The sequence below is a fragment of the Leishmania infantum genome, chromosome 23 (assembly GCF_000002875.2).
Source record: "Leishmania infantum JPCM5 genome chromosome 23".
Lineage (NCBI taxonomy): Eukaryota > Euglenozoa > Kinetoplastea > Trypanosomatida > Trypanosomatidae > Leishmania > Leishmania infantum.
The window spans coordinates 276,849-345,113 of record NC_009407.2 but is presented as its reverse complement, the minus strand read 5'-3'; the positions used below and the strand labels follow the sequence as shown (position 1 = coordinate 345,113).

General features: G+C 57.3%; 12 protein-coding genes across 12 annotated transcripts; all 12 read left to right on the top strand.

Annotated features, from left to right (window-relative positions):
- Window positions 1–6,423: 6,423 nt before the first annotated feature.
- On the top strand, window positions 6,424–8,511 carry LINJ_23_0880 (putative acetyl-CoA synthetase; the record flags this gene model as incomplete). The annotated part of the gene is made up of 1 exon (XM_001465726.1): window positions 6,424–8,511. The coding sequence occupies one exon, from the start codon at window positions 6,424–6,426 to the stop codon at window positions 8,509–8,511; it is 2,088 nt and encodes a 695-aa protein (XP_001465763.1).
- Window positions 8,512–12,393: 3,882 nt separating this feature from the next.
- On the top strand, window positions 12,394–12,735 carry LINJ_23_0870 (conserved hypothetical protein; the record flags this gene model as incomplete). The annotated part of the gene is made up of 1 exon (XM_001465725.1): window positions 12,394–12,735. The coding sequence occupies one exon, from the start codon at window positions 12,394–12,396 to the stop codon at window positions 12,733–12,735; it is 342 nt and encodes a 113-aa protein (XP_001465762.1).
- A 1,318-nt stretch (window positions 12,736–14,053) lies between these two features.
- Window positions 14,054–15,379, top strand: LINJ_23_0860 (ERG10; the record flags this gene model as incomplete). The annotated part of the gene is made up of 1 exon (XM_001465724.1): window positions 14,054–15,379. The coding sequence occupies one exon, from the start codon at window positions 14,054–14,056 to the stop codon at window positions 15,377–15,379; it is 1,326 nt and encodes a 441-aa protein (XP_001465761.1).
- Window positions 15,380–18,980: 3,601 nt separating this feature from the next.
- PRI1 (putative mitochondrial DNA primase) lies at window positions 18,981–21,035 on the top strand (the record flags this gene model as incomplete). Its single annotated transcript, XM_001465723.1, has 1 exon — window positions 18,981–21,035. One exon carries the CDS (start codon window positions 18,981–18,983, stop codon window positions 21,033–21,035), a length of 2,055 nt encoding a protein of 684 aa, XP_001465760.1.
- A 2,202-nt stretch (window positions 21,036–23,237) lies between these two features.
- Window positions 23,238–24,362, top strand: LINJ_23_0840 (oxidoreductase-like protein; the record flags this gene model as incomplete). Its single annotated transcript, XM_001465722.1, has 1 exon — window positions 23,238–24,362. The coding sequence occupies one exon, from the start codon at window positions 23,238–23,240 to the stop codon at window positions 24,360–24,362; it is 1,125 nt and encodes a 374-aa protein (XP_001465759.1).
- A 1,620-nt stretch (window positions 24,363–25,982) lies between these two features.
- On the top strand, window positions 25,983–28,640 carry LINJ_23_0830 (hypothetical protein, unknown function; the record flags this gene model as incomplete). Its single annotated transcript, XM_001465721.1, has 1 exon — window positions 25,983–28,640. The coding sequence occupies one exon, from the start codon at window positions 25,983–25,985 to the stop codon at window positions 28,638–28,640; it is 2,658 nt and encodes an 885-aa protein (XP_001465758.1).
- A 2,027-nt stretch (window positions 28,641–30,667) lies between these two features.
- On the top strand, window positions 30,668–31,321 carry LINJ_23_0820 (putative DIM-like protein; the record flags this gene model as incomplete). Its single annotated transcript, XM_001465720.1, has 1 exon — window positions 30,668–31,321. One exon carries the CDS (start codon window positions 30,668–30,670, stop codon window positions 31,319–31,321), a length of 654 nt encoding a protein of 217 aa, XP_001465757.1.
- Window positions 31,322–32,817: 1,496 nt separating this feature from the next.
- Window positions 32,818–34,488, top strand: LINJ_23_0810 (conserved hypothetical protein; the record flags this gene model as incomplete). Its single annotated transcript, XM_001465719.1, has 1 exon — window positions 32,818–34,488. One exon carries the CDS (start codon window positions 32,818–32,820, stop codon window positions 34,486–34,488), a length of 1,671 nt encoding a protein of 556 aa, XP_001465756.1.
- Window positions 34,489–37,528: 3,040 nt separating this feature from the next.
- On the top strand, window positions 37,529–41,593 carry LINJ_23_0800 (conserved hypothetical protein; the record flags this gene model as incomplete). Its single annotated transcript, XM_001465718.1, has 1 exon — window positions 37,529–41,593. One exon carries the CDS (start codon window positions 37,529–37,531, stop codon window positions 41,591–41,593), a length of 4,065 nt encoding a protein of 1,354 aa, XP_001465755.1.
- Window positions 41,594–54,936: 13,343 nt separating this feature from the next.
- Window positions 54,937–56,979, top strand: LINJ_23_0790 (conserved hypothetical protein; the record flags this gene model as incomplete). The annotated part of the gene is made up of 1 exon (XM_001465717.1): window positions 54,937–56,979. The coding sequence occupies one exon, from the start codon at window positions 54,937–54,939 to the stop codon at window positions 56,977–56,979; it is 2,043 nt and encodes a 680-aa protein (XP_001465754.1).
- A 2,831-nt stretch (window positions 56,980–59,810) lies between these two features.
- Window positions 59,811–60,653, top strand: LINJ_23_0780 (conserved hypothetical protein; the record flags this gene model as incomplete). The annotated part of the gene is made up of 1 exon (XM_001465716.1): window positions 59,811–60,653. One exon carries the CDS (start codon window positions 59,811–59,813, stop codon window positions 60,651–60,653), a length of 843 nt encoding a protein of 280 aa, XP_001465753.1.
- A 4,330-nt stretch (window positions 60,654–64,983) lies between these two features.
- Window positions 64,984–65,769, top strand: LINJ_23_0770 (conserved hypothetical protein; the record flags this gene model as incomplete). Its single annotated transcript, XM_001465715.1, has 1 exon — window positions 64,984–65,769. One exon carries the CDS (start codon window positions 64,984–64,986, stop codon window positions 65,767–65,769), a length of 786 nt encoding a protein of 261 aa, XP_001465752.1.
- Window positions 65,770–68,265: the final 2,496 nt, after the last annotated feature.

Sequence of the window (68,265 nt, the reverse complement as noted above, 5' to 3'; positions counted from 1 at the left end):
TGTGGTCTGCCTCCTTCTCGTTCCCCCCACGGCCATTGCGCGCAACACGAATCCGCGTTGCTGCTTCTCTCGTTTCGTATTTTCCTTTGGATTTTTTGCCTTTTTTTCGTCCCAGCTGGATACATGCAGGTGCACTTTTCTTTCAGTGTTCGCCTTTTCAGTGTTTCACCGCGTGCTGCACCCGCTCCTCCCGCTGTTTTTTTTTTCTGTTTTTGCCTTTCGTTGTTGATGTGCCCCTCTCTTTCTCCCTGTGTGTGTGTTTAAAATGTTTTGTGGCTTCTGTGTTTTGGCCGTGTGTGCCTTTATAGCCCTATCGTCGATTCACTGGTTTACTGATGTCGTTGTGGGCGACTTTACTCCACATTTTTTTTCTTCACGTTCTTGGCAGGCGTAGGTTTTATACGTTTGTATATGTATATCTGTTTGCGCGCACACCGTTACCCCCTCGGTTTCCGGCTCACTTATCGGAGTGTATCAATATCAAATCTATGTATATCTATCTATATACGTGTATGTGTATGTGTATGCGTATGTGCCTCTTGCTTCCTTCTTATTTGTGCCAGCCACGCACCGCATCTCTCTGCCCGCCCGCCTGCTTGTCGCCGTATCTCTCTTTTTTTATTATCTGCGTTTTTTGCTTTGCTTGTATTTCTTTTTCTTCATTTTTATGTTGTCTCCGTTAGCCGTAGTGCAACCAGAGTTTGGAGGGCTGTAGTTGTATGCGTATGTCTGCTGGTGTGTGCTTGTGTGTGTGTGTGTTTTATTATATTTTTTCCGTTTCCCCTGTGGGCGAATGAAACGCTATTAATAACAACAACACCCTTCCCCCTCCTCCTCCCCTCCCCCAACAACAAAAAAAAAACAGTGCACATGGCATTGCGTTCAACTCTCTATTTTGAATGTAAGTGTGTGGTGTGCTCTGTCTCTTCGCGGATCGTAGTTCTCTCTCCATGGCCAGGCGCCTGTGTGGAGTTTCGCGTTCCGTTCATGTCTTTCTTTTTTTCTTCGGGTTTCGGTCTGGATAAAAAAACCAAAGGCACTTAGCCGTGGAGGTGAATGAGTGCTCTGATGTGGCGTTGACAACCTCAACGCGCCGGACAGCAGACCCCCCCCCCCCCCCCACACACACACACCCAATCCCTTCCGGCTCTTTCAGGACAACAAGAACAGAAAAAACAAGAATCGCTCAATCATGCTAAAGATGGGCGTTCTCTCTCACTGTGGATGCGCGCACAGGCCCACTTTGTGTACGCCTTTTTGTGCATCCTCGTCCCTTTTTCTCTTGGTTCTTTAGCGACTAATCCTAAACCCATCATGGTGTGCGCGTGTGTGTGCTTGTCAGCGCATGTGTGCGCATCGTCGGGTGTGTGTGTGTGTGTACTGCCCGAGCAATACTAAAAGAACGCGCAGGTACAGTGCACCTTTACGACGTGGTGGCACTCCTCACTGGCCCTCCTCTCAGCTCTCCCCCCAACCCTGCGAGGTGGGGGATCCGGTCAGCGAGGCGACAGCAGCCGGTATGGCAAACACAAACGGCAGCAGCATAAAATGCACACACTCAGTATGTGTAGGCATTTTATTTTTGATTGTTCTTGAAAATTTAGCGGTGCAGCTGGTGTTCTTGACGCTGCTGCTTTTCGCATTTTTCTTTCTATTCGTTGGGATTCTCGTGTTGTAGGTCTGTCCTCTCTCTTTCCACTTACCATTTTTATTTTTACTCTCCTCCCCTTTTATGAAGGTCCTTCTCCGCAAACGAATACGTTACAAAACTCATCAAAAAAAATCGAACACACGGGATCGCGAGAGCGACAGATAGAGAACACACACACGCACACACGCACACACGCACACACGCACACACGCACACACGCACACACGTGCGTATGTGCGTGCGAAAAAAAAAGAAGGCCTTTGCAGAGTACAGGTGGTGGGGAGATGAAAGCGAAACCAAAACAAATAGCAAGAAGGAAGGAGAGGAAGGGAAGGAAAAACAAACAAGTGACACGATAAATCAGGTGGACAGAGGCCGCTTTTATGCTGTTGGGTTGGGTTGTGCGTTTGGTTGTTTTATGCTTTACCTTTGTTTTTTTTTTCCTTCGCTTGATTTGGCTGGTGTCTTTTTTTTTCCTCTTTCAAGGCGCGCCTCAATCCACATGGACGCTCAACACGCTCACGCACACCACACGAAAAAAAAAAGACAAAGAACATGCGAACAACGCGTCTACTTCCGTAATGTTCTGACGTGCAGACCAACATCAAACACGAATCCAAGGAAACGAAAAAGGAGAAGATCGTGGAAAGGAAGGCAATAATAATAATAAAGGAAAAAAGAACAAAACAACAAAACAAAGGAAACACATACGCACACGTACAGACGCACAGCAGTATCGGTACTTCTCTTATTCTTCCCCCCATCTATTAGCGTAATACGGACAACCATAACGAAGAAACAAAAAAGTCCTCAATCCGCTTCACGTAGAGCACTTTCCTCCTCTTCTCCGCTCACCACCCTCCCTACCCCCACACACATCCATACTAGAGCAAACGAAAGAGGAGAGATGGAAAGATGCGACAAGGACGGGCACATGTGTGCAACACCTTCTTCCCCTAGCCCTTACCCCTCCCGCCCGTTTCTATCACGTGTGTGTGTATCCCACCGTTATTCGTTTTTTTTTCTCGGTTTCTTTTTTAATTTGCCGTTGTTTGTTTGTCTCTATTCGTTGACTCGTCCCACCGCTTCATTCCTCAGCGCCTTGTCTCGAAACGGAACAACAACAGCAACAAACAAAGAATATTGCGCCTCAAGACACCTTCCCACTCTTTTCCTCTCGCTCTCTCCCTCCCTCCTTGTTCTCTCTTGGACTTACCCACGTATCCGCGAGGGCACCCACACGTGACGACACGCGCGAGTGTGTGCCGCTGTGCCCTTTGGCCCTCTTGTTTTCTCTCTCCTTTTATTGTCTTTTCACTTGAATGTTGGAGGTGAAGGCGGTCGCGGATGGGAAGGGGAGGAGGAGGAGGAGGGGCAGGGCGGCGCCCAGCACAGCGACACGTGCTCCGAGCTCCCACCCCCCCCTCCCGGACGTGGATCTCCCTCTTTAAGCTATCACTGTCTGCACACTTCCTTTCTTGCTGACATGCTCTATGGTTGTTGTGCTTCTTCTGTGTTACGTGTATGTGTTTCTCCGACGCTCCTGTTCTCATTTTTTTTTTTTACGCTGTTAGTCTACTTCGTTTTTTTTTTTGTCTTCGCCTTCTGTACGCTTAATTTCTCTTGTGCCTGCTCTCTTTGTATTGTTGTTCACCTCGACTCTCTCTTGTCTCCCCTCCTTCTGTTTTTTGTTTTCTGTCGTTTTTTTTTGTCGTTGTTGTGTACGTCTTCACGCCTTGTTGTCGTTTTGTTGTGCCTGTTCTCGTCCTGCTCATGTTCTCTCTTCCACATGTCGTTCTTTCTCTTTCCTTTTTGTTTCTGTCTCCGATTGCGTGTGTATGCGTGCGTGTCTCTCTTTTATCGCCATTTTTCCCCTTGTTGCTCTTTCTCCCCTCTCTTTTTTTTTTTACTGTTTCCTTTCATGTGTGCTCGTCTCTCCTGTTCGCTTTTTTTTTGTTTTGCCTCGGTCAGTTTTGGCGCTCACCTCTAGTATTCATTTCTTTACTGTTATTATTCTTTTTTTCTTTTTTTTTGTATTCTTGCTCGTGAATTTGCTCTCTTGCGCTGGTCTTTTGATTTTCTTTATTGTGTTGTTTCGCTTTTCAGTTTTCTTTTTCTTTCGTTGCTTTATCGATTTCGTCCCTCTTTTCTCTTGTCTTCTGGTGCTTATTTGTGATGTTGAAGCGCGTATCAAGTAACACGTAACATAGCCTCGGCTTTTCCCTTCTCTCTCTTCCCCCCTCTTATTTCATGTGTGTGTGTGTCTCGCCTTCTTGTTGTTCTTGCTGCTAAGGAAAAAGGAAAGAAACATAGAGTTTGTTTTTACCCTCTTTTTTTTTCTTTTGCGTGTTTACATCTTTTGGTTTCGTCTTCGCCCGCGCATGTGTGTGTGTGTGTGTGCGTGCGTGTGGAGGTCTTGACCCTTTCCCCCTCCTCCCCACTCCCACCCCCATCCTCTTCCTTTTTCACCTCCTTCTTTCCGCACCTCCCTCTCCCTCCTCCCCCGCTAACGACGAAGAAAACGCACAGCCACACACACACGCACACGTGAAGAAGTCCTACGTTCCTCCCTCTTTGTTCGTTGGTGTGTCTCCTCTCTCTCTCGTGTCTTCTGACTTGCCGCCTCTGCGACTACTTCTCCTTCCTCTTTCTTTCTTTCCCCTCAATTTTTCGTTTTTTTTTACGTTCTTGCTCCTTTGGGTTCAAGGCTTGCCTGTCTCGTGTGTGTGTGTGTGTGGCTGTGCGTCGGTGTCGGGCTGCGACCTATTTTTTTTTTCTGGTTCGTCTTGGTTCCGCAAAGACCAAAAACAAAAGAAAGAAACACACAAGAATGCTGCGCGTCCACTCGATGTGTGCATTCCTACCCCCTCCTCCCCCGTCGTTTCGCTAGTCCTTCGCAGTCTTGTCTCTGTCTGTCTCCTTTTTTTTCTTGTCTCGGCTTCTCCGCTCCTTTCCTTTTCCAGTCTTCGGCCCCTTTTCCTCTGCGAAACCGCACACCACCCCCTCACCAACACCCCAACACCCTCCGGCCCGCACCCTTCAACTCTCTTCTATCCTTTTACACTCCTCCACTGCGAGCATTATGGCAGCGCATCACACCATCGGTACACCGAACAGATCCACGAAGAGGCAAGCGCACGGACATGATCCGAAAGAGGCGTGCGACTGCGATGACGAAGGGTTATGACTCAGCCTTTCTCCCTTTTCCTTCCCCTAATTCCTTTTTCTTGTGCTTTCTTGTACGGCTGTGTGTTTGATCTACGCCTTCGTACGCTTCCTAGGGGCAAGTTGGGCCCTGTATCTTCCTCTTCATTTTTTCCCGTCGTCGCGTGCACTGCTGTCCACACCCTCATGACGGGGGACACCTCAGCGCGTGGTATGGCAGGCTCCAGTGGCCCCCGCTCCGTGTGTGCGTGTGTGTGTGGGGGAGGGGGAGCCATACAGGCCCCCCGCTATCCGCTGCCAATGCCGAGCCACCTTCTGGTGTTGGCAGGGTTGAGTACCCACGACGTAGGGAAGTCATAGCGATGTAGCGCTGATGATGTCGGCAGTTGTGTTCCGGGTGGCGCTGCGTCGGAGCGGCCTGCAACCGCGTACACGTCTGCGCCATCCATATGATGGACAGCGTGTCAGCGTGACTCGAGCGTATTCCACCCCCGGCCCTCTCGCTACCTACCAGTGTGTGGAGCATGCGTGGCCCTCCCGGGGGGGGCGCGCGCCAGGTCGGGACCGGCACAATGGGAGCGGCTGTGAGGCGACCTGCGGGGCGGCGGGTGGGTGGGGTGGCGTTCGGGGCAGAGACCGCGCTCAGATAGCTGAGGCGGAATACCTGTAGCGCGTGTGTCTAGGACTGCATTGCACGACGCGGATGGGGAGGGGTCTGTCACAGGCCGGGAGGGGGGCGCTCGAGCGTGGAGTTGGTCTGATGCTCTGTGGAAGGATGGACGCGTTGAAGAAAATTTTTTTCTCGCTTTCTCCGAGTGCTGCGCTGTCTTTCTATGCGTGCGTGTGAGCCTGCCTCGGCGCACTTTACTTCGCGCTCACCGCGACATCTCCTCTTCTTTCCTTGGTCAACCTCTCTCTTTGAAGTTACCATCCTTTTATGCGCGGAGTACATACCTTTCCAAACCCTCGTTGCCGTAGGAACTTCCACTCATTCACACCCACTCCTTCTTGCCTTCTCCTGCTTGCTGATGCGTTTTCCACACCAGTCGCACCCTCCCCCTCCCCCTACACGCTCGGACGGACGGACGCACACGCGCGCACCCTCTTTCTCCTTACACACAAGTACACAAAAAGCGAAGAAAAAGAGAGGCGCCTCCTCTCGTGGCTCTTCCCTGCCTTTACCCGTCCTTCTCTGTACTCCCTCTGTCCACATCCCGGTAGTGGCTGAAGCGATTCTCTTTTTCTTTTCTGTGTGTGTGTCTTATCCTTTTTTTTGGAGTTGTTCCTTCTCCGAGCTCTTGCCTAAGCCTACGAGTACAGATTTGCCGGCATCGTCCTCACCGTGTATACAGACGCAGTGACAGCTTGCTTTTTTCCCTTGTTCGCCTGTCTCGCTGTCTGTCCCGTCTTCCCTTCTTCTCTCGTCCGTGCTCCCCTTTCGCGCTCGCGCTCGCGTTCTCTCGCGCAGACACTCCCCTTGCGTCGGCGCTCTTCTGTGTTCTCGATACACCTTTATACCTGTAAATCTACATATACGCACACACACACACACACACACACACACGCACAGACAGACACATAAAGAAAAGAACGCGCTCTTCGACAAGATGAGCAGCAAAGTCGTCTCCAGTCCGGTGACTCCGAACAGCCCGCTGTCAGTCTCGCAGCATGTATGCGACTTCAAGAGGGTGTTGGACTCGAACGTTGTGGAGCCGACAGAGGCGAACGGGAAAAAGTCGCACGTCGGCCCCCACCTCGGCTCTCGCATGCGCATCTACGAGTACTCCATCGAGCACAATGACGCCTTCTGGGCCGAAATTGCACGGCGCGACTTCTACTGGAAGACGACCTGGCCGGATGACCAGCACGTCAAGTCGTACAACTTCGACAAATCCAAGGGCCCCATCTTTGTGAAGTGGTTCGAGGGCGCCGTGACGAACGTCTGCTACAACGCGTTGGACCGCCACCTGCCGGCGCACAAGGATCGCGTGTGCTTTTACTTTGAAGGCAACGACCCGAGTGTGACGGAAGCAGTCACGTACGGCAGCATGTACACGAGGGTGGTGGAGCTGGCGAACGTGCTGAAGTACCAGTACGGTATTGCAAAGGGCGACCGCGTTGGCCTGTATCTACCCATGATCCCGTTCGCTGCGGTGGCCATGCTCGCCTGCGCCCGCATCGGTGCGGTGGCCAGTGTCATCTTTGGCGGATTTTCGGCTCAGGCGATCGTGACTCGTGTCACGGACTGCAGCCCGAAGCTCATCATCACTGCTGACGCGTCCTCTCGCGGTGATAAGCCGATTCTGCTCAAGACAATCGCGGACCAGGCCCTGGACGACTGCAGCGTCCTTGGGTGCAACGTCCCGTGTCTCGTATTCGAAAACATGAACCGTCAATCCTGCAAGATGAAGGAAGGCCGAGATACCTGGTACGGCGATGCCTTAGCCCGACTGACGCCGGAGCAGCACGAGGAGTGCCCGGTGGAGTGGATGGACGCGGAGGATGTGCTGTTCCTGCTCTACACCTCCGGCAGCACAGGGAAACCCAAAGCCATCGTGCACACGACGGCGGGCTACATGGTGTACGCCTCCACCACCTTCATGTACAGCTTCGACTACCACATGGACGACGTGTACTTCTGCACGGCTGATATTGGCTGGATCACAGGCCACAGCTACGTCGTGTATGGTCCGATGATCCACTGCGCCACGTCGGTGCTGTTCGAGGGTGTGCCGAACTACCCCGACTACTCGCGCTGGTGGCAGCTCGTCGAGAAGTACAAGGTGTCCATCCTCTACACCGCGCCCACCGCGATCCGCTCCCTCATGCAGGCCGGCGACGACTACGTCAAGGTGGGCAACCGCAGCACCCTGCGTGTGCTGGGCTCTGTCGGCGAGCCGATCAACGTGGAGGCGTGGAAGTGGCTGCGCGATGTCGGCGGCGAGGGCCACTGCGATGTGTCGGACACGTGGTGGCAGACCGAGACGGGCGGCCACATGATTACACCGATGCCGGGCTGCACCCCCATGAAACCCGGTAGTGCAACGCTGCCGTTCTTCGGTGTCCAGCCGGTTATTCTCGACCCCATGAAGCTGCATGAGAAGCAGGGCCCCGCGGAGGGCCTGCTCGCCATTCGCGCGCCGTGGCCTGGTATGGCCCGCACCATCTACGGTGACCACGCACGCTTTGAGAAAACCTACTTTGGCGTGGACGGGTACTACATGACAGGCGACGGTGCTCGCCGCGACTCGGACGGCTATTACTGGATCACGGGCCGCGTCGATGACGTGCTGAACGTGAGCGGGCACCGCATCGGCACCAGCGAGATCGAAGACGCCGTCAACACCCACCCGGCCGTGGTGGAGAGCGCCGTCGTCGGCTTCCCTCACAACATCAAGGGTGAGGGCATCTACGTCTTCCTTACGTTCCGCCAGGGGACGGAGGTGACGCCCGAGCTGCTGGCGGCGGTGAAGGCGACTGTGCGCAAGGTGATTGGCCCGCTGGCCACGCCGGACGTGCTTCACCCCGCGCAGGAAGGACTGCCCAAAACGCGCTCCGGCAAGATTGTGCGCCGCATCCTGCGCAAGATCGCCACGCACAACGACGACGACCTGGGCGACACCTCGACCCTGGCAGACCCCACCGTCGTGGAGGCGCTGAAGCGCTCGCGTGCGAAGTGGGTGGATGAAAAGTAGACGCGAAGACAGCATTGATGATTTACATAAAGAAGCGATATGTAGAAGCAAACAGAAACGAAGGAGAAGTGTATGTATATGTATATATGCATATGTATATGCATATGTATATATATGTATATGTATGTATAGAGAGAGGAGAAAAGCGATCTTGCATGCGTGCTCTGGCACCCGCGTGCATGACGTCAAAAAAAAAGAAGCGACAAAGAGGGATGGGCTACCAAGAGGTGAGAGGTGAACCAGGGCCCCAAGCACGCAGAATAAACAAAAGACTTGTCCAGCTCACTTTAAGCCGTGACTTGGAGGCGAGGAGGAAAAGGAACGATGGGGCGAGGGAGGGGGGCTACTGGCCACGCGGCAGCATGGTAATCGCGGAAGCATGTCTGCACGTACACGTGTTGGTTTGTGCTTGTAGGTCTGCGCGTGTGTGTGCACATGCGCATCGCGGCTTTAGTACATCGGCTAGCTGTTTGTCGAGGAGGCCAAGGAATGTGAAAAAAGCAACAACAACTTAGGAGCAAAAACCTAACCGAAAGAGGACCGTTGGCTATGCAGCGTAATGTGCGGTGGAAGCGCTAAATAACGGTACGAGGGGTGCGACCAGTAGCGGCATCGTCAGTCTCGTTGTAAAAGTGAAGTGGATGGCAAGAGGCAGAGGGCGTACCACACTTCCATAGTACGGGCAGCGCCGCTGCTTTTTTTTTATTTCTTCTCTGGGCGTAACCTGATCACAGCGGCCACCTCTTTGTGCGCGATAGCAGGGTGTAGCATCAACTCTGTGGGAAAGCCAAAACCCTACAGCATGTCCTTGGGTACGGTTGCGGACTCGTGGTGTTGGCGGGCAGGCCTGGACTAGCGCAGTGCCGAAGAGGCCTGCGACCATCATGACGCTTTTGCCAGCTTACTACGGATCGCGTTGGCGATTCAACAAGTAGATACATCCACGTCGTATTCTTTTTTTTCTCTGCCTTTGCTGCATTGCAGTGATGACGAGCCTGACCGTGGACCTAGTCTGCGCTGCATGCAGTGGGCGGAGCGGCTTCCACCGGTGTTGGTCGGCCCGGCGCCCTTGACATAGCTGTCATGTAACAAAAGTAGGTGAGCTGAGGTTGTATGCATATACTTTGCTGAGTTGATCGTGGCAGAAGGGACACTTGGAGGCGAAAAGAAAAAAAACAAGGTAGACGCACATCACCTTGCTCAAACACGCCGACTTTTTTTTTTGGGAGCCGTGGCACGAGAAAGTGAAAGGAAGGTGAATTCCTTCACTGGAAAGGAGCGGCAGTGCAGCTACAGGCGTGACACAACGAGTAAAAAGGCAGAACATCGTCAAGAGCAGAAAGGCACACGCGGGAAACGTTGGCGCACGTGTCCGCAACATGCAGCGCTAACTTATCATACTGGGGCCGATGATGAAAGGGGGCAGCCGAAACAAACGAAGCGTAGGATTTAGAACGCAGAATCTCTGTTTTATCTGTTGCTCTCTCTCTTCTGATGGAATACTTCCCTGTCTCCCTTGCTCTCTCTTTTCTTTCCTTTTTTACCGATTTTCTTCTTTTTGTACGTATCGCTGTGCTGTGTGTCTCCATGTTTCTTTGCTTTTTTCTTTTCGTTTGGATACACCCTTGCATGTTGCTCGCTTCCCTGTCTACCTAGTGCTGCTTCTGCTTCCCTGTGCGCTTGTTTCTTTTCCCCACTCTCCCCTTCCCTCCCTCCCTCCCTACACACAAACACACACACACACACACACATACATACTCTCCTTTCGGTATTTGTTTTTCTTCGTCTTCTTTTTCTTTGATTGCCGGGTCTTGCTGAACTCTATGTGTGTCTATGGGTATGCATATATATATACACACATATATGTATGCGCATAGGTATAGGTACACATATATGCTCATATTTGTGTACTTCCCCAACCTCTTTCTTACTCTCTCTCGGTTCCTTCTCGATTGATGAGTACGTCTGTTTTCACTCTTTAAATGGACACTTCGACATACCTAAACACGCGCGCGTTCTCTCTTTTTTTTTTGGTTCTTCCTTACTTTCTCATTCATTGTCCCTTGCCCTCCTCCCTCTTCTCCAAACCCCTCACACTCTTCTTCCCTTTCCTCTTCGCCATGTATTATTTTTCCCTTTTTTTTGTGTGTACGTGTGTCTTTGAGGATATGCGCTGCAGGTGCGCTTATTCTTGCTGTGGCGGTGGCGGTGACTGATGTTGTTCGTCGACGCGTGTCGACGTGTCTCTCTTACAACCTCGCCGTTACGCGTATACGTTTGTGTAAGAGTCTTTCTTTTTCTTTTGACTCCTTTTCACTCTCTCTATATATTTCCCCTTTTATCTTGCTCGTGTTTCTTTTCTCCATTTGTTGTTTTCCATTTCTATCTCCATCTCTGCCCTGCCTTTCCCTCCCTTCCATTTCCTTCTCCCTCCATCGTTGTCCACCACCACCCCGTCAAGCACGCGGTCGCACACAGGCGTGTCGGCTACACCTTACGCCCAATCTGATGCCTTGCCATTCATGTCACGCGGATTCCCGTGCTCGTCCCCCATTTCCATCCCACGCTCCCTTGCCTAAGCAAGTCGCTCACAAGACACCAGCCTCGCTATATTTACCATCCTTGCATCCTTGCTCTTTGGACGCCGTGGCGGGCGAACAAGCCCGCAGCAACAACAACGAAAAAGTAGCGGGAAGACTTCTGCATTTTCATATGTATATATATATGTGTGTGTGTGTGTACGTGTGCATGTGTGCCATATTTTGTCGGTGCGTGCGATTTCTGTTCACGGAACGAATCCTGTGCACAAACACGGTGTATATATATATATATATGTGTGTGTGCGTGACGAGGTGGGCTTTGCACACAGGCCGATGGTGGGATTGCATTTTCGGCGGCATCCATCCCACGAGGACGGCATGCTCGTCTTTGTGCCTCTTTTGCGTTTCTGTGTGTTTTCATTCCCCCGTTTCGGTTCGCTCCTCTTTCCCTGTGCGTGAGCACGCGAGCTGAAGACGGACTGAAATCCATTTCTCTCTCCCTCATTCCCCAGCGCTGTAACTAACGAGAAGAAGCGTGGTGACAGCAGCAGCACGAAAAACAGAGAGAAAAAAACGAAGAATATAGGCATTTGTGCTGAGTACGAGCTCGCCAGTGAAGCGGTTTCGGTACAATGAGAAAGAAGTGTGGATAGTTCTGCCTCACTGAGTTCAAGCCTTGCTTAAGGGCCGTTCGACGTGCTAGAACTGCACCGTTGCGCAGCGGGTTTTATGCGGTCTTGCATTCACCGTCTCACTCACCTCCAGCTCACCTGTAGCGGCATCACTGCATACACGGTGCAGGCTCGCTGATGGCCACCAAGCGATGGCGGGGAAAGAAGTGCTCGAGTCTCTCAGCATCTTCACCGTGGCCCGCGTACGTGTGCGCCTGCGTGTTTGCTGGCGGTGTCCCTCGCCCTGTTTTACCAGCCACCCATTTCTTCTTGCCGTTTACGTGCACTTCACTTCCTCTCCGGCGTTGCTCTCGCGAAGGGGGAACATCCACCGCCCTTCATCACAGCGCACCAGCTCACTCGAAAGCTGACACGCACTCCTTTCTATAGGATAACGGCTTACCAAAACACCTCGGGCAGTGGCCAATAATCTGCTGTTGTACAAGTAGCTCCGTAGGAATAGCGTTAGCGAAAAAGAAGACGGGGAAAGGTGGCTAAGGCACACCAGCCGTCACCTGTTTTTCTTTTTAGATTGTATTCCCGTCAGCGCCGTCCTCGATCGCCGCCAGAGGACACCAGAGACGCCACTCGCACGTAGCGGAATCCCGTTGTATCGTCGTAGCCCCTTTCCAAAGAGCGGCTTGCATCTCCCCTAGAAACCAATAGCAACCATGGGCCTCGATACGTGGAAGACATTTCCGAAGATCCTGTCGGAGTACCCCAAGCACGGGGTGCCGCTGCCGTGCTCTGATCAGCATCCGCGGCTGCCGTGCCCCGAGACGCGCTGGGCCCGCGATTTCTGCCTTGCACAGGGCGGCAACTGCGAGTATAAGATCGAGGCCCACTTCGACTGCCTTGAGCAGCACTACCCGAAGGAGAAGGTCGATGAGCTGCGCAAGATCTTCAAGCCCAGCACCCTAGACTACCCCACCTCCGACACCTACATCCGCTACCGCCACTACTACATTGGCGCGCCGTGGATGTCCAAGAACAACTGGGAGGGAACGCGCTAGACGGAAGCCTCGCATACACACTCACACGCATGCGAGAGGGACCGACCGCACAGCACTGAGGTCAACATCCGGCAACGTCTCCTTCCCCCATCCTCTCTGGCCGTCTTCTCCGCTCTCTTTCTCTTTCTACGGAGGATATTGCCCCCCCCCCCCTCCCCCTTCCTCTCCTCCTCCGGTCTCCCTGCTCACCTCTCACACGCCATCGAGAGTCAGGGAGGGTGATGGCTGAGGCGAACGAGTACGGGTGACTTTACTGGTGCCCCCTCCCCCCGCTTCGTGCGGCTCTCTCTGTGTGTAGTGGTCCGTTGGGGAACGTGCAAGAGTGCCGCTGTTCCTGGGTGTTTCTCTTGCTTTGCCTTTGCCTCGGACTCGTATGACCGAATGCGCTCCCTCGCAGGCGCCAACCGCCGATGCGTCAAACCAACGCGGAATTCGATAGACTGCTTTCGCGACCTTTCCAGACCGCCCCGTCGGCTGGTCTGCACCCTCCCTCTCCTCCACACGGTCAGATTGGGAGCACGCTTCGAGGCTGCCCTGCCCCTCTCGTCTGTTGTCGCGCTTCGTCGCGGCAGCCTGTGGGCCTCTCTTTCTCCAGCCCGCGGTACAGGCGCGACCGTAGGAAGGGGCGCTAGAGGCAAAAGATGGGATCGTTGGCCCGTAGCTTTTAGCGGACTGCTGTGAAGAGCGGCATGCCGAGGACATGCCGCTTTTGATAATTCTTCTTTGGTATTCTGAGTGTGGTCGTGATGATGGGACCGGTGCTGCCTTATCGTGCGCTGAACGCGGCGTCGCTGAATGCTCTAGCAGACTCTGTCGCATGATGCGAGTGCGTACTCGCATGCAGATGCGCATACGCTCGCACTGCCCTCCCTTTGACATAAATCCTCCTCTCCCTTCTCTCGAATCTCCCCGTTCTCTCCACAATATCGTGCGCGTGTGGCTCATCGATTCGCGCGTGGGCATGACGATCGAACACCCACACATATATCGCATTTCCCTGACAACCCGTCTTCGAATCCTGCGCACCGGTTCTTTTTCTTCCCCTGTGTGGCTGGAAGTTGTCGCCTATCCGTACGATCATTTAGCTCTCCCTCTTTGCCCAGCGTTTTCTTTTTCTTTTATGTGCTACAGTCCACCATTTTTTTTGGGTTCGCCTCTCTACTCGACCTTTTCAGTGGCCACTCCGCGGCTTCACGCTTGACAACTGTCCATCGCCCCGCCCTCCTCCCCTCTTCCCCATCTTTCCTAAAAACGTTTTTTTTCCACACGCAAGAACAGCGAAGCCTTCACACAACCACACATAAAAGGGAGAAACAATATGTTCCGCTCTAGCTTGACGCACCGGCAGGCGGCGCCCCGCGTGTTCATCGTGGGAGGCCACATCACCCCGTTCGTGGGCAAGGGCAGCAAGCTCTTCATTGACAAGAAGCATCCAGACTTTGGCAAGAAGCAAAACATGACGCTCGAGGAGATCCTCGCCACGACAGTGCAGCACACGATAGGGAACACCGGCCTCAACGGCAAGGAGGACATTGTAGACCAAGTGGTTGTCGGCAACTTCCTCGGCGAGCTCTTCTCGAGCCAGGGTCACCTCGGCCCGGCGGCGATCGGTAGCCTCACTTACGGTCAAGCCGGTGCGAAAAACCCGCTAATGTACAAGCCCGCCATGCGTGTCGAGGGCGCGTGCGCGTCTGGCGGTCTCGCCGTCATATCGGCGACGAACGCCCTCAAAGCCGGCTCGGCCGACATCGCCCTCGCCGTTGGTGTCGAGGTGCAAACGACGGCGACCGCGCGCGTTGGTGGCGACTACCTCGCCCGTGCCGCGGACTACCAGCGCCAGCGCAAGCTGGACGACTTCACATTCCCGTGCTTGTTTGCCAAGCGCATGAAGTACATTGCCGAACACAACCATTTCACAATGGAGGACACGGCGCGCGTGGCGGCCAAGGCGTACGCCAACGGCAACAGGAACCCTCTCGCCCACATGCACACCCGCAAGCTATCGTTTGAGCAGTGCAACGGCGAGGACCCGAGTAACGTGAAGTTTCTCGGCAACGAGACTTACAAAGAGTACCTGCGCATGACGGACTGCTCGCAGGTGAGCGACGGCGGTGCCGGCGTCGTTCTGGCCAACGAGGAGGGCCTCAAGAAGATGGGCCTTAGCCCGAACGACAGTCGCCTCGTCGAGATCAAGTCGATCGCTTGCGCCGTGAGCAACCTTTACGAGGACCCCGATGATGCATGCTGCATGTTCACCTCCCGCCAGGCAGCGCAGAAGGCGCTGTCGATGGCAAACGTAAAGCCGTCGGACCTCAACGTCGCAGAGGTGCACGACTGCTTCACGATTGCCGAGATGCTCATGTACGAGGCGCTCGGGATCGCCGAGTACGGTCACGCGAAGGACCTCATCCGCAACGGTGAAACGACGCTCGAGGGCCGCATCCCTGTTAACACCGGTGGCGGCCTCCTCTCCTTTGGCCACCCGGTCGGCGCCACCGGCATCAAGCAAGTCATGGAGGTCTACCGGCAGATGAAGGGGCAGTGTGGGGCTTACCAGATGAAGAAGATTCCGGCCCTCGGCGCGACGCTGAACATGGGTGGTGATGACAAGACGGCTGTGTCGGCGGTGCTGCAGAACATCTGAGATGCCTCACCTCTAAGCCCCGAGAAAAAGAAAAGGGACCCCGCCGAACGCGAACCACGAATGTGCCCGAGACGCACACGCACAGACGAAGGAGGCGACGTGTCATACGGGTCTCTCTCATCCACCGTCACTGGCGTATCTGTCGCTCTCTCGCCTGCCCTTCCTCCTTTCCATGGCCTTTGCGAGCAATGAACGGACAAGGGAACGCACCGTATGCTAGCACATAGGCGTTGGCGAGAGAAGCGTCTCCAGTCGGACGCCGTCAGCGAGGGAGAGAGAGTAATCGGCTGAGCACGATCACGGAGGTGCAGACACCACGTGTGCTTGCACTCTTCCTGTGTTGCCAGTTTGCTTTTAAGTGAATTTCACGTGTGCGTGTATGTCCGGTTCGTTCCCGCTGGTGTGTTCTGCACGTGTGCTGGCGTGAGGAGGGCCTTGGTGCCACCAAATGGATACAGGGGCAGGACGATCGGGAAGAGGAAAGCGTGTGGGTGGACAGTTCACAGCCGTACTGCTCTCTCCCTATTGCACCGCTCGCTGCAGCGCTCATTCGAAAAACAGCAAAAAGCGGACGCGTGCCTCCCCGGTACGCCGTCCGCCCCTCCTTTCCCACCTCATCCCTATTTCGCAACATTTATGTTTGTGCTTGTCACGGAAGCCCTCTCTCGTCTTTTTCACCGATACAACTATATATCTGTATATCTATATATACTTGCTTATATGCGAGCGGGCCTGTGCTTGCCGTCTCCTCCACCCCCCTCCTACCTCCCTTCCCTCGCCGACATTACGGACGCATGCACGCACTCACGGAGGCACCAGCGTGGGAAGAGCAAACAAAAATGATAATCAACTGCAGCAAGCCTGACACGCCACCTGGAAGGACGGTGAGAGGGCGAGTACGACAACCAAGCGAAGTGCCCAGAGGACGCGGTGCCAGCATCGGGAGGTGGGCGAGCGAGGGTGTGGTGGGCGGAGGGAAGGAGAGGAGAGAGATGTAAGCGAGCAGAGAGCGCACCAGCACTCCGAGAATATCTCACATTGCGTATATATATATATTTTTTTTTTCTGCCTTTTTATTTTCATTGTCATTTTTATTATTTCTTTTTTTTTTTGATTTTACGTTTAGGCCCTTTGGTGCTTCGCACAGTTCCGCGAGGACACCGGTCCATACTTTGCATTCATGCAGCGTCGGGTAGCTGACGGTGACACGACGGAGTGCAGATGGTGTGCTGCCTGCTGTTCCGCTAGCACTGTGGTACCTCCACCTTCGCCAGAGCCTCTGTCTCCGCCTGTGCTTGCTATGAGCGCATCCGGCCCGGCATTGTGCCCGGTATGCCACGCGAGATTCGCGAATCGCTCCACGCTCAGAGCACAGGTCGCTTCAAGCTATGGTCTTGCACGCAGTGACCTGGCTACGCACATCTCACGTCTGCTGCACGCGCTTCCCCTATTGGGGGTGTACGGCTGCCCCTCCCCCCTCCTGTGACATGGACGGAAGTGGAAGGTGAAGACGGCGGGCCCTCCAGATAACCACGCCGCCCTGAAATAGGTCCTATGGTACGAGAATGCGAGCACGGTGCGCAGGCGCTGCCATGCACAGCTGGCACGGTGTTCTGCATCGAAGCGAAGCGCCCAGAGCTGAGAAGGGCAAGAGTGACCGGCGAGCGAGGCGCGAGGAGACCCGCACCAATCAGCCCCCCGTGCATGTGTGCGAAGTATGCAGCATCACCTGCGTCCGACCGTGTGGGCTGATGAGGCACCAGTGCTGGGAGCATGGCGAGAACACGCCGACGCACAGCATCGGGCCCCCCAGACTCCAACGTAACGAGTGTCCACACCGTCTTGTGGAATGCCGCGGCTTGAAGCGATTCAGAGGGAGCAGCATGGTACACAGGCAGAGCGCAGGGCCTCCGCGGTCCCTGGCCTGAAGCTGGCCGACTTCCTCCTTGGGCTCGTCCGGCATGCGCCCGGACCAACCACTGCTACCCGCCCGACAGACGCCGCCGCTGGTGCCGCTCGAGCAGGGCTCTGAGCGCGGCCCGCTTGGATGGCGGCGTGCAGCGCACGCGCGACGAAGGGATGCGGAAGGACGAGACGAGCCCGTCGGCCGCAGCGCGACCGCGGGAGGCGGACGCCTCATCCTGGGCGACGCGGATGGTATCCGTGGCGCCCCAGTGTTGGGTGGACTGTGGTTGCATACGTGTATTCGCTGACTTTTTTCTGGTCGCATGGGTACGCGCAAGAAAAATGTCGTCGTTTTTTTGTTTTGTTGGCTCTCTCCGACGGGCATACGCTTGACGCATCGCAACAAGAAAAAGGCTGCCAGTGAAGTGCCACTCAATGAACGGAAAGTGAAAGCGCTAAGGATGCAACAGCGCACATTTACGGGAGATGAGAGGTCCCTTCTGCACGGAAGCACACGCGCATAGGCTCAGTCACACGAGCGGGTGACTGTGCGCAGTGAGGATCGCAGGCGCACGGTTATTTGAGGTTGGGATTAAGAATAGGGAGGCGGCGGCCCTTTAACCTTTTCCCAGGAAAGAATGGTGTTCGGTGTTGCCTGCCATTTCACGTGCGTGCAAGTGTATGGTGACCGGAGCTGCTGTGTTCATCGTTTGAGTGCGCCATGGTTGTTAGAGGTCCTCCACGGCATTGTTGCCTCATCAGCCTTTGCGAATCGCTGTGCACCTCCCTCCTTTCCTGTGTCCTGGCGGCGAGATAGACACCCCATCTGCCGTTGTGCATGGCGACTCTCCTTCATGTTCATCCTGTTTCGTGTGTTCTCTTTGCTTTCCTATTTCGCCTACACAGCAACAGGCGCACCCATCTTTCTTCCTCGGCCACTAATATCTCGCCACGGGGTTGTGCTGCAGCGAGACCAATACCTCGATTCCGCTACGCGTGAAGAGCGAAACCCCGACTCAACGCGAGAGCTGAGGGATTCTTTAAATTGGTGTGGGCGCGCGGGAGTCGGCGAGATTTGCACGAAAATAAAAACAGCGCCGTCAACACCCGTGAAAGAGGTGCGCGTTTCGCACCTGCTGAGATCTGACCGCCCTACGCCACCAAACTGCACGTGCTCAACTCAAAGTGCACGTTGGCTTCTCATCGTATACCGCGCGGTGTGCTTGCTCGTGCCTTACCCCCCCTCCTCCTCTTCTCCTCTCTCTCTCCGCTTCCTTACATCAAGAGCGCGCCGATCGGCATGGAAAGAGGCCCTTTCAAAAGAGGACAGAGCACGTGAGAAGCGACGCGGCGGCGCTAACAGCATCATTCACAGGCAGGAAACCGTTTGCGAGACACGCTCAGCAAGCGACCAAGCCACCACTAAACGCTCCTCCACATAGACACCCCACCCCTTCCTTCCCATACACACGTGCAGACAAACATCCATACAAACATCTACCCACGACGTGCGTGCGACGCCATTTTCTTGTGTTTGCGACTCCACCTCCCTTTCTCTTCGCAACACCCGTGCTGAAGACAGGACGGAGTGCGTCTCGCACAGAACGCAGCACGCTTCGGACCGACCCCATCACCGCAGCCGTACCCACCGCGCCATAGAGGAAAAGCACGCAAAAAAAAAAGACAGGGGACAGCGATGCAGCGTCTTACGTCTGCCCGACTCTTCAAGGGAGCATTCAACGCGGGCCAGAAGCGAACCACGAATGCTTCCGCAGGCGCGGCCGCGGCCGCCTCGCGTCCCCAAGCATTGCCTCAGCCCCACCAAGCTTCTACAATGACGCCGCCGGCGGCTAAGGCAGCCGCCGCGGCGCCACAGGCTTCCTTGACCCGCTCTGCATCTCTCGTCGCACCCCCATCGGCATCGGTTCCGCCATCGGGCGCGGCGGCGGGTGCGGCGCCGCCAATGCGCAAAAAGAAAATCATCCGCCGCATCATAAAGCGCAAGAAGGCGAGCGCCGGAGCCGCCACCGTCGAGACTGTGCACCACGCAGCAGCCGAAGCAGTCTCTCAGCCGGCCGCACCGGCAGCGCCGAGCGAGCCCGCTTTTGCAGCTGCCACGGGTGCCCAGCCGCCGCGTCGTGGTCTGGCGATGCTGAACGAGATTCGAAAGCATCCGGAAGGTTCCATCGAGGAGAAGCCGCATGTCATTACGGAGCAACACAGCGAAGAGACGGCCACTCCCCAGAAGCAGTACCATGAGCACACACATGACCACCACGTCGAGAGCCAGGAGACTGAGAAGGCTCATGAACACCACCACCATCATGACGCGGTGAGTGAGAAGGCCACGAGCAGCAGGTACAAGGCTTCATCAGCCGAGGCAGAGACGGACGCCGCCGCGAGGAGCGACGACATGTATGACGCCATCTACAACAACGGCACGTCGTCATCGCGGAAGACGGCGATGGTGAAGGGCTACCGCATTGATGAGGTCGGTGCGCTATGCAGCTCGTCGGATGCCATGTTTGCCCGACGTCTCCCGTCCGGCGGGTGCCAGTTCTTCGCATGGCCTGGTACGCCGCTGCCCGTGGCAAGCTCGGCGATTGTGTCGATGCCGGACACGATCCGCACTGTGCATGCCGTCTTTGGCCGCGCCGGAACGCCGATCGACATTGTGATGGATATCGACGCTCAGGTGCCGCAGGAGTATTGGACAATGTCGAAGATTCGCGTCTATCAGCGCAAGGTGCTAGATGACGTGCTGACTCCGCTGAAGGAGGAGATTGAGAAGATTGGCGAGGAGATCGAGACACAGGTTGTGCTGCAGTCACCGAACCTGAAGAAGGCGTCCTTTCACGTGCACACGCGACTGAAGGATGCGGCCTTCGCAGACTTCTACTCCCTCCACGGATTTCTCTTCCGCTTTCAGGATCGACTCCCGAATGTCGACCTACAGATTTATCGGCCGAACGGCATGCTACGCATGTTCAGCTGCATGAAGGAGAACCGCACGAGCGCCATCATCGTCTTTGACGAGCCCAAGTGGAACATCGGCTTTCCGGGCGGGAAGGTGAGCGACGAGCAGGCGGCGTTACACTCCATCTGCGTGCGCGACCCGTCCACGTTCTCGCGCGTGCTTACCTTCGAGGCACCGCGGCAGCACAACATGCCCGCGTACGGCGGCAGCAAGGGAGCGTGCGGCGACGGCAACGAAGGTGCCCTCCGGCCGCCGCAGGTGCTGCTGCCACGGACGGAGAAGGAGGCAATTGAGAACGCGTCTCGATGGCTGCGGCAGGCGACGGAAGTAGAGGTGGGAGAGTGGCGCACGTGGATCGGCCTGGGGCTGTGCGCCTACCGTGTGGCCTACCAATTCCGCAACGCCAGGAATCTGCCTCGGCCGGCCATGGCAGAGATGCTCGACGCGTGGACGGAGGCAAGCCGCAAGTGCCCTCTCAAGTTCCACAGTGGCGAATGCGAGGCGCGCTGGGCCGCCTTCGACCCCGAGAAGCTTGGCAGCTACTCCGACTGGTGGTCAGCGTACAAGCGCCTCGGTCGCTTAGAGGTGCCGATGCGCGAAGCCATGGAACGTGAGGCCGCGTTTGCCGCGCGGTGCGCCTCACGCTATCAGGCTGCTCCGGCAGCTGAAGTGCCCCTCGCACCAGAGCCGCTGCAATTCGCCGCTGCCGCTGGAAGCGTGACGTCGGCGTCGCGCAAGATGAAGCAGCAGAAGAAGGCGTTCCGTCGAGCTTAGGAGGGTGCGCTCACGTATGTGGTGGCTGGATGTCGGCATCCTCCTTGCCATCCAAGCGTGTTTACAAAAATTCCTTGCTGTCCGTAGCATGATGCCGATCTCTTTGCTGTTGTTTATGCTTCGTGTGCGAAGCCTCTCTGAGGGGCCCCATCGTGGTTGTCGACTTCCAGTGCCCCTCCCCGCCTCCCCCCGTTCTCAATATCTTCTCCCTACCGTTTCCTGTAAAAGCCGGGCTGCGGACTCCTCCCCTCTATTTCTTTCGTGGAACGGGATACGCTTGCCATGCGGGATGCGTTGAGGTTGTGTATGTGTGTGTATGTGCGTGCCGTCGTGGTGCGTGCGTGTGCGTGTATTTTTTCGTTTTCGTGATGGGGCTGTCGTGCACGTTCGTCTTTTTCCTTCGGTCGTTGTGTGGTATCGGCCCGCTAGAGATGGGCCGTCTTCATTTTTCGTGTTTGCGCGATGCCTTTTTCAAGTTTCACAGGCGCGCTCGCATCATAGAAGGCGCTTTCTTCGTGCCCCCCCCTGTTCCCCCCGCGGCACTCCTTCACGTTCTCCCGCGCTTTTCTGTCGCCGCTGCACCTCCCCCTCTCCCTCCTCCTCGTCTTTCCTGATGTGCACGCACTGGCGGAGAGAGCCACGCGTGAATAAAAGGTGAAGCCGTGCTGTGAGAGAGAGAGACGACAGCGCCGGGGCAGCACACGAAGCGGACAGGAGTTGAGCCAAGAGAGGCGGCGCATGGACAGTGCTGGGGACAGTGGGGACGTCGGGTGGACGATGACGCACGCGTGTGCGTACGTTTGTGCGTGTGTGTGTATGCTGCTTAGAGGTTTGCATACGGGAGATTTTTTTTTTGGAGTTGTCGCTTCTCTTCGAGTTCGGAGGGCGCTGCTGGAGGTGGTTCGTGACGGACTCGTTGACGCCGATGGAAGAAGTACCGAGAGGGAGGAGGGGGTGGGGACGGCATGCGTGGCAGAAAAGTTTGTGAGGGATTCGATGCTGCGGCGTCGCGGTGGTAGTGGCGTTGCGCTCCACGTGAACTCGACAGCGTTTCCTCGCGTTGCTGTGTTTTTGCTCGCGTTCTTCTCCCTCTCCCACTTCGGATCGACTGAGCCGCTTGTATTCTCTCCTCTGCTCTGTTTTGTCTTGCCTTCGTCGCAGGTGGGAGAGTGGAGCGGGGCGTCCTTTCCGGTGAAAAGAGTGCTCCACGGTTGCCTTGTGTAAGGCGGGCGCATAGAGGTGCGCGTCTTGTTTGCGTGTACGCCTCTACGCCTCTCCACATGGTGCTCGGCGATGGCGGGGGCGTCCGTCTCTGTTTCAGCATCGAATTTCTTTGAAGAACTGCACAGATGCCTCCCTCTCCTTGGTGGGAAGCGGTGACGGCGACAGTCGACGACCGCTGTGATCACCCTCTGGGCGCGCACCTCTGTGGGCATGTGCTGGGACGTTCCGGCGCATTCACTTGCGCTCGTGTGCGAAGAACAAAGGTTAAGGTGAGGGTGGGGTGGGTGGGGGATGGGAGAGTCATCTGCAGCAGCCTCCTCAACATACATCCCAATCACCATTGCCACCCCACCGATGAGCACGCGGAGCATCTTTTTCTCTCTCTGTGTGAGTACGAAGGAGTTCACTTGCACACTGCGTGTGAGCGCGCGCTAACGGTCGACGCGTACATTACACTCGCGGCGGTGAAGGTGAGGAGGCAATTCGCAGAGGGCAAGGCTACCGTGAGGGTCGCCGGTGCCTTTCACAGCTTTCGCCCGACGCTTGCCGTGTCGCCTCGCCTCGCCTCTTACACTCCTTTTCGCGCCTAGGATTATTATTATGTCTTGTGTGTGTGTGGGTGCTTGTGCCATACTTCCTTCTGGGGTACGGACACGAGCACAGAACACTCATGCACGCGTGCAAGACTATGTGGCCCACATTCTATCCTCCTCTCTACTCCTTCTCCCTTGCGACGCGCGCGGCGCGGACATGCACGGCTGATTCTCGAAGCGCGACACCAACGCCTCTTCCCCCTCCTCCTGAAAAAAAAAAGGCGGAGGACACGCCACCACAACAGCAACAAGGCCGATACACACGACGGAGTGTCGCACTGTCTACTTGGACAAACAGGGGAGGTTATTGTGCAAGCGCTCACTTATCCACATACATGCAGACGCAAACTCGGACGCAGATCCGAACGCATATTCACGGCACAACATGAGTGCATCAGCTCCTCGTATAGGCCTCCTCGGGGCCGCTAACATTGCCTGGCGCGCCTGGGCCGGCGCTCGCGCGAACGGCATGTCGGTCACCCGCGTCGGATGCCGCGATGTCGATAGAGGGCGCAACTTTGTGGAGCGGGTGTGCGATGCGCTCAAGATCGACGAGGCGGCCGTTCCGGCGGTTTGCAGCTACGAGGAGCTTGTGTCTGCTGCGGATGTGGATGTCGTTTACATTGCCATTCCCGTGAAAGCCCGTGACCACTGGGTGAGGGAGTGCATTAAGCACAAGAAGCACGTGGTTGGGGAGAAGCCGCCGGCCACCGATGCTGAGATGCTGCGCTCGTGGATCGAGGCGCTTGACCAGCAGAATCTGCTTTACATGGATGGCACAATGCTCTCGCACGGCAAGCGGGTGAAGGAGGTGTGCGCAGCAGTGAAGCAGATGGGCGGGCCGGTGAAGCACATCTTCGCCAACGTTACGCTGGGTGGTGACGAGGCCTTCCTGACAAACAACATTCGCACTAATCCAGAGCTGGAGCCGCACGGCGTCCTCGGCGATCTCGGTTGGTACTGCATCCGCTACGCGCTGCACCTCATGGACTTCCAGATGCCGACCGAGGTGACGGGCCGCATTCTCAAGCAGAACGACAAGGGGGCCATCATCTCCTTTATAGGCGACATGACATTCCAGGTCGGGGGCGAGGTGGCTTTTGTGTCTTTTTTCGTTTCCTTCGAAGCAGCCTTTGAGCAGACTCTGCACATCACCACGACAGAGGGCACGCTGCAGCTAGACGACATGTGTCTGCCCATGACAAGCCGCCCCGAGACGGAGTACTACGAGGTGCACAACAGTAGCTACGACAACGTGTGCGAGTCGCACAACCTCCACACCGAGGTGAAGCACACGGTTAAGGGCGACGCACCGAATTCGCAGTGCACGGAGCTGTGGGGTGACGTAGCTAGAATCCTCTACGCAGACGGCGAGGGCGTCGCGCGGCGGCTCAAGGCGAAGGAGGAGAGCTCGCGTTACTGGGCGACGGTGTCGTGGAAGACGCAGGCTGTGATGGACAAGATGCTTGAGTCTGCCCTTATCGGTCGCAACGCTGCACCTGCTGCGTAGAGAGAGAAGGGGTAATGTCTACGCAGTGGTGTCGACGCGCGTCTGCATGAATGCGCGTGGCGTCCAGGGTTGGCAGCACAGTAGTGTGCAAACGACAAGATGAAGCGTGTCTTTCAGCAGAGATGGCTGCATCAGAGGCTTTTGGAGATTTTCGCGCTTCTTCCTCGTCCGCCGACACGCCCTTTCCTCCTCTCCGTCTCTGTTTTCCCCTCACCGGTTGCGCACTCGAACGGGCGTTTTCGTGGGTGCCATTCGAGCCCCCCCCCCCCCCCCCGCTTCCGCCCTCTTTTTCCTTCTTACGGTTCTCATGGGCGGCACGGTTCTCTCTGCGTTGAGCCTTCTTCTTTGTTCTCTATGCCATATCCCTGGCGTGGTGTTCCTCTACCCTCCTTCTCCCTCCCTGAGTGGACGTTCGCGCCAATGTCGGGGAGAGGGAGAGGGAAAAGGGGAGGGTGAGGAGGGCACCGGCATACGCTCCGCTTGTTTTTCATCGACATATACACATGCACCGTCACCTGCGCACCTCCACACCGCAGCCACATGCACAAAAAGAGAAGGGCCCCTCACTCACACCCAAAGCAAAGGAGGAAGGTACATACAAACAACCAACTGCATCACCACAATACAACAATGGAGGATGAGAGGGCACAGTGCGGAGGTGAAGGCATGCAAGTGCCCATGTGCTCTTGTGCGCGACTCGCATGCCTAGCGTCATTGGGCTGGGCGTATTTGGCTGCAGACCAGCACTTGCGTCTGTGCGTGTGTGCTCAGTGATCATGGCAAGCGCAGCGCTTGGTGCCCGCTTCACATGGCGCCCCCGGATGGCTTTGGAGAAGGGAAAGTGAACAAGTGTGTCCATCCACGTGGCGCTTCCTTTCTCACCTCCGCAGACGCTTGAGGGTGCTTCGCACTTTCTCTTCTCTCGCAATCCTGATCGCACTGGATGTCTCGTTCTCCTGGTGCAATGCCCAACAGCTATCATCCTCTCCGTCTCGCAAACCTGCTCTTCATCTTTCCTCACCTGCCCTCGACAGCTGCTCTTACTGCATGACAGCTCCCAGGGTGACCTGCGCATATGCCACAGCACTCACACGCATTGACGCATCCCTTTCTCAGACCTTGAACCTGCCAGCGGGCTTTTAGGCGGTGCGGCGCGGCGGTACATCTCTCCCACTTCTTCGTTCTTTCCTTCCCCCTCTGCTGTGCTCTGCACACGGGGACGCGTGCGACGGCCAGCGCACCCTCACCCGCGCCGCACGCATCTGCACATGCCCACACCATAAAGTACGTGCACAGAAGCTCCTGCCGGGGGCTCGCCGATTTGCGCGTTCGGAAGCACAGAGGCACACGAGCAGCGCGGCGACTCGTCTGCTTCGGCTTCAGCGGACTCCTCGCTTTGCCGCTGCGGGCATCGGACTTTTGCGCGAGGCGGGCAGAAGGCACCGCCGCCGCCACCCGGAGCCGCTAAGGTGCTCTTCGGTCGCGCTGCATCCTTGATGGATTTGGCAACACACCCACCCACATACCCACACACACCCACACACACACACACGCATAGAGCCACACCCGCTGATACTCTCGATAACCCGAGCCTCTTTCCTTCTCTTCACATTCTCACCCATGAGCTGGGCGGGCTTTAGCGCCGGCGGCCTGGGGAATAGTGGGCGCGTCGCCTCGACGGGGTTTTCTTACCGGGGCAGGGGCACAGGGCGTGCCACTAGCCAATTTTCGGCCGGCTATGCACGTGGCGGAGGTGGTTTCACTGGCTACGGCGGCTACGGAGGTGTCAGCGGCATCGGCAGACCCGGAATTGGTGGTGGCGGGCTGCTGCATCAGGTGAGCAGCGGCGTTGACGGAGGCTCTGAAACGCCCCGTGTTGCCATCATCGGCACAGGTCCAACTGTGTTTCAGCAGTGGTGGGCCATTCACGCCGGCGGCCTCCGCGTCAGCGTCGTCGTTGGCACCGACGACGCCAAGGCGACCCACAGCCGCAACGCCTTAAGAGGTACCGCTGTCGCGGCAGCCGCTAACGACGCGGAGAGGAAGGCGTCGGCAGAGAGGGCCTGTGCAGTTGCGTTGCGATGTGTGCAGTTTTATCGCCTTCCTCAGGCCAATAAAAGCGCTGCGGCGGGGGCAGACAAACCCCTGGTCGACGTGCGGGTGTGTGCTCCAGGTAGCGTGGCAGACCCGGTGGCGGGCGGCGGTGCCGGGGATGAATCGAAGAAGACCAGCACGACAAGCGCCGTCGTCACCTCGTCCATCCTGGCAAGCGCTAGTGCCGCGTCGGTCCCCGCTCAAGAAAAGAAGAACTGCGTCATGGCGACGGCGTGGAGTTGGTTCTTTAGCCTGCTGCCAAGCGGGCAGAGCTGTGAAACGGACAGGAACGGCGGCAGCGGCATCAGAGCACCTTTTTCTTCCTCAGCAGCGGTGACCGGCGCTGGCTCTTGGCCTGCGCGTTCGGGTGCCGCGTCCCTCAGTTCGACTCCTATGGCGACTGACAGCTCCGCGGACTCTCTGGTGGATGATGTGGAGGTCATCTATTTAGTCGACTATGGCGCAGACTTTGACGAGGCTGGTGTTCGGGCGGCGCTGCTGTGGCTGCTTGAGCGCGATAAGCAAATTGTCGTGGAGTGCGCGCTGTCGGCAGAGACGCTGGCAGCCTGTGCAGCCGCTGCAGCGGCTGTGACGCGCGGCAAGCCGGAGATGAAGCGACTCTTTCTCTACCGCGGCGGCGGTTGCCGTCGCGGTTGGTCGGACGCGGCTGTGACACAACTGCGTAAGTCACTCGGCGTGCGGCGTGCCACGTGCAAGACGGGCTGCAAGGCGCCGTCGGTCTCGAGTCCCGCGAAGACCGCGTTGGGTGGTCGTAGCGCCTTCACGACGGTTTCAACTAAAACAGCAGCGCCGGCAGTCGATAGCGATGGCGGCTTCTCGGTATTCGACTTCATGGATTCGCACCTTGGAGGCGCGCTCAAGGATGCCGAGGGGCCAAGTGGTGGCGGCATGGAGAATGAGAGGTCATGCACCGCTAAGAGGTCCGTTACCGTGACACCAACTGGTACCGCAATGGCCACGCTGACTCTGCCAGAGGCAACGCCAAAGGCGGAGACGAAGCACAAGCCTTCGGCACCCGCCCCAACCTCCATCGCTGTGGATGCGGCAGCGAGCGTTGTGGGCGCGGTGCGTCACATCTGTATGGTGGCGATTGATCACGGAAGTCCTTTTTCAATCGGCCCGGCGGCGGTCGCGTCGCTAGGCATCATGGATAGTCTTGGCTGGGACGCCGTGGCGGTCGTGCTGCACCTGCTCGACTGGACGTGCCCTGATATGGTGGTTGGCCGTGTGCTCCGCCGTGCTCCCGACACCCTTGAGCCCCTCTGCGTACAGGCGGAGATGTACTATGGCATTGAAGGGACCGCCAAGGAAGGTGGCGAGGAAAAAGGGTCTGCAGCGGGAAGGGCCGTACCAGCGCGCCCATCCTACCTCTGCGTCTCTCTCCATATCGCCACCTGCGGGAGCAGCATTCGCCACCCAACTGACGAAGACAACGGCGATCGGGGTGTCTTTCAGCAGTCACTGCGCATCATCGGCACCAAGGCCGTTCTCACCGTAGACCACCCCCTTCTTCCGGCTGCCTCCCCTTCCACCGCGGCGCCTACACCGTCGGCCGCGATGACGACAGCAGCGGCCCCCGCCGCCGGCAGCTCGTCTCTGCTCACCGGCACCGCGACTTCCGTAGCATCACCCTCTGACGCCTCCTCAACCGCCACCGCTGTGGCGGCGTCGGGCAATGCCGCGATGCCGACGGCTCCGAAGGTATCGCACAGCTACCGGCTGGCCACTCAAGACATGTCCCCCGCGTCAGGGCAGCGTGAGCGCCGAGAAGAAGAGGTGACCGTCGGCAGCGCTGAGCCGTGCGCTGAGTTCCGGACCTGGCAGCATGTTCGCTCGCAACTGAACGTGACAGCCACATCTGCGTCGCCGAGGAGCGGGGCCGGACTGGGCACCTATCAGCTATACAACTCCCGCTACGCAAATCGTGGTGTTAGCGTAGGATTGGGTGCCAGAAGCGGGTACTACGACCGAGGCCGAGGCACGCGCGGACGCCGCACTGACTTTGGCGGCGGCCTCGATGCCGACCGTGCCGCGGCATCGGGGACGTCAGTCGCGGCAGAAATGGTGGATGCTGAGTCGGCTGCGTTGGACGTGCAGCATGCGTGGCTCGTGCAGGTCGTCGTGGAAAGCATTTTAGCCTCCGCAGCTAAGCCGTCCCTGTAAAGATGCTGCACGGCAGAGAAGGAAAGCAACGAAGAGCGAGGGACCGACCAGACCCCTCTCACGCTCCAAGGGGTCCGTGGTTCCTGAGATTCCGATTCTAGACGTAGATGACACAGATCACGTGCGATGCCTTTCCTGCGCGAGAGTGAAGGACTGCAGACAACTTATGCGATGCATCCGAGGGAGACACCTGGACAGTGTTGTGCCGCGACACCCACGGTGCTTTTCCACAAGCGATCGCACGCAGCAACACTGCGCACGAGCAACGCACCGGGGCCTCCATGGATGTCCCTGAAGGCTCGCCTTTCCTGGTGGGCGGACGACCATACGCGCTGAGCTGGATGGCGTGGCAAATTCGGACGGCTCATCGCACTCACGCATACGTGCAACAACTACGTGCTGCCATGCATAACCGTCATGACAGCCCCACCCAGAACGAGAAAACCCTCATCTGCAGACAGTGCCGTCGTCCCGACGACGCTAATGCGGCCTGCAGTGACACATTCCAGATGCGAAACATGGAGAGAGCGCTCACGCTTTTCCCCACCAGACGCAGCGCAGCAGTTTCTATGCGCCAGCTGCCCGACACAATGCTATTCCCAAACCGGATGAGGCCAACGCGTACAACGCCGCCATCCGCATGACGCGCTGGTATGAGGTGACGCCTGACGGAACGCACCGCTTTATTCCGACTGCCTCAAGCGCCACTAATGCCCCACCTGCCGTGCATCGCTCGTCGACGAGGGATCGCTTTATGGGCACGACGTCTAAATCTACCATGGCTTCTCCCTTCCGCAGACCCTTCCGTGGAATATCGAACCCCCGTACTCCGAGGCAACCGCGCATCGCCTGATCTGCCCGGGCACCTGTGAATTACGATAGGGCGCATCGTGTCCGCGCTGTGAAGAGGAGTGACAGTACCGGCTGCCAAGGTTGTGTTTCATGGCTCCGTGGCGTGTTTGGTCTGGTCGCGGGAGCGGCGAGGCATTTCCCTCGAGATGCGAGAGAGATGCCCCTCTTCCGCGAAGCGGTACAGAGTCGGGAGGCTCGAGTATTGCCTTCTTTCTCTTCCTTACAGTCTATTCAATAGATTTGATGTAGCTGTCTTGCGCTTCTTTCCTCCTCCATCCCATCCCCGCTCCGCTCCGTCCTGATATTGGTCGACGGCCCGTCATTTTGCTTTCGAGCGCCCTCACTCCCTCCCCCTCCTCCCGAGCCTTCGGTGAACCATGGAACTCGCCCTCGTAGATACCTAGAGAACGAAGATCGGGGAGAGGGGAGGGAGGGCCTCAGCTCTCTGTCTTCCAGCAGCCGATAAAGGAACATCATTGCCGAAAATCGGCCCTCCACTAGTTTTTTTCCAGCGCAGTTCGCTTGCTCGTAGGGCACCTATTCCGCAGGAGAAAAAAAAACGATGCGGCAACAACACCGCGCTGTGATGTTCCTCACACGTGCTCAGTGTGCGGCAAGCGGTCGTTGGTGGTGACGTCTATCGCTGCTCTCTCTTTTAGCGACTGCTTGTCTCATGATGCACACATGCGTGCAAAACGCCTGTTGTGCTCCCGCCTGTGTTCGTGCCGGCGCCGCACGCGGGGATCGGGCGGCAAGTTCAAAGGGGAGGATGAACCGACGCGCCCACACGTCGCTGCTTGCTCGGTGAACCTGCATCGACATCTCTCTTCTCTTTTTCCCGTGTTTTCCTCGTCCCTTTGCCTTTTCCTCACTGGCATGCGGCGCCGAAGTGACGAACCCGCGATCGCACTCACATCGCTCTTCTCCACTTGACTGCTGCTTCACCTGCTTGCGCCCTCGATCTCGCCTCGCTGCTCGCCATCACCGTATCTGCCGGCATTCGCTGAGCGTTTTCTTTCTGCCGCCTTCACTGCTGCCGCCTCTTGCCAACGACCTCGAGCGCCGGATGAACGGAACTCAAGGAGAGGTATCTGCTCCCTATCCCTGAGCAGTTTTCTGCTAAGAAAGCGCTCGTGCTCGTGGTTACGGCAGCGCATCCTGAGACTTTGTGAGGAATGGCGAATATCATCACTCTGAAGAGTGCATGGGATGTTGACCGTCACATTGTGCTGGACTCCGCAGACAAGCTGGTATTAATCCGATTTAGCAGCTACACTTCCGCTGCGGCGGAAGCGGAGGAGTACAGTCGACAGGCGAAGCGTAGCACCGCAACTTCGACCCCCACAGCGGCCGAAGGATCGTCGAATTCGTCTTCGTCGGCGCTACCCACCCGCAAGCGCAGGCACGACGATGCGGATGGAAATAGCGCATGTGCGGTGACGTCGGCGACGACAGCCGCCCTCTTGTCAGCCAACGTTGACGAGCACTACCTGCGCACGCGTCAGATGGACGCGTTGCTCAGCGAACTTGCACCCAAGGTGCGCAAGTACTGCACCATTTACTTTGTGGACACCCGTGAGGTGACGGCTTTCAACGAACTCTACGAGCTGGGCCACGACCGTGACCCGTTCGCTGTCATGTTCTTCTACCGAAATCGCCACATTCGAGTCGACGTCGGGACGGGCAACAATAACAAGATCAACTTCTTCGCCTTTGAGGACTTGTACGACTTTTTGCCCATCGTAGATGCCGCCTACAAGGCGGGTCGGCAGGGTCGGAGCATCACCAGCTGTGATCGCAAGTTCTCTACGGTGGCGCTGCGCCGATAAAGCCGTGCAAGAGACAGAAGGGAACATATGGCCCAACCCCCATTATGCATGGCGACACATACATATCGCATCGTGTGCTGTCCCGTGACCTGATTACCAGTGAAGGGCCACGCTCAGCCGGGCATTTTAAGGCGCGTTGGCAGGCATGAAAGGACGTGCATTAAACAAACAAAAAACAAGCAAACGATGGAGGACCAGTGAAGCCTGCCGGCGATGAGTTCGTCAACTCGGATGCGGCGGTCACAGGCACCACTGTACTGCGTCCTTTCCTTATCCTTTGCCGTGCTGCCTTTACTTCATATTTCTCTCACCCTCTCTTGGCCCCCCCCCCTTGGCGGCATCGGGGCGCATGGCTCGATGGCCAACACATGAACTTGACGCGACTTTTTCTCGTCCTCTCCCTTTTCTTCTGTGGGCGCACATCCCAACATGCACGTGATGATACGGCGGCCGTCATCTTTGCATGTGTGCTGCTTGATCTAACGGGTGTGGGTGGGTTGATGGAACTCCTCCTCCTCCCTCCCCTCAAACACCCTCACACGAAACAACGATCCCCCTCCAAAACAAAAAAAACTGAAACGCTCACATACCATGCATGGGACACACGCCCACCCACACTATGGGAAAGATTAGCATCACGCCTGAAGACGACGTTAAACTGACGCACGCACATATACATACTTTCAGCACGCAGGAATCAGTAGTGGACGTCAAACACGGCCGAAGATCCGCGTTACGACGGAAAACACAAACATATACACAAAAATCGAAACCGAGACAGAAAACAAAAGCGAGGGCAGAAGGCTGATTTTGCACGACACCTTCTTTTTGTTTTGTAGCTCGTCTCTTCCTCCATTCTTCTACTTCTGCTCCCCCTCCCCCCACCTCCTTCAGCACCTCTCTCGTATCGCATTCGTCTTGGCCGCGTATTCCTCATCCACGGCACCAGCACCACAGGGTTGACGGGAAAAAACTTCAGGCCTTTATTTTGGTGATTTTTGTTCCCCCTTCAGCTCTTCGTTTCAGCGAGCGTGCTGCGCATTTTCTCTGTGCTTCTCATTCTATTGCTCAGCGAACCGGGACAGCGGAGTTGTTGTGCGTGCTCATCGGCACCAACGCAGCTGGTGATTCAACGTGTGCACTTGCTTGTGATTGCTGTCACTGGCATTGATATCGTTGCTCTACACATCTTCTAGATCGCTTTTTTTTTGTTCCTTTCTCTCTCCCCATAACCAAACACTCATCGGCCCACGCACCGATTGACCTACGGCTTGAGTCGTTACCACAAGCTCGAGCGAAAAGCACGTGTTGATCTCTCAACACCCCCATCCTTCCTCCCTCTTTCCTCCGTTTCTCTGAACATTTGCTGAGTACAAAGAACAGCAACGAAAAACAACGAAAGCCAGAAAACGGCTGAAGCATCGGGAGCACAGAAAAGGAGGCACCTCGGACAGGCACGTGCGCGCAGTGTGAGAGACACAGCACAAAAACTCGCCATGAAGCTCTTACATGCCGTCTCTCGTCGGCGCACACTGTTGTGCGTCGCGGTCGTGCTGCTGTTCTTGGCCGTCATGATGACCCTTGTGCGTGCCCAGGAGGTGGCGGCTACTGCAACGGATGCTGCCGGCAAGCCTGTTGCTCAGCATACTTCGGTGACGACAGCGACTTCCGAGGAGGAGGCCCGAGCCTCCACCGCTGCTGTACAGGCGGCTGAAGCTGAGGCGGCGGCCATGAGGCAGCTTGAAGCTGAAGAGCAGGCTCGTCGCGAAGAGGAGGAGGAACTCGCAGAGCGTCAGCGTCGCCAGCAGGAGGTGCTGCAGCGCCAGGAGGATTTGGCAGCGCTTCGTCGCCGCGAAGAGGAACTGGTAGAGCTCCACCGTCGCGAGCAGGAGGAGGAGCGTCGGCGCCAGGAGGAGGAGGAACTCGCAGAGCGTCAGCGCCGCCAGCAAGAGGAGGAGCGTCGACGCCAGGAGGAGGAGGAACTCGCAGAGCGTCAGCGTCGCCAGCAGGAGGAGGAGCGTCGGCGCCAGGAGGAACAGGAGGAGCTTAAGCGTCGCCAGCAGGAGGAGGAGAGGGCGAAGCGGAGGATAGACTCTGTGGACATGATCCGTTACTCCGCCGAGGAGCTGCCGCAGGGTTGCGCGAAAGGCATTGAGGAGTATCTCTTCCGTGTGCACGAGCACCGCCAGCATACGGCGGCTGCGGTTCGCGATGCGCGCTCGGAGCTGAATGAGGCCCGCGTGCACGCCCCGAAAAAGGTCGCAGAGCTGGAGAAGCGGTTGGCTGCGAGGCAGGACGACCTGCTCGTCTACGACATCCAGACGCTGCGCATGTATGGCGGGAGTGTGCCCAAGACGTGCATTGCCGAGTCGCTGGCGTGGCTCGATGCGCAGCCAGACGTATCTTCGATGAGCGAAGCCAAGCAAAGGCTCGTTTACTTCTTTCGTCTCACCTCCACGCATTGCAGGGCGCTGTATCTGACAGCACGTGGCGTGATGCAGTACATGATCGACTCCTACACCCCCGTTGTCAAGTCTTACACGAAGTCGGTGCAGTACTACTGTGACAAGGCGAGTGCCATATACGCTGAACTGCTGCCTGCGTCTGGTAAGCGGCCGGATATACCGATGATGGATCTGGCAAAGAAGGCCGCGGTTATGGTGGGCTACGCGGCCGTGCCGATTGGCCTCGGCGTTGCTGCTGGCATCGTCTTTGTCGCTGTGCTGCCCCCGATGGTGGCGGCGGTGATCATATACGAGTATGTGTACAAGATCTGGTTGGAGCTCTTCATTGCGTATTACACCTACGGGGCTAAAATGCCCGACGGCGCTGTCACCGCTGTCAAGAGCACCGTGGCCGCGCTGCGGGCAGGCGAGTGGGCTTCCATCGGCAACAGCGTGGTAGACGCTTTAATCGACCTCGTTGCGGATCCAGACACCGACTTCTACAACGGCATCCTTGCTGTTTACCTGGTTGGCAGTATCACGGTGATTTGTGCGACTTTCATTTGCTTGTGGTTTTCTTGCTGCGTCCCTGGGATGCGCGGCAAAAAGAGAGCGACGCCGCTGCATGCGGCCTCGCGCAGTGCCGGCGACAGCAGGAACGGCAACAAGAAGGCCCCCGCCACAGGTGGTGCGGCGGCGGCGGCTGCCAAGAAGAAGAACTAGTGCTTTATCGACGTCTCTACATCATGAGCTGCTCCGCAAGCCTTCTGGCTGCAAGGCAGGGCAGACTTCAGGAGACGTGTTCAAGCGAAGCGCACACGAGTGATGTGGTATGTGGGTGCTGGCGTAGTCTCGGCGTTCCGCTCTTGCATACATGCACTTACTTATGCGGAAAGTGCCAGAAAGAAGTCGTCTTCTCACCTCTCTTCAACTCCCTCCCTTCCTTTCGCCTGTCTCTGCTGCTGCTGCTGCTTTGCATGTTTGCGAGGCTGGTGCTCGGAGTACGTGGCTCGTGTGCATCCTTGTATGGAGAGGAAACTTCGCTGCCTAATGGCCAGCCTTCCCTCATCTCGTCCTCCTCCTCATTTTCTTTTGTATTGGTTTGTGTCTTCTTCATCACCTGACCCCCTACCCCCTTTTTTGTGTTTGCTTCGCCTTTGGTTCTTCCCTCCCTTTTTTTTCACCTGCCCCCCTCCTCCTCCTCGTCCTCCCGTGTTCCGGTGTGCATGCGCCATAAACGACCGCGCCACGCAGGCTTCTGGGCTTGGAGAGCTCATCATCGCTTTTGAGGGTTGGGTGGTGCGTGCGCGCAGCATTCTTGTTGGTGTGGCCGCGGCACAAGCACAGGTACCCCCCCCCCCCCCAACGTCATACGAAGGCAGCGGCGGGCGGCGGGGAAGGTGGGGAGGGCTGGTCCGTGGGCCGGTGTGTGGGTGGCAGCAGTAAGACGTACAGAAGCTGAGGAAGTAAAGAGCGAGTGAACAATACAGTGAGCGAAAAAAAAATGAAGGGAGGACAACTGTCCCTTAGTTGTAGCCTCTCCTGCACCCCCACCCCAGAAGGAAACTTGTCGTCTTCAAGTGCCGTTGTTTGATGCTTTTTTTTTTCAGTTTATTATTATTAGAGGAGGAGGTTGGGGGAGGGGGCTGTGTTGGCGCGTGCGTGTCCCCTCGCCATCTCCTCTGCACCCGCTTTCTCGCATACCATTCCTCTTCACTGTCTCTCTCGTTCTCTCATTCCGAGCACCATCACCATCGACCCCCTCCCCGCCTCCTTTTCCAAGCCCCTCTCTCATTTTTCTTCTCCTTCCCTACCCCTTATTTTGTTTCGCATATCGACTGTTTGCTGCATGGGGTTTCTGATGTTGTTTTGGGTGTTGCTGATGTTGTTGTTTGTGTCTGTGGGAGAAGGGGAGGTGGACATGTCCGGAGCTCTTTGCGCTTTTCCTGTCCGTTTTTTTTTTCTTTGCTGATGTTGTTTTGATTTGCTTCTCGTGTGTGTGTGTGTTCTTCCACTTTTATCTTTAGCGGGTTGTGTGCTTGTGCAGCCGTGCGCACACACACACACACACACACACACACACACACATACACACACACACACGAGAAGCACGCCCACCGTTTCCACCCACATACGTGGAGATAAGGATGGACGGACAAGCTCAACGCAGCGTGTGTGAGATGTTTCATGGCGACATCACTCTCTCTCTTTGTATTGTGCGCATGGGCGGGGGCCTCCCCGCTTGCCTAGCGTCGCCAACGTTGAGTGCGCAGTAGTTTCTGCGTGCCTTCTTGTCATTGTGCTTCTGGAAGGGAGCAGCATGTGGTGATCTGTGTGTCTCTCCCCTCGCTATGTACGTGCGTGCGTGCTGTTTTGCTCATCTGCCTCCGTCCTCCCCCTCTCCACACAATGTGCGTCATGCCTAAGTGTTGAGCGTAAAGCCATGTGCGTGTGATCTGTTTGCGGGGGTGCCGGGGGGAGGGGAGGGGAGGGGAGGGTGCTGCGCTGCCGCCACCACTACTGGGACGGGAAACGGCAAGAACAACAAAAACAAAGAGCAAAGTACTGTGCCCAACTCTTCGATTATTTTTCTCGTCGGGCTAAAATAATCACCAAGTACACAGTCCAGGCCACTGTCACTCGTCTTTCCTTGGCTGTCCATCTCTTTGCCTGGCTAGCTCTCCTCCACACGCGCGAGACGACACACTCCCCTGTTTACTCCAACCCTTGTGTGGGCGCACTCTGTGAAGCCACGATCCAACGAGCGGTACGAAGAATAATTCCATGACTTCACAATAATGCTGACGCATGCCTGGTTGTGTGGGGCGAGGGGGCGGTGTTGGTTGTGGTGCACGCAGGAATAGCTGAGGGAAGGAATGCGATGTCTGATTGTGCTTGTGAGTGTGTGTCTATCTCCTCGCTGCGTGTGTGTGCGTGTGTTGGATGAATGCATTGAGTTCTAACAACTGCAACGAAAGAAGCGAAGAAAAAGGATGCGCCATGCAAACCGTGAGGCACGCACACAGACGAACAAGGAGACGGAGGTGCTCCCTTCGCGTCGAGAGTGTGGATCTCCTCCACGACGAATTTGGTTGGGGGAGAAGGGGGGAAGAAGAAGAGAGGAAGAGTGCGCTCGCTAGAGCGTGGAGGGGCCGGCGAGCTCGTTCTCTACTTGTGCAATCGTGCATGTGCGCATGCTTTGGTCAGCGGTAACCAGCCCCACTCACGCTTATGGTGAGGTGGGCCTTTTCGCTTTCCTACGCCCACGCCCATGCACACGTGCGCACGCTTTTCCACGGTCTCTCCTTCATTTCTTCCTTCTCCTCCCCGTCCCAAACGATACACCGGCGCACGACAGCACACACCTGTGCTGATGGCTCTGCGCCACATGAGCTGGACTTCTCCCTTCCCCCTACTCTGCATCTCCATTGCTCAGTCCACGCCGGTGCGTCTCTCCTGTTCTTGATGTGATCACCACACACACACACACACACACACATACCTCACGCGCACACGCGCAACATTCACCGCGTGTACGGCAACCCATGACAACGCCGTACTCCCCACCACGGGCACCGCCTGCATCCCGATCTCCTTTCGCGCACAAGCACATAGATAGGCCTCCTGCGCCTGATCAGCTTTCTCCTCCTCCTTCGTGGGTGGCCGCGCTTCTCTTTTCTGATGTGTTTGACCTCGTCTCCCACGTTTTGTTTTTCTTTGTTTCACCACAAATACAGAGCCCAAGGCGAACTCTCTGATCACCATGGACAGAGACATGAATGAGCAGTCGCGGCGGCAGCGCCGTGTTCTTCGCTCCGCTGCCGCCCGCCAGCAGCGGCAGGATGACAGCGGGCATAGGGAGACGGAGGTAGCTGCTGCACCCTCGGTACGGCTTGCTCCCTCCGTGACTGGTGCACAAGGGCCCGCGCCTGTCGCGCGGGCACCAGCACCGCGGTTGGTGGGTCCGCCGTCAATGCCAGGAACTTCGCCAAGCGCCGCTGGCGCTGCTACTCCTAGAGAAAGCAGGTCAGACTTGCAGGCCTCTGCTGTGGCGCCTCGTGGTAGTTCTGGGGGTGGCGCAGCAGCCTCCACGGCATGCAATAACAGTAGCAGCTCCGCTGCGTCTGGGGCTGCCACCGCGGCTTCATCACTGGAGCCAACTCCAGCGATGGTTAGCACGTCCTCAACTGCAGAGGCAGCGATGGAGTCTGCCGTGGCGGGTCGGCGAATGATGGTGGACCGTACCCTTTTCAGCACCATCGCCTTCTCCTCTCCGCTTTTTGTGAACAACATATCTCAGCGACTGTTGTATCCAGTGCTGCAGAGGCACCGCGCCGAGCAAAAACGTTTCCTCACCACTGGCGGACCAGGCAGTAGGGACGGCAGCAGTGGCGGCGCTGGAGGGGCACGCGGTGGCGGCAGCGCCGTTGCTGGCACGCATGTGGACAGCGAGGCAGCCCAGTTGCTGGGCAGTGACGGCACACCTCTGTTCGGCAGCAACCGAATGCCAATGAGCATGCGAGCTCGAGCAGGGGCGATTCTCGACAAAAGCGACGACACTGACGCCGACCGACGTCCCGGCGGCGGCGGCGCAGCCGACCTCGACTTTGCGAGCCTTGCCAGCCAGCTCACGTCCACGCTGGAGGAGGCGTCGGAGGAGGTGCGCCGCTTACTCGAGGAGGAGGAGACGCTGCTGCACCGCGAGGAGGTGCGGTGCAAGCGAGTCGAGATCCGGGAAAAGCGGCGGCTGGCGACAGTTAGGCTCGGGCTCGAGGGCACCTCCGCGCGGCTTCAGCTGTACGAGAATCGCGTCAGCAATGCGCAGGCAGCAACGGCGGGTATTGAGCAGCATCTGGCCCACTCCAATGCACGCGTGCAGCGTGGCAAAGCGGTGTCGCAGCTGCTGCGCTACTTCAAAATGATGACGAGCATCTCGAGCAACGAGCTGCGCGCGCTGCTCGAGTCCATCTCGGCTACCCGCAAAACCCAACGCGCAGCTGTGACGACGCGCTGGGCAGCCGGGCGCGTGTCCGCCTTCCGCCCTCGTTTCTACACTACGGTAATCAGCACCGCCGCACCCGCCTCAGCAACAAAGCGCTATGGGCTTGGCAGTACCGCCAGCTCCGTCACCACACGCACTGTGCTGACCTCCTCGCGCTCGGCAGGCGTGGGAGCGGGCTCGGAGGGGGATGACGGCAGCAGCATGGCGAAGCGGTCTGCCTCAGCGACTGCAGTGGCTCCCGACGCCGACGCTGCGCCAGCGCGTACCACGCGCCGACCCCGCGTGTTTCGCAGCGGCGCGCGACGTCGCAGTCCAGCTGCAAGTAGCGACGCCTCCCCTCCTTCCCAGGCGCGCTCGCTCTCACCGCAGCAGTCTCCTCAGCGTTCTCCGCGAGCCGCCGCCGGCAAAGACATGCCAGGCGACGACGACGACAATGCAGTGCGCATGCAAGGCGCGGTTGGCGGCAACGCGGTGGCTGAGCACGACGAGGACGAGCAGGAAGAAGCCGGGAACGACGACGAGGCGGCGGCGGCCATGGAGGACGGCGGTGACGGCACGGACGGGGACGCGATTGTGGACCTGACACAGGTGCGCATGCAGCGCGCCGAGGCCGCCGCCGTTGCAGCCGGACTTGACCGGCTCTTCGCCCTCCGCTTCTGCACCGAGGCGCAGGTTGAGTGGTGCCAGCGGCTCACGCTGCTGGCGAACGAACTCGGCGACTTGGCCACCAACGCGAAGAACGTTCGAATTTACGTAGACTGGTTGCGCAAGGAGCTCGTGTCCGACCTCTTCCACGTCGTGACGTGCTTCAACGACTTCTACAATGAGCATCCACAGACGGCCGTGTATCAGGCGTACGGCCGCGCTCTGCTCAAGACTCTTGGACGAATCTCGTCCTTGTATAACACGCTGACAGCGTCGAATGATGAACTACTCTCGCTGTTCTTTTCTCGCTCTATCAACGACTTGGGCGTGGCCCTGTTTAGCGAATGGAGCCCGAAGCCGCTGCCGGGGCTGCCACCGCTGCCGCAGTCGTCGGAGGTGCGTGCGATGGACCACTACCGGCAGCACACCGACAAGGAGCTGCAGCGGACCTTCCGCTTCCTGCTCGACCGCATTCGCCGCAACGTCGTCGTCGTCGAGACGATCTTCGGTACCACCAACACGGCTCGCCAGCAGCTGCTGTCGCGTGTCACGGACGGCGTGGTCAGGCCGTTCCTGAGCCAGCAGATCAAGCTGGCGGAGACCCAGGCGACGTCGATGATGCAGGCGGAGGGCAGCCTAACCCCACGCACAAAGCGGCGCTGCGGGGCGCGGGTGGCCGACAGCATTGCCTACCACCACACGATGGAGACGCGCCTCTACGCCTTCTACCAGGAGTACGTGAGGGAGCTCAGGAACATCTTCAGCGCCAACCAGGTCGACTTCCTCGGCCGCTTTGTCGACGTCATCTTTGCGCAGCGAGGCGCCTATAGCGCCCAGCGCACGGAGCTGGAGCTCCTGAACCGGTACTTTACACTTATCGAAGAAAAGTACACGCGCAGTCTGCACGCCATCCCGGACGAGTTCTTCGACCTACGCGAAGCGCACATGACGAAGATGAAGGAGGTGCTAACGTGTCTGACGGAGGTGGCTGGCCGCGTGAAGACGTACGCGCTTCCTAAGGAGGTGGGCTCGTACGTGTACGACCTCATCAAGGCCACGCTCGTGTACGTCGGCAACTACCTCGATGCGGAGCTGCGCAAGGTTTCGGATTCGCTGCGCAACGATCGCGATAACTGGCGAGTCAAGCCCAAGTCAGAGGACGAGCTGTTGCAGCCGCTAAAGATGGAGCCGCAGCAGTGCGCGATCCGGATGCTGCTCTTCGCCCAGTCCTCCCTTATGACTCTCAGTGACACGACAGATGCCATCTGCGTCCCGCTCCTGCAGCAATATCCGCGGCTCATCCAGGACGTCGAGGAGGCTCGCAGCACCGCTCTGGAGGCGGTAGATGAACGCTCGGAGCGCCTACTGAACATGTGCGTGCAGGCAATTCTGCTTCGCTCCCTCTCGATTCTGCAGCACTATCAGCTGAAGAGCGACTACTTGCCCAAGGCGGACTCGAAGCGCGACGACGCCGACACGGTGGCACCGCCGTGCACGCGTGCCTGCACCTTGTTCTGCTACTACATCACACGCCAATTCGACATGGCTTCCGAGTTTATTCGATTGTCGAACGGGCAGATACACCAGCGGCAGATGTCGTCGCAGACGGCCGCTGGCGGGGCCCTCGGTGCAGCGGTGCAGCAGCATCAGGCCGCGCGGGCAGCGGCGACAGATGTGGTCAGCGGCACTGGCGGTACCACCCCCGTGCTAGAGTCAGTGATGCCGTCCTCCACGAATGGGGCCTTCACAGCCTCGCCTGCCTCCAGCGTCAGCGCTGTGCGGGCGCGTGCACGCACAATGAACCTTCAGCAGCTTTTATACGGCGATGGCGGGCCGTCTTCCTTTGTGCGCACCTTGGGTGTGTGCCTGTACCGCGGCATTTCGGCTCACCTCAAGAGCTTCGTTGCGAACGACCGCGGCGCGCTTGTGTATAAGCAGGACGTGACTGCCTACAAGGAGGCGATGGCCCCGCTCACGAGCACACCAGGACTTGGTGGTGCCGTGGTCGAGGTGCTGTTCCAGATGCTGAAGGAAACGAGCAGTCTGCTCATCATGCCACTGGATCACATTCGCGAGGTAAAGGAATCAGGCTATCTGAAGCTCATGTCGGCAGAGGAGAAGCTGCGCTACCTGCGCATCCGCCAAGACGTGCGCTCAGCCATGAAGATCATCTTCCAGTAGGAGTTCTGCGAGACAGGAAGGCAATTCACAAAGACGGCTGCACAGGCTTTGAAGAGCCCTATCAAGCCGCGTAGGTTCTTCTTGGAGCATTGGCAAGGAGTCGCTCCGAATAGCGTTTTTTTATTATTATTACAAATCTACCGCTCTCCACGCGTGCGCGCGCCTCGTGCCGACCTCATGCTGTCGGGCAACACGTAGGCTATGATATTTTGCCCGTGCTTACGGGAGCAACGCAGCGGAGTTCCTCTCTGGCACGCCTGTGCTCATCCCTTGTGGACATCGCTCTGCCGAAGTGGTACACACCAGCGTAGCACCTGCTGCGTCCAAACGGGCCGTAATGCATGAAGGCTTGCATCACCGACTTTGAAGGGGCGCGGGAAGCGCGAAAGTGCCGAGAACTCCTGCCTTATTTGGTGTGGCGTTGATGCAACCTCTTATCTTGCCGTTTTCGGGTCAAGAGTCCGGTATATCAGCGAATCCCCTCCGCTCTTCCTACATGGCACGGCTTGAATCAACGGTGCTCCACGGTGCCACCGCGTGGTGGGATGGTGCTGGTCAGAAACTGCACGAGGGCCCCTGTGCACCCTCACACCAAAGCAGCCGCAGCCATCGTGGGTGCCCCAAAATATGCAGATAGCGGACACCCGCCGGGAGAGGCCGATCCACTGCCCCCCGACCCCATAGCGCTGTTGCGCCGCACCTGCCTGCATCCGTCCGCGGCCACGCCAGGAGGCCGCCTTGCGCACTTGGCGTGGGGATGGGTGCACGCGCCGCATGGCGGTGCCGTCACAACGCCCCCGCAGCTCTCACGCCGGTGTGCAGGCATCGACACCCCTCGGGAGCCCCGCGCGCGCACGCCTCCGTTATGCGCAGCGATCGCGTGTGCGTCAGCGTATCATTTCCTGCCGGGCTGCGGGCGCACCCGCCGGACGAGGAAGAAGCCAGCGTCGTGCGTGCAGCGACTCTCCCATGTTGCGGCGTTGCCGTACTCGCTGTGGGCAGATGGACATCAAGATAGGCGCAGCCGCGATGCGCTATCCTGATGACGCACTCACAGGCACACAGACAGGGGGCTGCGGCCCACTTGCTTGCGGCCCCGGCGCGGAGTGTGGAGCCGGGACCTGACCTGCTGCGAAAGACTGCTGGGAAACCAAGGCATAGGAAAACAAGTGCGGCTGCTGCCACAGGTTCGCTCTCCCTCCTCGTGGCGCTCTCAGGGCGGGCCCTGCGATTGCGGAGGGTGGCCCGTCGCGTGCGCCTCTCACTTCGGTGTGTCTGTGATCATTGTGGATTGGAACACGTGGACAAGGTGGGCAAGCCTGCAACATGAGCAATGCCGGAAGCACCGGCACCAACTCTATGGATTACCGATTTGGTCGTACTGCTCTCCGACGCCGGGCCGGCATCCCCCTATTACCCGCCCGACAGACGCCGCCGCTGGTGCCGCTCGAGCAGGGCTCTGAGCGCGACCCGCTTGGATGGCGGCGTGCAGCGCACGCGCGAGGAAGGGATGCGGAAGGACGAGGCGAGCCCGTCAGACACACGACCCGATACGACGGCAGGACGGTGCGCGCTAGACGACCAGGGGTTGGCCGCAGCGCGACCGCGGGGGGTGGACTGTGGCTGTGTAGGCGCATGCTTTGGCTGGCTTGTCTGTGACAGTAATGGACCGGCTGACGAACTTTGCCTGCTGGATTCTCTACCGCCTTGTTCGGCTGATCAGCAGAAGGCTGCGAGAGGCGAGCGGTGAGTGTTGTATCGCATGAGCGCCGGGCTGCATGAGCGATTGGGCCCGAATCTCAGCCTCTCTTATATGCTTTTTTTTCGTCTTCTCCCACCCTCTTCTACACTTCTCCCTCTCCTTACTGCTTTTCCGTGGCACGCATCCACGCTCACGCACGCGCTTGTGTGCATCCATTTCTGCTGCACTGTCTCTCCCCACCTCGGTGGAAAAATGTGCCGATGTGTCACATTCGTTGGGCAGGTGCTGCTTTTTTTTTCGGAATCCTACCTGTTTCCTCTGTCTTTATCCGTCCTTAGTCAGCCCCAAAACGTCCTTCAACATTCCTTTGCGACCCTCCGGGTCCCCCCACTGCCTCATCACAGGAAGGAGGCCACCCCGTCCACAAGAGCAAAGGGTGCAAGACGCGAAACAGTGGTGAGAGGCGTCCGTGCGGAAGAAAAGGAAGGCAATAGCAGAAATCAGTGCAGAAAGCATAGGTTGACACCGGAAGCAAGACGGAGGTAACAAGGCTGGTGTCTCAGCAACTGCTACAGAAAGACACACCGATATACATAAAGTTACGGAGCACGCGTGCTAGAGGTTTGCAACGTGCGTGCGCCTTCGTATCTGCATCTCTTTGTCTCTGCCTGTGCACGTTTTACTGAGCAGCGCTGCCTGAGTCGGAGTGACGAAGCCCATCATAGGGACGCCATCTTCCTCTTCCCCTCCTCTTCGCATTCTCGTCGCTGACACGACGATCACAGAGCCTGCCTACCCACCTACACATAGCTCACGAGACCCTTCGTCTCGACCGAAAGAAACAAAAATAGGCGCTGATCATCGCATCGTCATCGTTTGATTTTCTCTCTGTCTGTCCGTCGAGCCTTGATCGGCTCTCGTGCGATTCTCCCATTTTTTCGCATTTTGTTGCCCCTAACCCTCTCCCTCTCCTCCCTTTCCAACTCTCTGCTCGACAACAGCTACTTCGCGCTGTTGTTTGTGACGCCGCTTTTGCTTTTCTCTTTCCGAGCTCACGCTGCCAGCACGCAAGCCTGAGGGACTGCTTAGACTGAAGTAGGCACCGAAACAAAGGCACTCCCGAAGGTGAACACAGCACGTGTGCGAGTTTGTGGGGCGCTACAGCGAATGTGAGCGAAAGCTGAAACAGCGCTGGCGTAGTAGCCTGTGACACTCTCTCTGTCCTGACTGACTCCTTCTTTAGCTTCTCCTCCGAGACGCTACCTCTGCGCCCTAAGGCGCCCGCGCACGCACGGGCATCTTGCGCGCTCCTCTGAGCACCACACCAGCACCAAACAGCGTTGATATATTTTTTGGTTTCTGTCTTTTGCTTGTTTCGTTTGCTTCGTTTTTTTTTTCTCTCTTTGGACTCCCGGCGTGTGCGGATCGACCGGAGCAGAGCAGCGAGGCATCGCCTCAAATTCGTTGCGCACGAGCCAACGCCTAAATAATGCTGATACGGGCGAAGGAAACGAAGTAAAATCGTTCCAAAGAAACCAAACGCCTCCGCTCCTCCTCTCTCTCCCTTTTCTTTTTTTGACTTCGCTGGACTTTCTTTGTGCGTGCTTGCCTGTGTGCTTTCTGTATTTCATCTCAAGTGCCTCAGTGCGAGAGGTGGAAAGGCGCGCAGGCAAAGCCATTGAAGAAAGACGGTAAGGAGAGAGCAAGAAAAAGACTGTGAAACTGATCTGGTGCTCGTGAAAACCGCTCCGAATACATAAGTGCTCGCAAGTTGAGGGAGCGCCTCTGCGTCCTAGCAGTCGAGCTCCTTAGCTCTTTGTGTGTGTGTGTGTTCCGGTGCGTGAACCGGAGCTTGAATTATCTAACACACAAGTATCACCTCTTTTTCTATTCTAATTCACTTGTTTCGTCTTGCCTGTCGTCATTTCTCAACGAAGAACAAAGAAACCCCAAGAGACTGTCGCTGCTCAAGGACTGCACGTTGGAGAGGAAGCGCGGTAAACCGTCTGCCGTGAGTGGGAAGCTCCGCTAAAGTCGAGAGAGGGAACGCAGCACGTAGAGGAATTTACAGGGCCAAGCGAAAACGAAAAGAACAAGCGGAAACAAGAGCGTCACCGGTTTTTTTTTTGTGTATCGTCCTCGTTCAAGTGAGCGTGGGCGGGGGCGGGGGGGGTCGTCGTGCTGCTCCACCACGGAAAGCGCCGCGCTCGGCAGCGACTACGAAACACCGAACCGAAAACCAAAAAGGAAGTAAAGAACGTAGCCGAACTAAAGCACATAACAAAAAACTAAGAAAAAGCGAAAAAGGGTGTAAGCGACATTGGGGGAAAAGCGAAAAAACGGTACCCGACACGCACACCCCCACACACACGCAGAGAAAAATAAGGTCTCATTTCAGCAGATACAGGTATATATGCATACACAGATATCCGTATCCTGCGTCTCCTGTCTGTTTTTTTTTTGGCCTTCCCCCATCTAGTCCTCTTTCAGTAATATTTGGTCTTTTCGTATGCGCCTCCGTGTCTGTAACCCTTGTTTCGTTTTCCTGTGAATCACTGGACAGCGGCTCCCTCGTTCTATTTCTCTATCGTGTACGCGTGTGTGTCTTTGTGTGGGTGTGTCTCCTCGTTCTTGAGGTTGTCTCTCGCCCCTCGTCAGTCGGCATATCCCGGACCCTGACCTCGCTTCGCTCCCGACCATCACCGCCGCGTCACGCCTGTCCATCTCTTTTTTTCTGTTTTATTTTGTTCACCTTGTGTCGCTTTCTGCATCCCTGGCTTGCTAGCGCTCGTGTGCCTTTTTGGTGTTGTTTTCCGTTCTCTCGGTCTCTGTGATCCTTCTTGGTGATTTCATCGCGGCATTCGGCCTTTAGCTGACACACACACACACGCATACACACACACACACACACACTTCTTTTTCCCCATCCCTACCCCCTTCCCTCTTCTTCCTCCTCTCCACGATTCATCTTCTCACGCATAATAATATACATATATAGAGAGAGATAAGCCGCAAAGGCAAGCTCCGAAACGGCGGTGGCTTTTTGCTCCCCTTTTTGTGTGTTTTCGTTTCGTTAGGTTTCACCGTTTTTTTTTTTACCCCGCTCTCCCTCCACTCGTTTTCTCAGCACTTCGACTTGCCGAACGTAAGCAGAGAGGCAGCTTATCTCTCACACACACAGCCGAAGCGCCACATCTCAGCCTTTTCTTTGTATACACCATTGCACCATCAGCTCCTCTCTCCGTTTCCCACTCGCTTGTCTCTGTGTGCGTGTGTGTGTGTGTGTAACGTTGTGCGACGTGTCCTCCTCTCTCTTCTTTCAAACCACTCCTCACCTCCCCTCATATTGTCGCTTCTCAGCACACTCTGTCTTATATTGATTCTTGGTGGTCTCGGTATCTTTCCTTTCGCGTGTCTGCTGCGCGCTTGTGCGTTTGTGGGTCGCCTCGTTTTGTTTTCCTTTTCTGTGAAGTAAATCTCATTTTGAACGCTTCTTTTCCTGCTTGCGCGTGCTCCTTGCTCGACAACGTAACCCCCCCTCTGTCACTTCCTTTCGTCTTGGCCTGTTTGTGTATTATTGTTTTCTTTGTCCGTGGCGGCTAACTGCAGCCTCACCTGTTTTGTCCGCTTGTTTCTCTCTCGCCACGCCACATCGCCTCGGCTGCGGATTTCTTTCGCCTTTTCCCTTCTCTAACATATCTGTCCACAGATATATCGATATCAGTACATATATATATATACATACACCTACATCTATCTATATTTCTTTGAGCTTTCTTAGTTTTGGACTTCGGCCGCCGTACCCCCCAAAAAAAAACACAGCAAAAAGGAGAAAGAAGAACCGTAACTGCACTTGCTACATTATATATATATATACTATTCATGTGACTGCGCTTCAGAAGAGTATTTGCTGTGTCATCTGTTTTGCTGCTCTCTGTTGCCGCCGCACCAGGTCTCCCCTCCACCTTCTCCTCGAATCTCTGCCGTCATTCCGGCACATACTTTCACCCGCAGCTTTCTTCTTGCGAGCGCTCTCCCCTCAACGTCTCTCTATTCTGCCACCTTTCTTTTTTTTGTGTGTATGAGTGCGAGTGTGTGTCTGTGCGTGCTCTTCACTTCTATTGTGTCCTCGCAAGTTTAATACAGTATCTAAAGACCTTCTTCCCTCGCTGTGTTTCCACCCTCCCCCTCCCCACGCCTTATTCGCTTTTCTTTTTCTGCACGTCTTCTTTTTTCGTACCTGCCTGCGCGCACGTAGCAGGAAGAGGGGGAACCCCACCCCAGATGTTTTCTTTCTTGTAGGCAAACATTACATACACCTCCTCCTTCCCCATCTCTTCCCCCACGGGCTCTCTGTATCTATCTCTTTTCTCCAGCCTTGCTTTGGCCGCTGTCACCCCCCTCCCCCGACACACACACACACACACACACAGACAGAACGCCACGCGAGCGTTTCCGCTTCAATCTATCGTTGGCCACGGCGTTCATTACATTTTTTTCCCGTTGTGCAGCGCCCTCTCTCTCTCCATTTTCTCCTTTGTTGTTTTCACCTACACATATTACTTCGTAACTCTCCATATCTGTTCGCCGTGCTTCCTGGCTATACACGCGCTGGAATCAGTCAACGAACCCCCTACCTCTCTCCTCCTCTTGTTACCGTTTCACTCCCGCGGACGCTCGTGCCGGGCGTCTTTTGCCTGTCGTCGTTCAGCTGTTCTGCGCTGCTTGTTTGCTCTGCCCTCGTGCAGCAGAGGTCACCTCTTTCCTTCCCGTTCCCTCCTCCTCTCTCCTCAGTGCCCACCACAGCATATATACAGGTGCGCACAAGCGGCGTCCCTTTCTTCTCCCCCTGTTTCGTTATTTTTCTTTTTTTTTGGTGAGTGAGGACCACACGGACCTTGACATCTTTTCTTCTTGTTGTCCTTGAGCTCACGCACACCTATACACCTAAGTTTGTGTGTCTGTGTTTGTGTGTGCCCCGAGCTTCTCCTCTCCCTGCTGTGGCCTCGCTCAGATCAGTACACTTGCGTCTTCCTCGATCTATACCCGTCTATCACACGCACGTGGAATCGCCTCACACACCTCCTGCTCCTCTGCGTCTGTTTCTGTGTAGTTCTGCCCCCCCCCTTCCTCCCTTCCTCCCTCCTCTATATAATATAGTATCAGTAGGAGTAGTCGTGTACGCTCATTCGCATCATTTTAGGTGCGGACAAACAACAAAAAAGCTAAGGTGTTTCGCCTTCGTGTTTTTTCTTTTCTCATTACTATTATCCTTATTCATCGTTTGTATCCGTCCCACCTTCCTCCTCTCCACCATTCCACTGTCTCCTGTACTCATACACATGCCATCTTCGCACCAGCTGTCGCAGCGGCACGAGTTCGTCACAAAGCCACTGCTGCTGTCGCCCGTGTCGTGTACGAGTCTCAGCGACTGCGCACGGGGGTGGACGGACGACGCGGGTGGTGTGACGCGCTCTTCGTTGACGCAGGAGAGTCTGCACCATGACTCCTCCAGCCGCACATGGTCCTCGTCCTTGTCGGCGAGTGTGAGCGGGATGCTTCTGCAATCGCTGTCCTGGATGCATGCACCGCCGTCTCTCTCCACGTCTCCTGTGGAGAACAGAGCAGCCGCAGTCGCGATTGCAGCGTCGGCGTCCACGGCTGCTGGTGATGGGTGCCAGATACTGCCCATGGATGTGTTCGACGTAGCGTTGGCACAGGATATTCAGCAGCGCCGTGTGCAGGCGCATCGCCGCCGCCACTCGAAGAGAACTGATGTGCTCAAAGTTGAATCAACTCGAGATGCAGCGGCGGGCGCTGTGCCGCTGCCTAACGCCTCCGCCAAGGCGACCCCAGGCGCTTCCTTCACTGTATTTTCTAGGATGGGGGATGCATCGCGGCTGCCCAACTGCTCCCAACAGTTGCCAAAGCCCGTCTTAACTCGTGAAGAGGCCGCTGCTTCTGTCATGCATCCGCTGGCGAGTGCAACGGATATACACCAGATGTGTGCTCTACCGGAGCACCAGCAGGGGCAGCCTAAGTCTCCCGCCTTAGCACTGTCATTCTTCTCCTCCTCCGGCGACCAGCAGCTTCGAAGCGCTGGCGGCAGTTTCTCGTCCTCTGCAGCGTCTTTCTCCAAGCGCAATGAAAAGATGCAGCGCTTGCGGGCATTACTGAGCGAAACACGCACGCTGCATGAAGCGCTGTCTCAGCAACTGTGTGAGCTGCAACAGGTGGAGGAAAAAGAGCAGCGCCGCAGAGCAGGCAGAGCGCTCGCTCGGCGACCGTGGTAGAGCCCATAGGGGAACTCACCACCGGTGAAGTGACGGCACCACTGCGGAGAGTCGCATCGCTTTTCATAGCTGCACCACGAGAAGAAACATAAACGCGTGTACAGGTCTGAAGAACGCCGAGGGAGTCGAGGAATCGATCCTGTATCTCTGTCTCTGCTGCTCTCTTCGTGCCGAGCTGTGCCTGCTCCTCAACAGCTATGTCCGAGATGTGCGAGACTCTAGCGCGTTGATCTGCCTCCCACCACCTTTTCCAGCCGTGTGCCAGCGCATGCGTCAACCTGGCGTATGGGTGCGTACATGATCGCTCATCGTTTCGTTCGATTCTCTTCCCTTTCCGCGTGTGCCGTTGCGTTTTTTTCTTCGTTCTTCCGCTACTCTTCTTTTTTCTTTTCGCCCCTCATCGTCCGTCTTCTGCATCGGGCTTCCTTCCTGGAATCACGACCTGATCTATTCACTCCCCCTTCCACCACACGTCTTTACTCTTATGTGTCTATCCCTGGCGCGCCCTCTCTTTCTATGTGTGCCTGTGTGTTTTGCATGTGCACCTGCGTGTACGAGGGCGGCTTCACGGATTGCACGTCGCCGGCCTTTACCCCCTTCCCCCCCTCCCCCTCTGCTTTCCTCACGTGCGGGCGTGTGTGTCTTGCTTGACTATCCCGGCGTTTGCCTGCAAGAGAAACCTTTCCTCCCTCCCCAAAGAAGAAACGGAAAGGGGCTGTACTCCCTTCGCTCGATGTAAACGTGTGCCATTTTATGTTCTCTTTCTTACTATTTCACCTCGACCTCTTCGCACGAGTGCCGGGTGGGGGAGGGCGCGCGTGTACGTTCTCGCGCACGTGCATGCCTGGCTGACACTTTTCTTTTTCTTCTTTGCGTTTATGGTGATGCGTCGTCGACGTTCGTTTTCGGCGTGCTCTGGCTCACCAAGCCTTTATTGTCATGATTGTGCTTCTTCATCTTTTTGTTTGCTGTAGATAAGACTTCCCGATGACGACCTGCTCACGTAGGTTGTCGTCCGTGCTTTCCGCTTGTGCCCGTCTGCGCCTGTGTGTCGATGTGCGTTGGAGTATGCCTTTACGATGGAGTACAGCTACAAGCTCCTCAGAGCTGCGTGGCCGCCCAGGAGGGTGCCATCGCGTGATGTGGACGTCTTTTTTTTTGAAGGGGTTCCTCGTTATAGTCGCTGCTTTTGGTTTCCGTCTTTCGTCGGGGCTTCGGCTCTCCCCGGCTTCGTTTTTCCTCGAGTCCACTGTGCCGCTCTTCCCTTTCTGTGTTGTGTATTTCTTTTTTCTTTGCCGTTGCCGAGCGATTCTATAGGGCGTTCGTCGGCGGCGTCCACCAGACGTTCACCCGCGCGAACCACTACACGGACTCTCATGAATACTTCAACACACGCACACGCGCACGAATGTGCACGCGTGCGTTTTTCTTCTATCTTAGCCGATCTCTCTTTTTGTTTTCTTTCTCTTTCTCTGTTTCTTTCTTTACGCGTCAACCTGCGCCGATGCCACTGGGTTGGAGTTGTGGAACGCTGGCGTCTGCCACTGAGCCCTCAGTGAGACGATGGAGGTGGTAGAGCCAAAAAGGGGAGCGCGCACATCGCTCTCTTTTCCCTCGTCTGCTCTCTTTTTCGTTTGTTGGCGTGCTGCGCTGCCTTCGCTTTCTTCTCCTGTATGCAGCGTGTCCGTCTCTCTGCCATAGCAGGCATCCGCTCAACTGCCACTCGACCTCCTCCCCCGGGCCTCTCACAGGCTCCACATCGCGTGGTGCGAAGAAGCCCTAAACACGCACGCGTTACAGCACAACGCGCAGATTCAGCTATCTGAACATGGTCTCTGCTTCAAACGCTGCCCACCACACCAGTGGGCAGTGCGAGGGCCGGGGGGGGGGTGGATACGCTCGAGTTACACCGGCACCATCGGCTATTATATGGATGTCACGAGCGCGTTCGCTGTCGCAGACCGCTCTGACGTCACTCCGCCCTGAAATAGGCCCTATGGTACGAGAATGCGAGCACGGTGCGCAGGCGCTGCCATGCACAGCTGGCACGGTGTTCTGCATCGAAGCGAAGCGCCCAGAGCTGAGAAGGGAAAGAGTGACCGGCGAGCGAGGCGCGAGGAGACCCGCACCAATCAGCCCCCCGTGCATGTGTGCGAAGTATGCAGCATCACCTGCGTCCGACCGTGTGGGCTGATGAGGCACCGGTGCTGGGAGCATGGCGAGAACACGCCGACGCACAGCATCGGGCCCCCCAGACTCCAACGTAACGAGTGTCCACACCGTCTTGTGGAATGCCGCGGCTTGAAGCGATTCAGAGGGAGCAGCATGGTACACAGGCAGAGCGCAGGGCCTCCGCGGTCCCTGGCCTGAAGCTGGCCGACTTCCTCCTTGGGCTCGTCCGGCATGCGCCCGGGCCAACCACTGCTACCCGCCCGACAGACGCCGCCGCTGGTGCCGCTCGAGCAGGGCTCTGAGCGCGGCCCGCTTGGATGGCGGCGTGCAGCGCACGCGCGACGAAGGGATGCGGAAGGACGAGACGAGCCCGTCAGACACACGACCCGATACGACGGCAGGACGGTGCGCGCTAGACGACCAGGGGTTGGCCGCAGCGCGACCGCGGGGGGTGGACTGTGGCTGTGTAGGCGCATGCTTTGGCTGGCTTGTCTGTGACAGTAATGGCCACGCCGGCCTTGCACGGGGGGGGCATACCGTTTCTCTTGGCGCCGTCTGCGCAGCGGTGCGTGCGGCAACGCTTTGGTGTGCGCGCCCGTGTTCGTGGTTGTGGATGCCTTGTGCCGTGTCTCGTGTATTTTTTTCTTGCCTCTCATCTCTCTCTCTGTTTGACTCCCCATACGTCCCAGCTGCGGGTGAATTTCCTGTCATCTTCTCAGCAGAGCGACGATCAGGGGGAATCTGTCGTAGGTGTGGCGGCTGTGCTGATGGGGGGGCAGTGGCGACATTGGATGGCCGCCGCTTCATACAAGCATTTATGTATATATATATATTTCTATGTGTACCTCAGATCCTTCGTTCTCCCTCTGTCTCGTTGTTCGTGCCCTTTTTTTTTGGGAGTTGCGGTTTTGCACCTTCTCTGGGGTATGCGCGGGCGAACAAGGAGGAGAGAAGCGGTGCTTGCTCTCCTGGGAAAGGCATCTCGCACAGCCATCCCCCCCCTCAACTCGTCGTCTTGGTTTCGCTCCCGTCTCGGTCTCTCTGTGCCAGCTTGTCTGGATGCTCCTCCCTAGCCCAAGCCCTAACCCACTCATTATGGCGCCCAGAGCCGAGCAGGTGCACATGCACCCCAAGCACGGAGAGCGTGCTGAGACTTCATTGTGGTTACCTTTTTTATTCAATGAGGGCGCCGTGCCACTCACCTCGTCAGTGCATCTCGCCGTTTCTTGTCTTTCTGCTGATGGTTTTCTATGTGTGTGCACGTATGCGTGTGCCTGTGGTCCGTCACCCTCTTCTTGCCGGTCGGTGGCTTTCTTTTTGCTTTGCCTTAGGTTTGTCGCTTCGCTCAGGTGGATTCCACGCTACGGGGGCGTATGTCGGCGACGAGTCCGTCCGCGCGGTGTATGCCTTTCTTACTTGCTTTTCCGTGCTCCTCGTCACGCTATCTCCTCTCGTTTTTGTGTTTCCGGTGGCGTGCATGTCCTGATAGCCGAGTTGGGGGTGCCACGCAGCGTGTGGCATCTCAAGGCTCAGCGCATCCCACACTCTGTATGGGGTTAGCAGAGCAGTTTATTGCTGCAGATATCGGCTTTCAGGCCCTGGATAGCGCTGCGCCAGAGAGACCTGCGACAGCGAACACGTGTACGCCATGCATATGATGGGCAGCGTGTCAGCGTGACTCGAGCGCATCCCACCCCCGACCCTCGCTGCCTACAGCTGTGTAACCTCATCCGCCGCGAGGGCTGCGCCGCATTGCGACCGGCACAATGGGCGCGGCTGTGAGGCGACCTGCGGGGCGGCGGGTGGGTGGAGTAGCGTTCGGGGCAGAGACCGTGCTTAGAGAGCTGAAGCGGAAAATCTGTAGCGCGTGTGCCTAGCGCCGCTTGGCGGCACGCGGTGAGGCCTGCCAGAACCCGGGGGGAGATCAAGTGGAGCTCGACCTCATGCTGTATGGCAGAGAAATGGACACGGCGGCACGAAAAGAAGTTCCTCGGTGGAATCGGCAGTGGTAGCGGGGGCGTGTCCTTTTAGGAGCTGCGCAGTTTTGTGAACGTTGTTTGCCTACTCGCATGTGCGTGTGCGTGTGGTCGTGCTTGCCGTGTGGGGAGCTCCTTCCTCGGCTTTCTCTCTCTGCCAAGGATGTGCGGTTGCAGCCGCGCCTTAGTTTGGCACACGAGGGCACAAGCATACATTGGCACTGATATACAGGACCACGTGGATCTTTCGGGGGATTGCCTGCATGTAAGTATTAGTCTTCGTCTTCGAAGGTTGTGCTTCTCACACCTCTTCACGGTCACTCGCGTTCGCTTGTGTCTTCTCTCTCCTTTATTATTATTAGTAGTAGCATGTTTTGTTGTCAGCGCGTTCTCCGCCCCCCATCAACGATCTATCTGTTTCTGCACCCTTCCTTCCTCTTCTTTTCCGTCTCTCTGTATCTCGATTTGTTTTGCGTCTGGGCTCAACGACAGTCGGAGAGAGATTGAGGAGTGCGCGTGTCGGTGCCGATGCCGATATGGGAAGTGCATGCAATAAGAGTAATGGCCAAAGAAAAGAAAAAGAAAAAAGCGAAGCCACCCCCCTCCCCCCGTACGTGACGGCGACAGATGGTGGTAGCCTGACGACAACCACTGTGTCTGCCACGGTCTAACGGGGGAACACCAACGACGGGAATGGCCGGGCTTCAACCTCGAAGGCTGTGCGGACAAGGAGCTTCACATTGCTCGCTGAAGCACCTTTCTCTTGCATCTTCGCTGTGCAGAGAAGGAGCGTGCCAGCAGCGGTTTTTCTGTTCGATGGGTGTCGCTTGCGCACTGTGACGGCAAACAAAAAACAGGAAGCCATGGGCTGCAGAATGCTTTCACGCTCTCTGTCTGTGCGCCCAGCTCGGCCTCGCGTGCTCTCAGTCAGGTGCTTCTCTCACACTGCGTGAACGGCTCGCGCAGAGAGGCGCAAGGACTGGAGGGCGGCGCCTTTTCTGTTCCCTTCTTCCCTGCGGCCTTCAATGGTGCCTCCTGATGTGCGTCGTCGCCCCCCTCCCCGCGTCTCCTGTCGGCTCCCTCCATCGCTTCCTTTCACATTCTTCTCGAATACTGTGACGAGTTTTATTTGGCGTGTTCGTTTCGCACGTGCTCCGTGGCTCCCACACACCCACACCAAACGCATAGGAACTGCAAGTCATGCCACCCACCACATCGTCGATATCCCGATCTTCACAGCCGGTGGCCACGGCCGCACCGCGACCGGTTGGTGCACAGCGGAAGCTCTCCAAGGAGGTGCAGGAACTCATCGATAAGCGCACGGAGGAGCTTAAGCAGGAGACGGGGCAGCATGAGAAAAAGTTTATACAGGGTCGGTGGGTGACCGACACAGCCGCCCTGCGCAACCGCGGGGCGCGCCGACGGGAGGAGCTGAACCGACAAGCCCCCAAGAGACTCGCCAAGGTGGACATGTACTATCAAATGGAGGAGGACAACACCGGGCTTTTGCTGGACGATCACGAAGTCGCTGACCGCGTCTCGCAGCGCGACATTGCCAGTGGCGTGGATCTGCAGACCCAGCAGAAGCGCTACAGCCTCGTGCTGGATAAGCTGGGGCCCTACAAGATTGACTTTTCGATGAACGGCACGCACCTGCTGCTCGCGGGCCTGCGCGGCCACATGGCCAATATTCGCTGGAAATCCTTTCACCTTGAGGGCGAGACACAACTGAAGGACCGCATCAGCGACGCCATCTTCCTGGTCGATCACAGTATGACGGCAGTCGCGCAGAAGAAGTTTGTCTACATGTACACGAAAGAGGGAACGGAGATGCACCTCCTCTCCAAGATGGCGCACATGGACCGCCTTGGGTACCTGCCAAGGCACATGCTGCTCGCCGCCACCTCATCCACCTATAGCACAATGCAGTATCTGGATATTAGCACTGGGCAGGAGGTGGGCACCAAAGTGCCCGCCGTCATGCGCGACCCGACGAGCTGTCTCGCCGTGAACCCCAGCAATGGCGTCGCCGCCACATGCGACCTGCGTGGCGTTGTGAAGTTTTGGTCCCCAACGGTGGTGGACCCGCTGTTGCAACTGAAGGGCCACAAGGGCGTCATCGAGGATATCTGCTTCCACCCGAATGGCCGCTTCTTTTTGACCCTCGGCGGCGACCACGCGATGAAGGTGTGGGATTGCCGCACGCTCCGCACGCTAGAGGAGTACGCCGTCACCTATAGCTTTCACACACTCGACATCTCCAGCAGCAGCCTCGTGGCGCTCGGCGGTGGCACAAACGTGCACATCTGGAAGGATATGTTCACCGCCGCCAAGCCGAGCTCACCCTACATGAAGTTTGGCCTCGGCTACGGCAATATTGCCGAGCAGGTGCGGTTCTGCCCCTTTGAAGATGTGATTGGGATCGGCCACTCGCGCGGCTTTACGTCGCTGCTGATCCCGGGCTCTGGGGAGGCGAACCCCGACTTCTACTACGCCAACCCACACGAGACGGAGCGGCACCGCAAGGAGCGGGTGGTGACGAACCTGCTCGACAAGCTTCCGCCCGACACCATCTCGATGGATATCCAGGTCCCTGGCGTTAATGAAAAGCGGCTGGCAGAATACAACGAAAATCTGCGACTGAACCGCAAGGCGCAGGCGATTCGCGAGAAGAAAATGCGGCGCGCTAGCAAGTCGCTGGGAGAGGCGGCGCCGACCGGTCTCTTGGTGGGCCGGGACGAAGAAGTGGATGAAGAACTGGGCTACAAGGAAGCACCCAAGACAAAGGAAGTCAAGTCGAAGCAGGAGCTGCAGCGGGAGCGCAAGATGGCAAAATGGGACAAGAAGGACAGCGCTGATAAGGTGCGCAGCAAACAGACGCTCCGCGCCTCCCGCATTGCACAGCGTAACCGCGCGCAGATGGCGCGCGACGCACGCAACGGAGTGTACGACGAGAACGCGCTGGACGCTGAGGAGACAGAAGCGCTCGCTGCGGCGTCTCGGGCCGCAAAGCAGCACAAGAAGCTCGCTCGTAAGGAGGCACTCGAGATAGCGAATGACATTCGCGGACAGCTTCGACAAGACTTGGACTACGATCTGGAGGCGCCTCCAGCGCAGCGTCGTCGTCTCCAGAAGTCATACCACGGCAGCGACACAGACGGTCGCGGCGCTGAGGAGCGTGGCAGCAGCGGGCCAGAGGCCGTGGCACTTACGAATGCCGCGTTCAAGCGCTTCCTCCGGTGACGTTGGGGAAGCGAACGCATTCACGAAAGTGCGAAAAAAAAACACGAAAACGGCGGAAAGTTCTTGGTGGACTCAAAGATGGTGCCAGAGCCTCCTCTTCCTCCTCCGGTGGCGTAGGGTGACAGGGGGGCCACAGGAGTTTCCTCCCCCTCCCTCCTCCCCTCTCTTTCGTTCTTTGCGTCTGCCGTACTTCCTGTATCCTTGAACGTGCCTGTGCAGCGGTAGGACGTGGCTTTCCCCCTCACCCGTGAGAGCGCGTTTCACTCGAGCTTCTACAGACACCTACGCATGCATCCACCGGCGTGCGTGCCTTTCGCACGTGTATGGGACGTCTGTGGACATGCCATATGCCCGCTCTCAGCTCTCCCTGTTTTTCTGCCCGCTCCCTCACCGCCAGATCTCTCGCTCGACATCTGTGGGGCGTGCTGGTTAAGGCGCGCTGCGTTTTAGACTTTTCGTTTCTACCTTCTCTTGTTTTCTTGTGTTGTTGGTGTGGTCTTAACCGCTTAACCGAAAGGGAAGACGGGAGTTCAGTTCCTCCTCCTCCTCCCTCTCTCTCGCACACCCCCCTGAACCCCATCAGTCATGCAACACGCGTCGCCGCTTCCCTTTGTTGGGCGTCATCGATCTCCCCCCTTCCCTCACCTTATCTGGCGCAGTCGAGGCAAAACGCAAGGAAGAGGCGGGAGGGGAGGGGAAGGGAAGGGGGTGATGCAAACGCATAATGGTGTCTTAAGTCGAATGAGGTTAGTTTTTTTTTTTTGCGGTTCGTGTGCACATGTCCTTCTTCTAACGCATGTGCGGCGGGGCCTTTTTTTTTCGCGTTGTGCGGTAGGCGTGCGCGCGCACACACAGGCACGCTCCAAACAAATGAGATGAACGGTAGCGTGGCTAGGAGAGAGTCGGAGTAGTGAAGATACATTCGGAAGGGGGTGTGATGCTCTGTATATGTCTGTGTGCATGTACACTTCTCCGTACATGTGCGCAGATGCGGGTGTGCTCACCTCACTACTGCTCTCTGTCCCACTCATCCATACATCTGCGAGCGGCGTGAAACGGTCGATGCGACAGCCGTACATGTGGGTAGGTGTCTGCTGCCACATTCCGTCCCCCTCGCTCTACCACAGACCTTCACCTGCGTAGAGCGCTTCTTTACGTCTGCGCATGCCTCTCCTTTGTCAGAGGAGGGGGGGGGGCGGGTGAGGGGTGAGGCGAGCGCACGCAGACAGGGAAAGCGGCTTCCACTTTGATGTGCGCTGCCTTGGCTGCGGCCGCGCACATCGGGGATGATTCTGATTCATGCACGACTGGCTTCCTGCGATACCGTCCTTCATCTCTTTCCTACTCTTCCTACGTGTATTGCTTATGTCTTCTGCTGCTACTACTGTTTTCGTGTTGCTGTTGTGACTTGTCTTCTTCGCAACCTCAGGCACTCGCGTGCCTGCCTATGTGTGTGTACACTGGCAACTGTGTAGGAGAAGGCACAGCGGGGGGAGTCTTTTTTTCTTTTGAAGGGTAAGCAAAACCACTTCCTGCAACGTCCTCTTTTCAGCCCGTGCGCGTGCGTCCGTGGATGGACTCCTGTCGCGGGCCATCGCGACGGTGGGGCCATTGTATACCTTCCACTGACACCTCCATAAACGCAGGTGCCTGCGTTTATGCACGCAGATCAGCACGCGTTCACACACATGCACACATACGCGCCGCTACGTACACGACCCAGTGAGAGAGAGAAAGAGAGTGACAGTCCATCATCATACGCGCTGGTGTCCTACCTCAGCTCCTTTTTGCCCCTTCCCCCCTCCCCTGCCGTCCCTGTGGTATTGCTCCACCGCAGGGTGGCCATTACTTGGCAGAATCATCCACACCAGTTGCCCCCGGCTCACTGCCATGAAAGCCAAGCAGAAACTCGAACAGTAAGACGGAGCCAAAGTGCTCCTGACGTGCAACACCACTCAGAGAAAAGAAGAAGGAACAGAGAAAGGCCGCTTTCCTTTTCTTCCTGCTTCAGATTTCCTCATTCGTCTCCTCCCTCGCGCGACCCACTTCCGTGACTGCGCGTGGGCCCGCGTGCACCTTCCACCTCTCTCTTTATAGTTCTTCATTAGAGACATTTCTGTCTCCTTTTTCATTTTCGAACGCTTGGCTGCACCCCCCTCCCTTCCCTTTCCTTTCCTTTCCTCCTCTTTACTTGTTCTCTCTTGGCGTGGGTGATTTTCATTCGCAGACTGGCGGCCGCCTCGCGCGGCAACGCAACTACTCGCTTCCCTTCCTGCCCTCCCTCATCTTGTGCTCTCTCCCTCAGTGTATGCGTGCTTGTTTAGGCGTGTGCGGTGCTCTTGTGGCCGGTGGCGCGTTTTGAATTCCTGCTCGCCTTGCATCGCGTCACACACACACACACACACTCACTTTCTTGTCTCGCCTGTCGCTCTTACTGTCCCGCTATCATTTGAGGCATACGCTATGCCTATAGATCTGACACCCCTCTCGCTGTTTTTTTTTTCTGTCTGTGTCTGGTATGCCTTCGTGCGCCTGCCTGCCTGTGTGCTCCCTCCCTCTCCTTCCGCTCGATGCGCTCGTGCTCTTTGGCTTTCATAAAAACAGAAAACGAAAGAACAACGAGATCGAGTGCGTCTACACACCGTTCGCGACTCTTGCGTGCATGGCGTGGTGAGTTGGCGACGTTGTCTGACCTCTGTAGTCCCCCTGAGCGGCCATACCCTGAAGCTTATCACACGCGCGCGCTCCCGACTGCCACCAAAGGATTTTCGGTATTCGTTTCGTCGAAGTCCTGACAAGTGCGGGTAGCTCTTCCGCGGATTTCTGCGCATATGATGTCCCTCCGACAACATCTGTTCAATCAACGCGAAGTCGTCGCCGTATTTTTGGATCTTGGCGATGCAACGGTGCACATCACGGATGTGGCCCTGCCAGCACCGCACTCAGCGCTCGCGCCCTTGGGAGGCGCTGCTGCTTCTGCGCATGTGCCTCCTCTGACACGCCTGGATGTGGTACGTGAGGCGCTGGTTGCGTTCGTGCGCGCCAAGGTGCTTTTTGTCCCCCGAACCGCGCTCCTCACCTTTCGCCTGTACGTCGTGCGCGCCGGCGGTGCCACAGGAAAGGGACACGAGAACGGAGAGGCAGTGGTACAGGAGCTATCGGCGCTGGGTCCTGCCGGTGCGACTGGCGGCCGTGCGATGCAGACCGCCATCAAGGCCCTTGATCCCAGTCTGCGGGGCCCGAACAACAGCTGCGAGAGCGGTGCTGCGTCGTCGTTGCCGACAGTCTACACCGGAGTGGTACGGTGCCTGAAGCGGCTTCTCGAGGAGGCAGAGCAAGCGCAGCGGCAGCCCGCCGACCAGGCGGTGATGTGGATGTCCAAGAGCGCTTCGGTGACTGTGCTCGAAAACTCATCCTTCGCTTATACGAAGGGTCCCCCAGCTGCCACGGCTTCTAGCAACAACGCAGGGCTGCCTTCCGCTTCGCCAACTCGCGGAGGCCCACCAGCGACTGCTGCAGCGGTAAACCAGGAGGTGTGTGCCGTGATGCACGGCATCGTCCTGCGCTCGCGGCAGTGCCCTCTTACACTGCCGAGCTCTCGCGCGCAAGCCAAGGCTTCGACAACTTCGTGCAGCGCGGGCTGCACTCCTACCACTGCGGCGCCACACTGCTGACTCGATGTTGTTTCACTAGCTCCCCTTGACAGCGTCTCTCAGACACCACTGTCTTGCTTTTCCGCTAACACCGGCAGCGCTGCGGCAACGGGAATACCGCATGAGCGCGCACCGCCACTGTCAACTGAGCTGAGCATCGACGATTCCTGTGCCTGCGCGTTGCTCGACCCGGTGGAGCTCACAGGTATTAGCCACCGCGGGCTCGCACTCGGGCCGGCACTCGCTCGACTCATCTCCCTAAAGGAGCGCCGCACTTGCTGTTTTGTGCGCCCCCTCACTCGCTGTTGTGGATCTTCTTGCATTCGCTCCGACGTCTGCAGATGCAGGGCCAGCTTCCCTCTTGAGCCGTGCAGCGTTCAATGCCGGCGATGGAACCACCTCCCAAAAGCGAAGAAGCACGTCCTACATGCTGTACGTCCCGGCTGCTGAAGTGATAACTGGTACTACCGCAGAAAAAAACATCACCTCACAGCTTGCTCCTTCGCCGAAGCCATCGGTGCCGTCAGCGTCTTCGCGGCGCTCAGAATTTCCGCCGGTACTAGCAATGCGGGCCGGAAACGGCAGCACTTCTGCGCAGTCGTGGTGTGTGTGCGCCCCTGTCGGCACAACGCACCACTCCCTCCTCGACATGCCCGTGCAGCGCGGCGCCGCTTCCGCCGAGCAATCGCCGCAGCAGATCAACCTACGAAGACCCATCAGGAACAGTGCTACCGCTGCTGCTGCTGCTAGTGCGGGTCTTCCGACTCCTTTGAAAATATTACGCGAAGAGGTGGAGATCGACCTTGCCATGGAGCGACACGGCAGCACCACGGCCGACGAGGTTCCATCTCAATCACCTGAATCTTCGACGAAGCTGCCAACCCTGCAGCTGAACCGAGCAGCCACCTACGACGTGTGCACGCAGGGACGACGAGCGCAGGCTGCTCTGAGCTCAAGTGGGCGAGGCCCGAAGAAGGGCCCACCGCGCCCTCAGCCGCAGCCACCGCATCAGCGGCCGCTAAATTCCGGCGTCCGCAGCGGTAACGTCATGGTCTCAAACGCGCAGGTGCCATCCACATCGGCAGCGGCAGCGCATCAACAAGTGCAGAGTCAGAGCACCCCCTAACTGCAGTCAACGGCGTTTCCGGTGCTGGCGCCATTCGTTACTCCGCTTCCGTTGACGCATCCACACCCCTTCCTATCCACGCAATCTGGCCGCGTCACGGCGCGGCGCGTGAACGGCGCTCGAGCAAACCCCGGCACTCAGGCCACCGACCCTAGCAGCGGAGGCGGCAGCGACGGTAGCAGGAGGCCCAGCACGGCCGTCAGTAGCGGCACGTCGTCCAAAAGCACGCCGCTCGGCACGATGGCGAAGGGCAGCGCTTCGCCTCCGAGCCATCCCCAGTCGCCGGTAAAGTGACCTACAGGATTTCGCAAGCAAGGTGAGGCGGCGAGGGAACCGATTGAAGCGATGCGTGGAGAAAAAGCCGGTAAGTGGTGACAGTCGGCTTCGGGGGCAATCGGCGTAAACGTTTGCGTATGCGCGTGCGCCTTGCTCATCTTGCGTCCCCGCTGTCTCTCCTGCTTTGCCCTTGTGTCTGTGTGTTTGTGTGCGCCGATTTACACCTCTCTCCCTCATCCCGCTGTGCCCCCCTCCCCGTTTTCCCTGTGTAAGTCCGTTTCTCTCGTGTATGTATTCGCCCTCGGTCTCTCCCGATCCTCTTTACTTATGCTTGATGCGTACTACCGCCCTGCCGTGTCTTAGACAGCGCTCTCTCTCTGTATTCGTCTGCGTTTCAGCTCCTCCCCTCACTCCCTCCATCCCTTCCCCTTAACTCCATCCCTGTCTTTGATGCTGGTGTACTTGTAGGCATATCTTGCGGATGCCGATGGAGGGGGAGTTGGTCCTGCTGGTTGGCTGTGCTACGGCTGCTTCCAGTACGTGAATGACCCGACACATATCGTTCTTTTGTTCGACTTCCTTTTTTGTTGTTTTGTCTACTCGCGCGTGTGCATGTGAGCACATCAAAACCGTGCGAGGTGAGAGCGTGCCACTAAACTTGTCAAAGGACGTCGAAGGAAGATCAAACAAGGTGAAGCGCGAAGAAGCACGCTTGCGTGAAGTAGGACAACGATGCTGGGACGAAGGCGAATCGAGGTTGCGCGCGCGGGGCCGTGCGTGTGTACACGTGAATGGGACTGGAACTTTATTCCTTCACATCCATCTTTTTGTTTATGCCTAGGTGCAAGCAATCAGATCTCCGGCAAAGGTGGCAAATCCCTGTCGCCCTCTAAACCCAATCGCCCGCCACAGTAGTTTGCAGAAGCGCCCCTGCAGCCTTTCCCCCCTCCACGTCTTTGATATGCAGTTCTCTGTCGGTCTGTGATTCGTGTTATTCTTCGTCCTTTTTTTCCGTCCTTCTCCCCTCCCTTTCACCGGGTGCGCCAACGAAGACGCGACAGCAATATGAATGCATCGCCGTTCTTCCCTGCTGGCTTCGCGGGGAGGGGAGCTACTGGCCGAAATGTGCAACGACAAACATGTGCATGCCTATTTCTGTGTGGGGATCCTCGCTGGGAGACATGACATTTTTACTTGGTCGTTATCCATTGTGCTTGGGACACCCCACACCTGTGCCCATAAGCTGTCCCCCTCTCTTTCAGTGCTCCATTGTGTACGATACGTGTGCACTACTTTTGCATTGAGTGCCCTCGTATGTCTTGCCTGTGGTGTCGTTTCGCGTCTTCCTCGGAATTGTGTTGCCGTCAAGGTGCGTCTCTACGCGGCTTCTCAGTTCCCAGTTTTGTTCGCAAGCAGGCATACCGACAACTCACGTCGCCCCCCTCCCCTTGGTGGTTTTGAGCGGATGACGCTGTCCACACGGAGTGCGCAACAAGAGAGGCTCTCCCCCCCCCCCCACAGAGACACACACCTTTATGTGTAGGCACACTTTTGGCGGCGCATGAGTGTGTCACGGCCAGTGTCCCGGCGATGTTTCTCACGTCGCCGCTACTGGGACAGGGTGTAGACCTGGCCACAGCATCTGCTTAACGGATCAATGCGACCCGCGAGCGTGGCGAAGGCGCAGCGGAATGCTGAAAACTGCGCGCAGATAGCAGGCAGCGCCGGCGATGCGCCGCACGTTCTCATTCCTTCAACGTCTTCCTCTCTACCCCGTCGCGACGCCGGGGTCGCTGCGAAACATGTGCAATCATCGGCTAATCTACAAGTGACAGAGTCGTCTTTTTAAAAAAGACTAAGGCCGTTGCTCGCTGTATCCGTGGATACCCTGCCATCAGGGCGGGTGGGGGGGGTGTTTGCCAGACATCCCCATCACGGACTGGGTAGGTCCGCGTCTTCTTCACCACGACTCCCATCTCGTATGCCGCCCTCTCCTACTCGTCGTTCTCGCGGTGCACCGCCGATCGCCCCAAGCGTCATCTCGCCCCCCCTTGTTGCACGACACACACACACACACACACACACACACACACACACACACACCACATTTCACACTTCTCTGCCCCTTCCCCTTCTCCCCCACGCTACCTTCTCTCTTGCTCATGTTGGCATCGCCATATACCAAACATGCGCAACGGCACCTGTGCCGCTCTTCCTTCATAATTTACACGTACACGTACGCATCTGCGAAGGCGAGCGGATCCCCTTTCTCTTTGTTGTAGCTCCCCTCCGCTGCCGCGTGTGCATCTCTTCTCAAATTTTCGTTTTCTTGCGCTCTCCGTTACATTGCCCTACGGCAGGCTTCTTTTCGTGTGGGCTCGTGCGGCTGCTCACACGAGGGACGTATCGAGCCCCCCCCTCTCCCCGTTGCATGTGCCGCTTTCTCTCGCAAAAGCAGCGCTTTTTCATAGCTATCTTGTGCAAGCTGCTGCTGTCGTGCTTGTTGTTACTATTATGTAACAAAAGTGTGCGTGCGCGTGTCGTCGTCTTGTGGGGGGAGGGAGGGAGGGAGCCCTTTTCTGCTTTTGTGTTTCATCTCCTGCCTTCCTTGCTTACCATACACACACACACACACACACACACGGTGGGAAGGAGGGCATCTACGCGAGCACGAAGCCCTCCCTCTTTTCCTGTAGAGACTCGCTTGCCTCCTCGTCTATGCGTGCGTGCGTGTTCGTTTTTATTTGTTACCTTTTATGCTGTTCGCTTGGTGCTTTACCACAGCGTGTATCGCGCTTGAGTTTTTTTTTTCGTGTGTACCGGTGCCGTTACAGCGGGACTCTTCAGTTGTTACCCGAACCACCCCCTCACCTTTGGCAAACCCACACTCCTCCTTAATAAGCAAACTCAGGTTTACCACCGCTCCCGCGTAAAGCAGCCTGCGCAAGCATGGGCACCGGCACCGGATGCTTGTACGCGTGCGCCCCCTTCACGCTCATCGTCTCCATCCTTCTCTTCATGCTCTCTGTCATGCTGCGCAACGGCAACTGGACTTTCGCGGTTCTAGCTGCGAAGCACAGCTGGGACGCGGAAGCGAAGTCGCGCTGCTGCCGCAATGGCGGCCTCATCTATCTTTTCACCTCCATCGTGCTCTGGGTGCTGGTGGTCGTCGACTCGTTTCTCATCCAGCTAAAGAAACTGCCGACCTCTGCCTCCAAATGGTGGCGGCAGCGTCGTCTACCCAGCTTGCGCGAGCTGATGCGTAAACGGCGCAAGGCGTTAGAGACGGAAGGCGTGGACCACGCCACGGACGTCATTGTGATGACGACGACACCGACCACAGCAGTCAGGACGGCCGCCGCGAAATCTCCGCAGCGTTCGGCTCCTTCGGCGTTCGCGCTTCCTTCCGCGGAGGCGGCATCGCCTCCGACCGTTGTAATGGCAGGCGATCCCGTGGCAGCGGACGATTCTCGAAGAAACACGAGCTCAGCTGGTTCCGCGAGAGCCGATGCAGGCCGCATGGGTTTCGTGTTCTTATGCCCTTCATCTCCGGCGATGGGAGGGGCCTCTGTGAATGCCGCAGTGAACATCAGCTCCGCGAAACCGCTGCCGTCTGCTGGGCAGGCCTATGAAAGGTTTGCTCGTGAAGAGGCGCAGGACCGCCAGCCCTTGCCAGTAAGCGCGACCACGTCGGCTGCGACCAGCGCGCAGGAAGTGGATTACTTGCTGTCGTAGGAGAGGTTGGCGACGGAAGAAAACATATGCAGGCCGACTGACGCACACGCAGTGGCTGCCTGTGCGCCGTTCGCCCGTGTGCATTCTCTCGCCGCTCTTTCTGTGTATTGCCTGAGCCTTTCACCTGTGTTTCTGATGATCGGGAAGAGGGTGAATGGGGGAGAAAGACATTCTTGCAGAGAGGGTCTGCGCAGGAGCGCGCATAAAAGCGCTGCTGTGATGTGGTCGACTTCCCTCCTTCCAAACCTGAGTCTCTCCCTTCCTTTCCATTGGGTGCAGGCGCGCTGTGCCGTTTTAGCCATGTGCCGAAGCTTTTGGAGGTGGGAGCTGCCGTCTCAGCCACGTACCGCGTGATAGGGAGTCGCACAGATCCGGGGGTTTGCTTGTCATGCATCAGTCAAGGCAAAGTCGGCTAGCGCTCCCTTGCGCCGTTCATGTGATGGCCAATGCCATTCCTGAGGCCGCCGATTTCTCAATCTGCTGCACTGCTGTTTGTGTTCTCTGGCTCTGAGGAACCTCACGCGCGCGCGCGCGTCTGAACATCCTCGCCGCCTGGGTATCACTTTTTCTGCCCCGTACCCCGTAAGAAGTGCGCTGCGGGAAAGAGAGAGCGTAGTAGCCAAGGGTGATGTACAAACGTGCATGCATTTCCATACGGACCTGCACGGGGAAGAGCGGCGTGAACCTCTTTTGGCCGTCCTTGGGAAGCCTTGGCCAGCCAACAGCGGCGTGCCAGCGCCAAGGCGAGGTGTAAAGGGAGGCCCGCTCCCATCATCTGCGCCGTGACGTGCGCCAGCGCCCGGTGTTTGATTACTCTGTCACCGGGAGCACGGCAGCCGTGACAACTCCCAAACTCCCGCGGTCGCAAGGTTGAAGCGCAGAGTTTCTCTCCTGCCGCACTTGCGTCGCAAGTACTCTGCAATGGCGGGTTTCAGGCCACCCGCCACGACGACTAAAGGCTCGGCGGGAGAGGGAGTGTGCAACTGATGCTTGCCACCGCGCCGAAGCTAGGAATGACTGTGCTGCCCCCCTCCCTCAAGAAACATTGGTCCGCTCCGTCATCCTCGAAAGATCATCCCATCACGGCGCCGTCTTCCAGGCCAGAAGAAGCGCGATTCAGAGCATCCCTGGCGGCCCACTCGCCATCGGGAGCAACACATCTCGGAAGACAGGTGGCGCCTCGTTTCTTTTTTTTTTGCTGTGACTCGGCCATTCCGCGCCGGATCCCTTTTTGGGTCGACATCATCGCCTGGTACGCGACCCCCCCCCCTTGGGTTGCGCCGTGGCGCGCCGCGTCAAGATCTACCATTTGTAGAACGATATTCCTGACGAACCCGTTCTGTGTCGTGCGGGGGGGGGTAGTCTTTCTCCCGAAGCGCAGGGCTCACCGCTTATATGCCACGCGGTGCGCTCCTCAGGCCCCTCTTTGGGCTGCCGAAAGGCAGCGTGGCGTTCGCTGCTTATCGGTGACGGGCTGGGCGTATCACCTCGCTTGATCGCCAGTGGAGCTGGAGCACCTTTGTCGGCGCTGGCGAAGCCCCATGCCAAAAACACATCAAGAAAGAGGTGACCGCGCTGTATGTTTGTTCGTGCGTGCCTTCGTGTACGCATGTGGATCGCGAGAACTGCGTAGAAGCGTGCGGAGATACGGAATTTTTTTTTTTCATTCTTCTCGAAGAGAGAAACATGCGTCAACAAATAGGGCACACGAGAAAAGCCCTCTGGCATGAGGAAAAAGTATGCGCACGAAGAGAGAGGCACTCATCATTGGCGGCGAGCCGAACTTTTAAGTATGTGCTTGTACTTCAACGGAGAGCCCCCCTCTTTCCCCCGCACGTGAAAAAAACAACAACAATAGAACTCCGTCTCTCTCTCTCGAGGGATGCGGCACATTCGTTCTCGGAAAAGGACGAGGCTCGCGCTACGGGCGGTGTCGCGGGGTTTAGCGGTTGCGGAAAGGCTGCTTTCGGGTCTAGCCGTTCCTCGTCTTTACTTCTGTGCCTCAGCCGTTCTCTCGCTTGATGCTTCGTTGCCAAGAACGCACAGCTGCGGCACTCTTTGCTTTCAGCCTTTCGGATATCTTCGCCTCCTTACTCTCGCTCTCCCCGTTGCTCTGGCCGTCCCTGTTGAAGTCGGACTCACTGTAGGCACACTCGCACCCACACAGGCGCACTGATCGCCTGCCGGGAGGTGATCCGAGAGACACGCACCGCGACGAGTCGAAGCGCACTCTTGCTCCACGTTGTGCGCTCGCTTTTCTCGTCTCCCACCACCTGCGACTCTCGTTGCAGTGGCATTAGTGGTAGTGGTGGTGGTGCGCCCCCCTCAGACAGAAGGGACCAACACGCACACTCCATGCATATTTGCAGAGCGGCGCGTGATATCAGGCAGTCAGACACGAGCTCCTTATTCTTCTTTCACTCTTCCCTCACATTCTAAGACAGCTGTTACAGCGACACACCCGCACGGACTGGACAGTCGTTAGCAGGCGCACAC